General features: G+C 37.8%; 1 long non-coding RNA gene across 2 annotated transcripts; it reads right to left on the bottom strand.

Moving 5' to 3' along the window:
* Positions 1 to 47402: 47402 nt before the first annotated feature.
* Positions 47403 to 62159, bottom strand: LOC131523883 (uncharacterized). Of its 2 annotated transcripts, XR_009266872.1 has the most exons (8): positions 62076 to 62159; positions 60017 to 60184; positions 59842 to 59930; positions 55434 to 55519; positions 53969 to 54072; positions 53665 to 53871; positions 53414 to 53507; positions 47403 to 47980 (listed from the first exon to the last, which is right to left on the bottom strand). It is a non-coding gene; the product is annotated as an uncharacterized LOC131523883 (long non-coding RNA). The 2 variants fall into 2 exon arrangements; XR_009266871.1 differs by lacking the exon at positions 62076 to 62159 and having other exon boundaries at positions 60017 to 60940.
* Between the last annotated feature and the right edge of the window lie 9930 nt (positions 62160 to 72089).

The following is a 72089-nucleotide window of genomic DNA, read 5'->3' as shown; positions in this document are numbered from 1 at the left end:
AATGAAGGCCCAGAGCAGGGTTCCCGCTCTACATCTTGATATGTCAGGACCGTGGCTGCCTGTGAGCCGGCGTGTCAGTCCAAAGGGAGGTTAAAATGCAGATGAGTGTTGACAGTCGGGTGCAATTGTCATTCAGCGCGTCTCGTGCCCTCCCCGGGGTCTCATCTCACTTTACTGTGGTGCTTCACTCCTCTTTGGCTCCTGCTCATCATCACGCATACCAATACGCAGGGTAAATTGAGATATGAGCTGCATTTTCATATGAGCTGCACCGGGTCAGTCTATTTTGCCTTGTCCTGAGGCGCATTCAGAGTGCTGACTGAAAATGTGTTCTGTATCGCCTGAACTGCCTCTTCTGCATGTGACCATCTAAAATGCTTTGTTTTTATTTCTAGTTTCTCATGTAACAAAAAGGGTGTAAATTCAACACTTTTCACCACTCTTTTCACTGATTATTAAATGGATAATTAGTACAGAATTAAAACTCCTCGTTTAGTTCAATGTGTTACTTGCCGATTCTTTGTAATTATTTGCAAAATTGACTATCAATTTCTTGTAAATTGCTCATTCTTGATTATTGCGCCAATAATTGGAGTATGTTTTACAAAAAATACTATATAAGTATTAATCTCACTATAATTCAATGTTACTTGTTGATTCTTTGTAATTATTTGCGAAATGTACACCAATAATTGGAGTATGTTTTACAAAAAAATACTATTTAAGTATTAATCTCACTATAAGTCAATGTTACTTGTTGATTCTTTGTAATTATTTTCGAAATTTACTATCAGTTTCTTGTAAATTGCTCATTCTTATATATTGCGCCACTGAAGTACCTTTTACAAAAAATATACTATTTCAGCATTTCTCCTTCAAAATCTCACTATAATTCAATGTTGGGTGTCGATTCTTTGTAATTATTTGCAAAATTGACTATCAATTTCTTGTAAATTGCTCATTCTTGTATATTGCGCCAATAATTGAAGTGTTTTACAAAAAATACTATTTCAGTATTAATCTCACTATAAGTCAATGTTACTTGTTGATTCTTTGTAATTATTTTCGAAATTTACTATCAGTTTCTTGTAAATTGCTCATTCTTATATATTGCGCCAATAATTGGAGTATGTTTTACAAAAATATACTATTTCAGTATTAATCTCACTATAAGTCAATGTTACTTGTTGATTCTTTGTAATTATTTGCAAAATTGACTATCAATTCTTGTAAATTGCTCATTCTTGTATATTGTGCCAATAATTGAAGTGTTTTACAAAAAAAATACTATTTCAGTATTTCTACTTCAAAATCTCACTATAATTCAATGTGTTTCTTGTCGATTCTTTGTAATTATTTGCGAAATTTACTATCAATTTCTTGTAAATTGCTTGTTCTTGTATATTGCGCCAATAATTGAAGTATGTTTTACAAAAAATATACTATTTCAGTATTTCAAAATCTCACTATAATTCAATGTGTTGCGTGTCGATTCTTTGTAATTATTTGTGAAATTTACTACCAATTTCTTGTAAGTTGCTTGTTCTTGTATATTACACCAGTAATTACAGGGGCAGTCATGGCCTAATGGTTAGAGAGTCGGAGTCTCAGGTCCGGCAGGAATTGTCGGTGGGGGGGGAGTGAATATCCAGCACTCTCTCCACCCTCAATACCACGACTGAGGTGAGACCCTTGAGCAAGGCACCGAACCCCCAACTGCTCCCTGTGCGCCGCAGCATTGGCTGCCCACTGCTCCAGGTGTGTGTTCACAGTGTGTGTGTTTGTTCACTTCTCACTGCTTCCTTTCCTTTCCTTCCTTAATTGGAGTACGTTTTATACAAAAAATACTATTTCAGTATTTCTACTTATATTCTTTGTAATTATTTGTAAAAGTTTCTTGAAATTTCTTAGTGAAAACTTTTTTTTTTTCATTGTGGAAACCAGGGGGCTGTCAAGTTCCAATAAAAACTCCCTAAAACAGGTCCATATGCATTATATTACAATTATTTGGAAGTGATATGATAGCTTTGTAGGAGAAACAGGATAAAATTCATCTTGCCTGATAGCCGTGGTCACAATTCACTTTCACTGTATGAAAAAAAGCAGCTTGGATATTCTGCTTTCAATAGCTCATGACATGAGGGTGAATAAATGATAACAGAATTTAAATTTTTGGGTGAACCATCCCTTTAACAGATACTGATAAATATTATTTAATGGAGTTAATGGACGCCTGCCAGACATCTGTTTGGAACCTTTCATTATATTTTGAAATGTAATTATCTTTGTGAAAATGAGACAATGATTCTCTTACTATGAAGGATATTTGTCCAAAAAGAGGAATGTTATAATCAACAGATCTGGTGCAACTGCCAAAAACTCATAATAAAAACATGGATGTCTTCCAGCATAAGCAACATATGAAACAAGTAGTTTTCACAGAATAAATATCCTTTCATGTGTATCACAATATGAGGATGAATGAACTGTTCATTATTTTCCCCTCAGGGTCTTTGTTTCTGACTGTGCTTTAACTCTCTGCAGCTGTCAGTTGTTTTCGTTCTTGAAGTCTAGTGCATGTGCTGCCCACACTCTAACAGGCTGTGACCTCGCAGCGGTGACAGTCTGCCAGAACTGATTTCCGTTGACTCACTTTTGCTGTGACCACTGCGAGTCCTTGTCAGAGCTGCACGGTTACATGGCTTGTTGGTTTCATCCAGTTACTGTTGTGCAGTTGGGCAAGAGTCTTGTCTGCGTGCAAGCTACCTACAATACATATACAAAGCTACTATTAGATTAAAATCTGTATCTGACTAAATCTTAATCAGAATCTCAATTAAAGTGATAGCAACAAAATGGAATGTATCTTTACAAAAATAGGTTTAAAAAAAGAAAAGAAAAGAAAAAAACATTTAAAATCAGCATGAAATAAAAAATGTGTCTTATCTCTTTTGTTAATGCATGATATTGATCTTACTGTACTGTGAATGATTCATCCATACAATTGTTTCTTTTCTTTTCTTTCTTTCTAGTGCTCATAATTTTATATATATATATATAGATATATAGGCCTGTATATGTCTTATATATGTTGTGTGTGTATATGTCGTATATATGTCGTGTGTGTATATGTCATGTGCATATGTTGTATATATGTCGTGTATACAGTGGGGAAAACAATTATTTGATCCCCTGCTGATTTTGTATGTTTGCCCACTGACAAAGAAATGATCAGTCTATAATTTTAATGGTAGGTTTATTTGAACAGTGAGAGACAGAATAACAACAAAAAGCCTGAGAAACACATTTTAAAAAAATTTATAAATTGATTTGCATTTTAATGAGAGAAATAAGTATTTGACCCCTTCGCAAAACATGACTGACTTGGTGGCAAAACCCTTGTTGGCAATCACAGAGGTCAGACTTCTCTTGTAGTTGGCCACCAGGTTTGCACACATCTCAGGAGGGATTTTGTCCCGCTCCTCTTTGCAGATCCTCTCCAAGTCATTAAGATTTCGAGGCTGACGTTTGGCAACTCGAACCTTCAGCTCCCTCCACAGATTTTCTATGGGATTAAGGTCTGGAGACTGGCTAGGCCACTTCAGGACCTTAATGTGCTTCTTCTTGAGCCACTCTTTTGTTGCCTTGGCCGTGTATTTTGGGTCATTGTCATGCTGGAATACTCATCCAAGACCCATTTTCAATGCCCTGGCTAGCTTCAATGCCCTGACGGTAAATGGCCCCGTCCATCGTCCCTTTGATGCGGTGCAGTTGTCCTGTCCCCTTAGCAGAAAAACACCCCCAAGGCATAATGTTTCCACCTCCATGTTTGACGGTGGGGATGGTGTTCTTGGGGTCATAGGCAGCATTCCTCCTCCTCCAAACACGGCGAGTTGAGTTGATGCCAAAGAGCTCGATTTTGGTCTCATCTGTCCCCAACACTTTCACCCAGTTCTCCTCTGAATCATTCAGATGTTCATTGGCAAACTTCAGACAGGCTGTACATGTGCTTTCTTGAGCAGGGGGGACCTTGCGGGCGCTGCAGGATTTCAGTCTTTCACGGTGTAGTGTGTTACCAGTTGTTTTCTTGGTGACTATGGTCCCAGCTGCCTTGAGATCATTGACAAGTTCCTCCTGTGTAGTTCTGGGCTGATTCCTCACCGTTCTCATGATCAAACTCCACGAGGTGAGATCGAGACCGAGGGAGATTGACAGTTATTTTGTGTTTCTTCCATTTGCGAATAATCGCACCAACTGTTGTCACCTTCTCACCAAGCTGCCTGGCGATGGTCTTGTAGTCCATTCCTGCCTTGTGTAGGTCTACAATCTTTTCCCTGACATCCTTGGACAGCTCTCTGGTCTTGGCCATGGTGGAGAGTTTGGAATCTGATTGATTGATTGCTTCTTTGGACAGGTGTCTTTTATACAGGTAACGAGCTGAGATTAGGAGCACTCTTGTTACCTCTATAAAAGACACCTGGGAGCCAGAAATCTTGCTGATTGATAGGAGATCAAATACTTATTTCACTCATTAAAATGCAAATCAAATTATAACTTTTTAGAAATGCGTTTTTCAGTGGGCAAACGTACAAAATCAGCAGGGGATGAAATACTTTTTTATATGTCAGCATTTATTTTCGTATATATTTACCGGATGCAGCTATTTGTAATTTGAATGTACGAGGCTGTACAATACAGCTCATTACGCTGCTGCTTGATATTGCAAACTGGCATTTTTTTTATTAAATTAAATTTAATTTTTAATATATTGTCAGAATCATAGACACACTGGTTTGTAGCACAAATAGTTTTACTGTTATTCTTGTTTTTCCTCTAGATATTTACGTGTAGTGGATCGGAAGTCCCACACACTTTCAGAAAATAGTTATATTATAGTTGTATAGTTATACAAATGTTATATGCACTACCTCTAGTATGCACTGTGCACACTACTAAGTAGTATTGTGAGGTATTTAATTCTTCAAAATTAGGCTGTGAGCATCTGGCATGCTTTTTTATTGCATGCCGTGCTTTAATGCCTGTTGAAATCTGTTAGATTTCATTGAAATTATACAGAATAATAAAAAAAAAAATCTTTGTGCTGACGAGCTTCAGCATGCACTGTGTATTTACCCCGGGAGCATTTATCAATAAAAATATTATTTCCATGAAATGTCGTAAGCTGCTGCTTAGATACCCAGCTCATGTCTTTCAAAGAGGGTTTTCATCTCTTCCATTCTTTCATGTAGTCGTGAGGAGCCGTTCTGTAAACACAGACTTTGAAGAGACCTGTCACGCTGGCTGTCGGCTACAGGTGCGAGCAGACTGTTCCAAGATGGGCCGTTCCAATTGTCTGTGGTGGCAAAGAAACAACAATCACAATGTCATTCTAACATAACTTCGCTGACGAGAGACAGGAAACAAGGTATAAAGACATCTGCGGTAGGGAGACGAATGCTACGCTGTCCAAGCATGACTGCATAGCACCAGAACAGTTACATCACTGGGCCTTTAAATTTCAAGAGCTCTTTATTCATGATAGTCTCCAAGAATATGAAGCCCTTTGGAGTGGACCGGCAAAATGGTGTGATATATGGAGTAATACCTTTACAATAATCACACTCAAGTGAAGTTACTTCAGACCAAAGGACTTAAAAAGATTCTTAAATAGTTCTTATCCACCAATGCAGCATGTCTGTTTTAATTAAAAGTGAATATTTTTTAATCTGGCATTTTTAAAGCATCCACTCCTATAGAGCTGGTCAGAGGACAGGGCAGCTGGCCAAGCCCCAGAGACCAAGCTGCTCTTTAGGAACATTTGTATTTGAGCCTGGCCTGGCCTCCACTAATCCCTCTTAGGGCATCCATCGCATCACTCTCTCCCGGCTCTCCTCGTGATCAATACACAATACATCAAAGGTTAGGAGGAGATGGGCCTATTCTTTGAAGCCGTGTGTGTAGAGCTGGATTTGCTGAGCTAACATCGTCCAGTGAAGCCACCTTTTGATTGAGCTTGTTTGGCCGGAGCTACTTGTGTTTGCTGAGGGGCAGAGGAGAATCTAATGAAGAACAGCCAATGTCTCTCTGTTATCTCTTGTCTCTGTCAAAGCCAATACAGGGGCACTGCCAGAATTTTTTTTTTTTTGTCCACTGGACACATTTCAAACACCACTAGTGTAAGATATTCGCCATGTATTCCTATATATACTACAAAATATATTTTAAATATAAAATCAGTTTGACAATATAGGCTTAAAAAAAAAAAAATACAGTATACAAGATCAAAATTTTGGAATAACTAAAATTTTTTAAGGTTTTCGAAAGAAGTCTCGTATGTTCACCAAGGCTGCATTTTTTTTTATCACAAAACCAGTAATATTGTGATTGATTTGTTTTAAACAAGTTAATGTGTCCTTGCTGAATAATACAATTATACATTTCTTCTTATTTTTTACTTATAAAATATTATGCAGCAAAAACTGTTTGATAAACATTGATAATAGTAAGAAAATAATGTTTCTTGAGCACCAAATCAGAATATTACAATGATTTCTAAAGGATCACACTGAAGACTGGAGATATGGCTGCTAATAATTCATCTTTGTCATCACAAGAATAAATAATATTTTAAAATATATTTAGAGGTATTTTAACCTATAATAATATTTCACAATTTTAATGTATTTTTTTTAAAATAGTAATAATTATAAAATAAATAAATTCAGACTTAGTGAGCATAAACAACTTCAAAACAAAAAAACATAATTATTCCAAACTTTTGACCAGTACTGTGTATATATCCAAAAATACCAGCAATAAAAAAAATTGATAATTCATAATACACAAAGTTCATAATTATTGCTTAGTGTATTTCTGTTTTCCATTTGGTTTTATTTAAATTTATTTATTTATTTATTTATTATTTATTATTTATTTATTTTAAAATATTTGATATAAAGAATTTTCTGTATTTATTTTGTATTATTGCCTGGTGCACACAAGGCCATGTCAGAATCTTATAGTCAGTTCTTTAATCTCAGAAACTAACAAAATTGGTTGTTGACAAGGCCAAATCTGCATTGTTATGCAAGATACCTGTCCAATACATGCATATGGTCTGCCAACGCTGCTGACAGACATTTAGAATAATTAATTCTAAATATCACAGAGGCAGCCTTGCCAAGTCAAGTTAAATAACAATCACCCAAGCTGACACACAGCCATTCCAGATTACTCCCATGTTTTCATGCTGTCTGTTCAGATATAAAACTCCCTGTGCCATGTAGCATCAAGGAATCTCAAACATGACGTTAGAATTGAAATTAATCAAATACTGTCGATTATAGATACATTTATATGGGCTTATTAATATGTGATATTAAAATGGTTTATTATTAAAAATATAATTTATCTATTTTTAATAAATAATCCCAAAAGGTCTCTTTTCTTCCCCTAAACAATGACAGATTATCACAAAAAGATGCTGACATCTCCCTCTGTTGCCTCAACTAACAACACTACACACGGCTGTTCTGCTATCACTCTCCTCCACACCTCCCCTCTTTCCCCCCCTCTCTCTCTCTCTCTCTCTCTCTCTCTCAGTTTCTCATTTGCATTATATATGCTTCATTTAGCTTACATGGCTGAGTGGAAATATAACCTGAAGCCATTCAAACAAGGCATGAACTGGGGCCCAGCAGCAGTCAGGAGCAGGACCGCATGCAGCCATGAGATGGCAGCACTCTCCTCCGGTCTCATCACATCTCCATCTCCTCTCCTCATTTCCGCTCTGCTGGGTAGAAACATCCAAAGTGGGAGGAGATGGACCGCTTGTATAAAAATGAATGGGAGGCATTCAGAATAGCATACTACCATATTGCAGAAATAGTAAGAGTATGCTATTATAGAGCTAGTATGATCATACGTTATTCTGAATTCAGTCAGGGAATTTATAATGCTAATTATAATGTTTGTTAATTGAAGTTAAAAAAATAAAAAGCAGCAGAAATCCCAATTTTATTATTATCATTTCTTTTTTGATTAACTTTCTTTTAGCATCAACTTGACCCACCTAATATGTTTGGCAATGTAATTCTGACAAACAGTTTTGGGCAATTCATTCTTTCCTTATTCAATTCATCCCAGGGTTGTTATTGCTAACTAAAACTAAAAACATTGAAAATTATGTTAATTGAAATAAAGCTAAAATAAAAAACAGATAAAATAAACAGTGTTGCCTTGTCAACTAGATTATATAAATTGAAGTACTAAAATTACTAAAACTGAAAACTGAAAATATCAAAATAAAAGCTAATGCAAAATATTAATATAAATAATATAAATACTATATTATTATATAAATGATACTAAAATAACACTGATTTATTCTATCAATTACTTACATAGAAAATCAGCTGCCTGCAGACATTACCATGATGGCTGTCAAGTGAACTGACTAGCCTTAAAGCGACTTGTGCCAAGTGAATCATCCTATTTAGGAATTCTTAGCATAAAACATGACAGGATAATCCAAGATTGTAGATAAGAAGTGCTTTGAAATATGTCCAAGAGAGCAATGGAAGCGTACTGAGACTTGGAATGAGTTTTAATGTTGAAATGTGACTATAAGACTAAAAATGACAAGAAATGGAATGGAAAAGCCACTATAAAACGGTTTGACCTTCCTCATCGTTGCTCAATGAAAAGCCACAGTACGTAACAAATACAGTAAGGTTTCGAAGCCGTATTCATCTTGAGGTGGTTTTTCCCAGTTCCCCTGTCATTTACTCCCCTTCTGGTTTTCATTAGCCGTGTAACCTTAGCGAGGCCTGGTCCTCGCCTCCCCTGTTATCTCAATGATGTTCTAATGCTGGTCAAACATTATTGTGAATGGCTCAGCTCAATAGAGGCAGTGTTAGCCAGGAGAGTCAATATTAGCTGAGCACACAGGGAGGGAGGAAGGTGGGGGAGGGGAGCGCACCGTCTGCAGTGTGTGAGTGTGAGTGAGGGGGGCCTAGTGTGCGCTCTTGGTGAACCTTGACCGTTCACAACAGAGGCAACAAAGCATGGGATAAAGAGATGACAGGAATTTAGCAACGCATTCTTCTCCTTCTTTTGCTCCTGGCTCACGCTGAAGGAGCTGGTGATCCAACAAAGATCGGTCAAAGATTCCCATCGTTCCGTCTACATCACACTTATTTACAACCTATTATAAGCGCGCTGTGGGATTAATGAGGGCTGTGTCTTCTCAGGGTTGCAGGGGAAGGTCAATTTGTCAAAGGACACAAACAACAGGCCCAAGGTCAGCTCTTTGTCTGTCTTTACAAAAGTAACTGAATCATCGGATCCACGCCCACCGCACCTACGGCCATATCAACACGTCTACTCGGTAATCACAGACACTTTTATGTCCTGAGAGCTGTGCAAACAGTTGGCTTGGTAGAATCAACAGTGGCTGTCATGTGACCCTAAAGCTTTCCGCATGAATCATAATCTAACATAGAAGTGATTGTGCAGGTGAAAGCGCTAACAACAACAAACGGCTGACTAATGTTTGACTTGCGTCTCATTAGAGAATGCGAAAAAGGAGAAAAGATTAACTTCTCAAATGACAGTGTCTCACTGTTTAGATGAGGCTTGCTAACCTGTCCCATGTAATCTATGGGCCTCTCTGGCAAACAAACAGACAAATATTGACCGTCTGGGAATAGGCCTCACTCAGCAATACGTACACCCAAAGCAATTTCCTCAAGGCTCTGGGAAACTGTCAACATGACGGCAAAAGAAAACATATTTTCTTGCCGTGGGGCAAACTGCGAACAATTTGCGCTGATATGCATAAGTCAGACCTGGGCTAATTTGAGCAAATAATTGGTCTAGCTGTGCAAGATGTGGAATATTACAGGTACCGCAAAGTCTTGCTGCTTGTGTGTTTGGTTTGGGTCATTTGATACGGATAAGCAGGTGTAATGTTTAAGTTGACCTCCAGTTAAGCTTGACTTGCATGCGAAGCTTTAAAACCAAACAAACGAAGGCCAGGCATTGTTTGAGATAAATGCATGAACACCCCCCAGCGCACTCGTGAGCGTAACGCAAATACGTTTTGATGTAGCAACACGGTCCCAATTCAGATGTGCTGACATGTGAAAAAGCAACATTAGCTAATGCACTTCTTAAAGACCATAATCGCTCTTTCCCCTACAGTTAATGAATGCTAATTAGAACTAGCATCATGTTTGCTGGCTGCTTCTCTAATGTGCCGTATTGTTCCTCTTCTCCTGCTTCAGCTCGGCTCTAATGCTGCTGTGCCAGCTATTAAAGTCAGCTAATCCATCTATCTCCACAACTGCCAGCTCCGAAAGCCACTAATAGCTCAGCCACAAAACTGCGCATTTCCGAATTCATTTGATCCTTTGTCTTTGCGCTGGTAAAGCGAGTGGGTGGCATTGCGGTTGAACTTGAATTCCATGCCATACCTGGCTCGGATGCTTAAGGGCTTTTTGAATGAGTGTTTTGTTTTGATGGGACGGATAGATCAGCTCCACTTCCTCAGACGTACAGGCTTGTCTCAAACCGAGACCGAATGTTTGAGACTCCCCAAAGGCTTGTACGGGCACGATGACTTCTGATCCTGAGAAATTACAGGCATTAATTCATATACAATCTGAGTACATAATGCTTCTGTTTTGCATTCTTTTTAATAACATTTTTTTTCCATTAAAAATAACCTGTTATTTTAGTTCAACTGAAAAACTATAATGAATATTACAATTTCTTTTTTGCTTTAATGACAGCAGCAATCGAAATGCACAAACTTGGCGAACATATCACACAGAATAATTTGAGAATGATCAAAGAGCATTATAGCCTACTAATTACTTTAACTAACTAACTAAAAACAAACAAGAGTTTGGGGCTGGTAAGATTTTTAAATTTCCTTTTTTCAGAATTCTTTAATGAACAGAAAGTAAAGAGAAAAACAGCATTTATTTGAAAATCTTTTTGTACCAAAGTAAAGTCTTTACTGTCACTTCTAATCAATTTAATGCATCTTTGCTGAATAAAAGTATTAATTACTTTCAACAGTCCTCAAATTTCAAATTTTAGAAGGGATAAATACAATATAATACAATATTGCAACTAATTGAGAAAGTGTTTAATGAAATGCCCTTTTGTTCTTTAAATTTATCTTAAATAATTTGATTCATAATATACCTCCCCTTGTTTTGTCGGTGGATGGGTGCTATTTTGGGTCAATTACTCACCCACGTACAGTAATAGCCACCACAGATTTTGGCTGCGGGTGTCTGATGTTTATAGTATTTTCCAGCCTGGTAAACTGGTTAGCTTTGGCCTCTTCTCAGACCTCTCTCAGACTGTTCCCATCCTGAGACGCTAATAACTAGCTCTCTGTGACAGACGAAAGGTCCCTTTGTGTTCTAAAATGCCTTTCTTGCATGGCAGCGCACCAAGAATCACAGGCTCGCAAACAGGTGGTGAAGCATCTGAATAACAAATTAAGCTACGCTTTTGCACGAGCCAACTCAACAAATTATTACAATGAATTATGACAGTACAATAACGTCCAAAGGACTAATTTAAGTGTGAGGCGACTGTAGTGGGGTAAGCAAACTGATTTGCTCCATGGAGAGGTATAATATGCAGGATGTGGGCTGGCAGATGGTGTGGTTAGGCAAACCTATGAATATTATGCTTCTCTACCTCTTCAAAGCCATGGAACTTCGCTAAGACGGAAAAACTGGATTTGGATTTATGATGACCATGAGCCAACAAGCCTCTTCACAACTTACTCTCCAATGTCAAACTACAGACAATGGAGTTTAAGTGTTTTTTAATCTAATCTTCAACACATTCTTCAACGCCTACTACCCTGTTCTCTCACGCCTGCTGGTTTCAAAGTTTGATGTGTTTAATCGGAAAAGCCTGTACGTCTCACCAAGATACAATAATTACAGTGCCACCTGATTCCTAAGTGTTGTGGTGTGAGAAATGAAAGAGCCGATGTTCGTTTCATTTAAAAATTTAAATCAGTCAAGCTGTTATACTTTCGATCTTTGAATGGACGTATCAAATGATTTTGGCTCTGAAATTAAATGTTTTTGAAAGATGCCAAGATCATGTGTCTATTCTTCTTAAAGAAATATTCCACCAGGCTGCTCAATTAAAAGAATATTCCAGGTTAAATAAAATTTACTCATAGATTAAAAAGAAATGATTTTTTCTAAATAAAGAAAAAAACAAACCAAAAAAACAAACAAAACAAAATGTGTGTATAGAAATGCTCTTATCAACAGAAGTCTATGGGAAAACAAGTCCAAGCCCATAGTCTTCCACTGAACTGTGTAACTTTTTTGTTGTTGTTTATTTGAGTCTAAATCATTTTCTGTGGTAATCAACAGCATTCTACAGAAGTTGCAGGCCACACTGCATCCTTGTTCATGTAATATAATCTGTCCTGGTGAATAATCGAAACAGTGTTATCATTGTGCAAGGTGGTTTATTTAAAGAGCCACTGTGAAATAAGGAGGCGTTGTGGGAAAAATTGCAGGGTTTTTTTGCACTTTACCTGTGCAAAGCGATATACGATTTAGCAAAAGTGTTTATGAAATTAAATCTGTTGGCTATAAACGAGTGTGAAAAATGTCTCCTCCAATAAAATATGATTGTTGTGAAATGTGTGTGTGAAATAACGGCGTTCTGGGTGGATTTGTGTATGTGTGCATCATCATCCTCACCACAGATGGATGATAAATGACTATAAAAAAAGAGGAAGTGACACATTTTATTTCTTCCAAATAAGAATTAGTGCTTGTGGCCTAGAATAAACCAAATCACTTTGGTTGTAAGTTGCAAACTTAAAAGCGTAAAGCAGGATGACACAGAGCATTAATTTCACTGAACTAACAGGAACTCAGGATGGTTCTGCATAGTTTCCAAACAATAAAACGACTGCGCTCTGGAATGAGGATTAGATTAAATCACTGCTCCGCCACTCAGGCATGAAAAATCCCACAGCATTGCGAAAACATGTCTGGTGGAGGAACAACCTTCTCACCTGACAATCACGGCCACACTTCCATCAAAACAACTGCCATGCATCTCTTCCATAGCTGAAGGACAACGTAACTATCAAGTAATGCTGAAAAGTGTGTATATTAACTTCATTATGACAGCCACTGGCTTAGCCAGAAGCAAATAGCAAAATTTTAAGTCCTCAACAAATGAAAGCCTTTAGAAAGTGATTTACAGGCCTGCTTGCTCAATGTGTACTGGGAAAACAGGTGTGAGAGGCACAAAGTTTTGGAGAGATAGATAATGCGAGCCGATGAAATCTAAGATTACATACCTCACTAATGATGTGGTGGCACAGCTGGGTTGCTGTGTTCTGTTCAGTCACGTAGCTCACACGTCACTAAATACAGGTTTCTTGGGGCCAACAGATCAACGACCGCCCATTAGGTCTGTTCTCTGTCCCTCCGGCCCTATTATTCCTCCATATTACACAATGGTTATATACCCAAGGGCTTCTGACCTAAATAGTGCACATTTTTTTCCATTAAACCTATTGAGGTCTTTTTAATATGTCTGCATCCATTAGCTTCAAAGATATTTGCTTCTGTCTAGCAAGACAATGATAAATACGACTGTCCATGATGAAGATATATATATTTTAAAACATTTTTTAAGAAACAACAATAAAAGACTATGCCTATAAACTTTTTTTCATAATGATAGGGTAACATTTTACAATATATTCCTATAGTTCATGCATTAACAATTAGCAATACATTTGTTATAGTTTTCATTATACTGTATCTGTTAACATTACTTAATAAAAATACAACTGAACTAACAGTTGTAGATCTGAACTAACAATGCATATATGTGTATACACACACTTTTGATTCCCCCCCAAGAAACTGTATTTATTAATTTCCGTTAACAATAGTTAATAAACAATACAAATGGACATGTTAGTTAAGGTCAGCTCAGTTCCTTTAAATTATATTAACATTTTAATAGTGTATTAAACTTGACTATGATTAACAAATGTTTTTTTTTTTTCATTGTCAGTTTATGTTAACTAATGTAGTTAACTAATGTTAATAAATTGGCCCATATACCATTGATTCATTCGTTTTTTAATTTAATATTGAAAATAGAAACATGACAAAAGATGGCTTTGGTTGGTACTGATTTAATTGGTAACACCTATAATGTCATAATTTTCAAATATTGACTAAATTCAGGAATTTAATATTAAAGGTGACAGACAGACATATTTTATAAAGTTAGAAAAATGCCCTTTTCTATAAAATAGCATGTATTATATACATGTATATCATGCCGTCGGATAATGACAGTATCATATAAATTTCTCTATGAAAAAAAACCCTCTAAATAATAATCAAAACGGTAAGATCGTTACTAAAATCGATACTGGTCTGCGCTTCACTATAATGTAGCTTTTCCACACACATTTTGATAACTGGACAGCTAAATAAAATGTGCTGTGCGCCAAAGAAATAGCTTAAAAGGTAGTGTGGCTGCAGATCCGAGGTACATACATATTTCTGCAATAAGCACCTAATATTTGCAAGTAAGGCTCGCTGCACAACACAGGATCCAGGGGGCGTGGATGGATCCATATCTAGGGGGTGGAGATTGGTAGGTTTAAGGGTGGAGATGGGATGGGTTTAGGGATCAGGGGGAGGAGACGGGTAGGTTTAAATATATGTAAGGTGGGAGGAGTTGGATCTGGATCCAACCACGCCCCCTGGATCTCCTCAATATTTGCCATATAGAATCTATGCCTACACAGAAGCAAGCCCTGTCTAGGCGCTTCCTCAGTATGGTTTGTGTCAAGCCATTTGTTAGTCTGGTTGTTTGATGAAAGGAAGTTGAACGCAGGAGTTGCAATAAACGCTTTAACAGCGGAGAACTCTTATTCTGTTGCACAAAACTGAAGACGACATGATGACGACATTTGATCCTTGCTTGAACAATCAGTGGAAAGGGGCGTTTCATTTCCGCCCACACATGGAAATTGAACATTCAAGCTGTTTATCATTTTCTACCCCTGAATGTAAAAACGGAAAATCAAGGCGATTTCTTGTTTTTACATTTTTTTGAAAAAAGGAAATTGGTGCCTTTTTCTCATGTTTCTGTTTTCAATTTTAAATCTAAAAATGAATGAACATACACGGACCATACATGGAACCTTATTGTAGTTTTTATATCTCCCTAAAAAAAAAAAAAATATGAAAGTCTATGCATTTTTATTATTTTTTTTTTTTTGTAATAAATTAGTAGACAGGACCAAAAAAAAGTATACATCATTGTGACAAATTCTTTATAAAAAAAAAAAAGTAATTCAATATTCTACATGCAGTTCCACAGTAGACCTTTGGCTCAACCTCAGTACTGAGGCTACAAGCTTTCTCACACACCTGATGCTGCCTCAGGTGAGTAATAAATACCTTCACAACAACCCTTTGGCTCATAATTCCCCTTGCACAATCAGTGCTACACACAGACCTTTTATAAACGAATGCATGCTCCACAATAAGTAGTCAAAGTTTGCTAAATATAGTGCCAAGGATGGGCTCGGACATGCTCCGGTGCACTCTTGAAGGAAGCCAACCTGAGGCAAGGGCAGTCGGCACTCTCTTTTGTGACCGCCTGAATACTTAGACGAACTCATAACTCAGTGCTGCCCATCTCCAGGTGTGATGGAATGCATCTCCGCACCGCCTCATATGTAGGGTAGTTCTTAATGAGCCGTTTCAGACAGACAGACAGATACACACACAAACAGAAGAGGCTGTCGGAAGCAGATGCCAAATCACTATGCAAAGATTTATCATTATGACAAGTCTCTTTGTGAGCTGTTGTCTGTTATCAAGTGTGTTGTCTTTGCGTTTCTTATCTGGCTGTTGCCAAAACAACCAACAAGTCTATGATGAGAGATCCGTCCAGGCCAACATTCTGTGTGTCTTTGTGTGTGTGCGTGCGAATGTGCAGTTACATGAAGTGCTTGTCTGACAGGGTTGGGTGTGTGTACTCTTGTGTTGCGGAGAGAGGGCGTAGGAAGCCTCCAGGCTGACTGGCTTCTCCTCTCTACCCTTCATTTAAACCTGGTGTAAAAACACAAGTAATTCACTTCACCTGCTTTACCACATTTCAGTAGCTCTCGTAAACACCTGTTTAAATCTTTCACCCCATCTCTATATCTGTGCCAAGAAAAAGGTTCTTCTGTATCTCCTATTACCGGGCATGCAAATACTGACATGCGTCATGCGTGCTTATCAGCCCTTAGACGTACTGGGAAGCAGATCTATGGAGATATTTGCTTGGGGCTGTTTTGTCTATCACATTACAAGCCTTATTAACCTATTGTTTTTCCTGGTTAAAGCTTAAACTGATTTAATTTTCACTGTGTTAGGATAACTCATGTCTGTGTATCTGTTAAGCAAAATCACATGAGCAAAAGTGCAGTTGTTCCCATTCTAACATGTGCTATCGATACTGATTTTTATACAAGTTCAATTGACAAGAAGCTAATAGTGAGTAACTTACATTTTATAAACAATATTTACACTTTGTCTTTTTTTGCTCCACCAACGAAAATAATTTCGAACTAAGGAACAGCACAATTTACTCTTGTTTCACAATTTACCAAGCAACACAAAACAGGGCACTATTTAATTAATCTCTTGAACAAATCGTTTGAGTGAATAATTCAATGACTCACCCGTAAAGACCGTCCCTTGTTTCAGTCCTGAACAAATTAGCGTTTTTGAACAAACTGGTTGAGTGAATAATTCATTGACTCACTCATAAAGACTGTCACTTGTTTCATCAATGTTTTCTGAATAAATCGGTTAAGCAAATGATTCAATATCTCACTCAAAATTATGGTGACTGCATCTGAATATGCATACTTATCTACTGTATAGTAGGCAAAAACAGAATGTGAAAAGAGTCGTATGTCCAAATTCACAGTATTCACAAAACAGTAAGTACCCAGAAGACCTACTTCTTCTGGAGAAATTCTGTAATGCTCATCTGATGGACACTCCCATGAGCCCAGGGGAAAGGTTTTTTGATTGGCAGTGAAGCAACACAACACTGTAAGTCACATGACAATGACATGATGAATGTAGTATGTCCGGATTATATTCATACAACACACATTAATGCCATATAGAACATTCTTTTATAACAGTCACAAAGTAATTACTTATTCAAAAAAAGTACCCACTCAGAGACTGTGATTTTCGATGTAGCCGACCACTTACTTATTTTCTGAACAAATCAGTGTTTTTGAAAAAATTTGTTGAATGATTAAATGGCTCACTTATAATGCATTATTGTGACCTGCAGAAAGAGTCACTAAACTGATGCTAAAATGCACTACAGGATGCTTGCTTTTATACAGTTTTATAAAAACATTAAATCACAGATTTTTATATATATATATATTATGGCATGCCATTCAGGAAATTATGATATTTATAATATGATGATTGAATATATGGAATGAAAGTCTGAATATATGGAATGAAACTTGAATATATGGAATGAAAGTATGAATATATGGAATGAAACTTGAATATATTGAATGAAAGTATGAATATATGGAATGAAACTTGAATATATGGAATAAAAGTTTGAATATATGGAATGAAATTTGAATATATGGAATGAAACTTGAATATATTGAATGAAAGTTTGAATATATGGAATGAAACGAATATATTGAATGGAAGTTTGAATATATGGAATTAAAATCTGAATATATAGAATGAAATTTGCAGTGTATGGAATTAAAATGTAAATTTGACAGTATTTAATGAATAATAATTTACTGTAGCTAGTTATATCCTTGTTATCAGAACAATAGTTTTCTGAATTGAATGACTTTAAAAATATAATTTCCTCAAATTGTCCAATACTTTGTTGAACTAAAAATTTTAGCAACAGCTGATCATATACCAAACAAACAATACCAAACAGTTTGGAGTGTACATCCCATCATCTCAGACATTTCACACAGTGTTAATTCTGACAGCATTTTGCTTTAGTTTTAGTCTTTTGACTAAAATGCCATATAGTTTTAGTCATATTTTAGTCATTTGAATTGTTTTAGTTTTAGTCTAGTTTTAGTTGACTAAAAATACAGTAGATGTATTCGACTAAAATCTACTGAGTTTGGTTAAAATGTAATGCATTAATTAAGCATTTACTGTAAGTATCAAACAACTATTACTTGAATACATGACTAAACTGACAGTTTGACAATTGTGTGTGTTTTTTGACAATTCAAGTGCAAAAAGACAAAATAGAGCTCAATTCTGTGCTCATCAGGGCCTAACACATACTTTTTATGGCTCTAATTAACTATAATAATCCTGATAGTAAAATCTATTTATTGAATAATATGTCAAATAATGTCCTTAGTCTTTCCTTCCTGTGATTGGAATCCCCGAAACCAGACCGAAATACACCGGAATTCTTATTTGCAGGATGTTCATTCAAGTTCATGAGGGAGATAAAATATGCATTCTTACAACCGTCTAAAACACATTACCATATAAACATTGTAAAGTAAACATCGCTATAATTAATCAGCATTAGTTCATAAGCAGTTGCCTGTCATAAATGTGTGCTATTCATTTATTGCAAACCGCTCTAAATCAGTTTGAAGCACTGTTGTTCGAGCCTGTAGAACATGCAACAGCGCAGTTTTCCCGCGGTTAGATCAGAACGTTACAATTCATATGTGCACATCTATCACACAGGACGTCAGTTCTGACTGGGAATTTTCATCTCATTTTTATTTGTCGACAAAAATAGCATCGATGTAGATTACTACACAACTACACAAGTTTTTTTTTTTTTTTTACCTGTAAGATACCATTCACTTGTTTCAAAATACATTAATGTAAATCATCCACCCAATTCAAGTTTCGTCCCATATATTCAAACTTTCATTCAATATATTCAAGTTTCATTCCATATATTCAAACTTTCATTCAATATATTCAAGTTTCATTCCATATATTCAAGTTTCATTCCATATATTCAAACTTTCATTCAATATATTCAAGTTTCATTCCATATATTCAAACTTTCATTCAATATATTCAAGTTTCATTCCATATATTCAAGTTTCATTCCATATATTCAAACTTTCATTCAATATATTCAAGTTTCATTCCATATTTTTAAACTTTCATTCAATATATTCAAGTTTCATTCCATATATTCAAACTTTCATCCCATATATTCAAGTTTCATCCCATATATTCAAGTTTCATTCCATATATTCAAGTTTCATCCCATATATTCAAGTTTCATTCCATATATTCAAGTTTCATTCCATATTTTTAAACTTTCATTCAATATATTCAAACTTTCATTCAATATATTCAAGTTTCATTCCATATATTCAAACTTTCATCCCATATATTCAAGTTTCATCCCATATATTCAAGTTTCATTCCATATATTCAAGTTTCATTCCATATATTCAAGTTTCATCCCATATATTCATACTTTCATCCCATATATTCAAGTTTCATTCCATATATTCAAACTTTCATTCCATATATTCAAACTTTCATTCCATATATTCAAGTTTAATTCGATATATTCATACTTTCATTCGATATATTCAAACTTTCATTCCATATAATCAAGTTTCATTCCATTCCATAGACTCAAATTTTCCTGAATGGCATGCCATAATATATATATATATATATATATATATACAGTATATATATATATATATATATATATATATATATAAAAATTCAACAACTACCTTACTAACTATCAATAAGCAGCAAATTAGGAGTTCATTGAGGCAAAAGTCATAGTAAATGTTTGTTACTAGTGTGAACTGGACCTTAAAATAAAGTGTGACCGCATGCTGCAATGCTGAAATACCTACGGTCAAATCACAGCCATGTTCCATACAAGAGCTCTTGTTTGTGTGATATTGCTTAAACAGACACTAACAGCTAAGATTACCTACAAGCACAGCTTAAATTTTACAATTTGGCTTGCTTTCAGTCTGAGGAAAGTGAAAGACATCATTTGGCATTTCCCCCAGAGTGAGACTGGGAAATAAATCTTAAGACAACGGTTTGTTACACCTCGTAAGCGTATAATAAGTGGCTGTCACAGGTCAGGAATGTGTAATGGCCACTGGCATTAGTCTTAATTGCACCGCAAGGCCTCGGATGAGTGACGACTGACATACTAGAGATGAAAGATAAAGCAGAACAAAGCTGAACGGCACGCAGCAGATCAGCTGATAAAATATAACTGAAATCTCTTTTGAAAACAGAGTTAAAAAGAGGTTGTGCAAAATCAAAACAGAGATTCTACTGCATGATAAAACAGGTTTGCATTTTGATATGAACTATAATATTCCTTTGCGGTCCCAAGAGATAATGTAGGGTTTCACCTTGACATTACCGATGACTGAAATAACATAGCTTAACTCAGTAGTTCCTTGTAATTGTGACAAGCCAGTTTCAAACAGGAAGTGACTGCGACAGAGAGGGGATATCTGGTCGTCATCAGTAGATTCTCAGGTGTCCTATCACATGCTCGATCCATCTCCCAGCCATTTTTTCCCACACGCTGGGGCCAACCACGTGAATGAGCTCCGGCCTCTGCCCACCCTTGCCCTTCTGGCCTGAAGGATTTATTGGTCAGCTGCTCCCAAAAGTCTCTTTAAAAGCAAATGTGCTCCATGTTCTCCAGTCAGCCCACACATGCTCTCTTCGTCAGGCAAACATTTATCGCCTCGGCTGAACATTTCTATTAGTTCAACCTCCTACATCCCAGTCAGCCGAGCTTTATTTATGATCATTACCCAATTATAGCTGTGTCGTACATGACAATTAATGAGGGCAGAATTATGGGGGCAACAGGCCTCACCTGTAAATACCCGCTAAAGAGGCACCTTAGCCTTCAGTGGCAGTGCTAATCCTTCAGAAAGAGCGAGACTGTGGCTGGCTAGAGTTTTTAGAGCTTGTGTCTCTGGTGCAGTGAGATATCTGAGCCCTCTCCATTAGTCTACCGCAGCGCACTGAGAAAGCACAACCCTATTTCATGCCAGCTCCCAAATAGTGTGGAGAATTTGCGAGGCAGTTAGTGGCCGTCATTAATATCCACCCGGGCCCAGGCTGACAGCTGCTGATTGGAATGGAGAGCCCCTGTAAAGCAGACAGCTACAAATTTCCCTGACAGCTCGGCGTCCATTACCCACAGTCAGCTGCCAAAACAGCAGTAATAAGAGACGCAGAGAGAGAGAGAGAGCGGCAAACATGCCCCCTCTCGCAAACTCTCTATCACACACCATGCCACACACACACACAGAATAGCAGCAACCTATTCATTTCTATGCACTCATGACAGAAGGAATACTGTATTATACATTTGTTGGTTAGTGTAAGGTGAGAACAAGCCCAGCAAAGATGGACCTAATATAAATTTTCTTATAGTGACGTTATAGAGTTCAACAGTATCTGCCCACTTTCACAGCGGCCTTGGTTCTGGAAGTATTTTTCCCATTCATTCTCCCATAGGGATTTAAAAAAATTATTTGTTTACAAATTATAAACCATGAACCAAACCAACCACACTCTAAAAAAATTATTCAGTGGATCTGTTGCCACTACTTAATTTAATGCATTAGTGCAAGTTAAAAATTCCAATTTATTGATTTAATTAAACGTTTTAAGTTTTTAACATTTTTTTATGAGTTGTCCTGACATCTTAATGTTCATAATTACATCAACGTAATATTGTGTGTAACTTCAACTTAAATATCTGTGTTAATTTGTTTAAAACATTATTTAAGTTGTACTGACTCAATGTAATTAGCTCCATAACTTCAGGTTCCCAGCATGCTTTGCATGTGACTGAATAATGAGCGGTAATGTAGAAATAAACTAATATTTTATGCATCTCTATTCAAGATCAGAACAGGAGAAGATTTATTAATGTTCAGTGTTCTGTTCTTTTGGTATTTATAAGTGTTTCTGTTATGTTGGTGGTTTTTAAGAGATTACCATTGTGCTGAAGAGTAGAGCATTTGCTTAGGTTGAGAACAGACTCACTGGGCATTGTCTTACATGCTGTTTCAATCAGAAGGCATTTGGTTGAAAATGCTAAAAGATTGGTTTCTTGACGGCATTAAATATTGTTTCATCAAAATAGAATACTTTAGTAGTTTTTGTAACCAGTGTCCATGATTGAATCAAATTTAAAACAATGTGAAAAAACAAGTTAAAACAACTTAATTTTTATGAGTATTCATATAGTGCAATATAGTTTATTGGTTGAATTTAATTTCAGAAGAAGTTGCCTTAACTCAAAAAAAATAGATGCAAACTGTTGCGTAAATGTTTTTTGTTGCGTCCAAACAATATTTTTTAGAGTGCAGCAATGAGGTGAATCACAATATTAAAAATATTGATTTAAAGCAAAAAAGCATTTGTAAATCAGACAAAAAGTTACTCTGTACTTAATGGCTTTAATGAGTGAAACAACGACAATCAAAACAAATTTGCAAATTTTTATTTCCAGAATCCTGCTGTTGCACTCTATTAGATAACCTTCTAGATTACTAGCCCGATCACCTTACCTAATTAATATTCATGAAGTTCCAAGTTCCATGCTCGCGCACACACACACACACACACACAAACAATAGTGTGATGGGCAGTGATGAGCCTGAACTAACCAGCAAGCAAATGTGTCACTATTATTTTGATTTACACAGTCACAGCGCTTCAATATACACTCAATGTAACAAGCATTAAACTGATTTATTGCTCGCTTACATTTCACGCATGGGTCCACTAATGCCTCTACACTGCAGATTGATGTGAGATATTTGGGTCACTTAATTATAGCCAGGCCTTTTTAAGTCCTAAAACAGAGGTGACAGGGTGTTAAAATGCCAGCCAGTTTGCCTTGCTGGAAAACCCAGCTTGTGGTGGTAGCTGTGTTTTGGAACATGGCAGCTGGTTTCTAGGTAGTCTAAGCAGGTCTTTTGCTGGTCAACCAGCTACAAACACGCCACCATGTACTAAAACACTGTGTAGCTATTTTGCAGCAGGGCTCAGTATCTTCCACACATACAGTGTGGAATATTGTGTGTGTGTCTAAGGTGAAACCGAAATGAGGTTTAGGTCATTGGAACATATCTCGCAACGCCACAGGTAAAGATATTTCAGGATTGTTATTATATTCCAGAGGCCTAACTCCAATATTAACACCTATGTCGGCTTTCTGCCTGACACCCAGCACACACACACACACACACACATATATAGCCCCACTTGTTTGTATATGCACATTAAACTCATAGACAAGATACACATACCCTCCTTCAATCCCCCCCACAACTGCACTGTAATTCTTCCACCAAGCGACAGGACAACTGGAAGCTCAGGGCGCAATATTTTACAGCTCCCTTTTATTGCATCTCCTCCCCTGCCAATCTTACCCCCGTCAGCAATAAAACACTCCATAATAAAAGCCCCTCTCCCTTAGCGCCTGCCACACCACCGCCGCAGATAATCCTGCCGGATCACGGCACTCTGCCCGCGCATAGCTGCCAGTGCTGTCGCATGGCTAACCCGACGTCTCTTTCAGCTCGGTTATTATAATGTTCGCTCTTTTATTGCGGCGAGCGTCAATTGAAAAGAGCAGCACCGCCCTGAAAATCTAAGCGTACAAGCCGTTAACACGAGCCAGGCCCCAAATGGGCCCTGGGAGTTATTCATCATCGGCTCTCTCAGACAAAGGCACGACTTACCTTCATATTTCTGAACAAAGGCGATATGCACTCAATAAAGGGAATATTACAGCGTTGCAGTGGAGGAGATAAAATATGCCCATACAAAGACAAGCAGCCGCTGTGCCGGGATGTGGATAGATAGCTGAACCCGAAGCTACTTAATTAACCATGATAAACCATGGGTTTGAAACCAAGACGTGGTACAAATTCAAGTCTTCTGCATAAGCACCACAAATTAATGTGTCCATGCACTATATCATTTTTTTTGTGAGTGATATGCTTGCATTTTAATGACATCAGTGCATAATAATTAGCATAATTCAAGTTTTGCGTAATTCACTTCGTAGCATCTGCTTCTTCCACAGTGCTGAAATACTTTGCTACATATAAAGTTGAGTGTGCTGTTACAATGACTTAATTTCCTGTAATGCATTTTCAATGCAACTCTGTCTGTCTGCTGCAGTTTGAAAGACCTTCATAGCCATTCCTGTTTTAGCTAAGCACACGGTTGTATCAGAGCACTGCAGGCACCTTGCTCTTGTTAGAAGTGAAGCACTGCTGGCTGTGAAGCCCGCCTGCACTAAATTAGTTCTCCTTTGGAAAGGAGGCCAATGTTTGAACCAACCACTGAGCACTGCACATCTATGCCAAACTCCACTGCTGCAGAACACCAAATGCTCTCTGTAAGCAATTAAACACACATTCAGATATCAGGCACAAATTTAAATCACAATACAATTTAGATGCCTACTTTTTCTTTTTTTTTTACATTCATGGGGTCAAACTACTGTCTAAAATGTCTTGCACAATTTAAAATGTACCCAAAGACCACAATATGCTTTGTACACTGGCATTCAAAAGTTTGGGGCTGGAAAGATTGTTTGAAAAAAAGACTCTCATGTTTACCAATCTGCATTTATTTGATCATAAATACAGTAAAAAAGTAAAACTGTCAAATATTTTCACAATTAAAAATTGAATTTGCTATTTAAATATATTTCAAAATGTAATTTATTTCTGTGATGGAAAAACTGAATTTGAGCAGCCATTACTCCAGTCCTCAGTGTCACATGATAATTCAGAAATCTTTATAATATGCTGATTTGGTTCTAAAGAAACTTTTTTAATTATTATTAACAATGCTCAAAACAGCTGCTTAATATTTTTGTGGAATATTTTTTCAGGATTCTTTAATATACAGAAAGTTCAAAAGAACAGTTTTTGTTTGAAATAGAAATAGAAAAGCACTTACTGTCACTTTTGATTGATTTAACGTGTCCGTGCTGAATAAAAGTATTCATTTCATTAAATAAATAAATACATTTAAAATAAATACAAATGTTTTTGAGAAAGTGTAATTAAATCTTCTATAAATTTCACTTATCTATTTAATAAATTAGAAATGTGGAAATATGAACCAATATTCAATAACGTAAGCATTATCAAATTAGTGGAAACATGGGACAAGGAATGTATAGAATTTTATGAATAACTGGCATTCCAGTTCCTTGAAAAACTGCAGTTTTCTGATGAACTCCACCCGTACAGAATTCAGGGCCTAGTTATGACCTTTCAAATGCACTGTTTGACTGTAGGAGAGCAAATCTTAAGATATCTTATTATTATATTATATTATTATTATATTATTATTATATTTTCCATGTATCTATGCCCCCTTTATCTCTTGGCATTTCTGTAATTGATGTGTTCGATATAAGAAATCCTGCAGTGTTTCACAGGAAGACGTTTCTGTCTATACAGCTCATCTCCAAAAAAAAAGTCATGAGCAGGATGTAGCTATTTTCATAGTCCTCGCCCTAATCATTGTTGTCATGAATAAAAATAAAAACACTAGTTTGTTTGTAAGTTATCTGACGTGGTGTATGTGGAGCTTTATTGTGCTCACAGTTCACTCGCTATTTATGACACAGGATGTTCCATCTGGCCATGTTTCCTGTCTGAGGGCTCTTTCAGGATGTGCTCCCTGGATCTGCTTACACTTCTCTGGGACATCTGTAAGGCACTTCTGGGTGTAATACGGAACCTCTCCCTGAGCTCAAAGGGGCTTCTGCTTTTCCCATTATATGGACATGCTGGAGAGTCTGTTGACAGTCATTACCCACCCCCCATGATACGTGAGAGCTTTCCATAACACGGTAATTGTCTGTTTAGGTTAACATTTGGCTCTCATTGCTGTTTTGTCTTAGTGAGGTGTGTAAACAAAGACTCATAGTTAGAATAAAGTTCTAGTTCTGTTTTGGTCCAGCAAAATGAATGAGAAAATGGATGAAAATTATGAATCATCCTTTGAATCAAAGCATCTGGCAAATGCATACAAATGACAAATTATATAAAATATTATTGCAAACAAGTATGCCATTTTAAGTAAGTATGCCATTTTATAAAATAATATCTGACGTCTGTTTATAAAATTGTATTTTATTTATTTATTTATTTATTTTTTGCAATTACATTTTGCATAATTATTTTTTTTTTTACTAGTATCAATCCTGATAATAACTACCAAAAATCTTCAGGATTTTAAACCTTTAAATGCCAGTTTTTTTTTTTTTTCAGCAGAAGCAGAAAACAGGAAAAAGTGAGTGAGGCCAAAAATGAAAAAAATCTCCCTAAGGATGCACAGAAGGTTAAAAATGAGACGTACATTTTATTGATTATGGAAGTAGTAATTGATCAAATGATGGAAGAGCATTATAACTGGTTTATGTATATGCTGATCCATGGTGCATCTTTCCTTTAGTAAATTGGGTATTAACACAACACAGACAGTGTGTGCAAATAAACGGCTCCATCAGCAGACACAATTCATTCAATGGCCACGAAGAAATTCTGGATCACAAGGTTTTCTTCTTTAATGAATGCGCAGGAGAGCTGGAGGCTGACATTTGTCAATTACAGGGCAGGAGTTGTTTTTCCTGCACTGCCTCACAGATTAGTCCCACATGCCTGCACTCTCGGTCCCTATTGAATCAGTTGTCTTTAATGGCAGCAGGGGGAAATTGAAGGGCTCTGTGTGCGATTTGTCCCGTTGCTGTGGAGCAGATGGTGGATATCAGTGTCAGGCTTTGAGTGGCGAGTAGCTCAGGGAACAGGAAATGGCACGGCCGATGGCCAGATCTAAGGCAGCGTGAAAGCGGCATTCGTCACACATTTCCATGGCAGCGTCGCTCATTAGCATTACCTGGATATGCATGATAGGGGTTGATGGGCGAACAGGGAACAGGGGACATTTATGCGTCATTGGGACATACCAAGTGATAGACAGAGGGGAGGATATTGTGCTGTTTTATATTATAAGGCCAGTATTATGGGAAGATACACTCAGTTTTTAGAATTCAACTTGTGCTTTGGGTTAGTCCAACCATGACAAACATCATCCATCTGAAGGTGGTAAAAACTTTTGCAGGAATGTACTAACACACACACACACACACACACACACACACAAACACTGAGATAAGGATAAAGAACAAGAAGTGGTGAGATAAGCTGGACAAAGAAGTGAAAGGTAAACATCCTGTCTACGTGCTTTGAGTTTGAATGTGTTTTCTTCTCACACTGATCACAGACCACAGTATCCCACTACAACACTACTGTTAAGAGAATCACTCAAACAGCAAACCCTTCCGTCAGTCAGAAAACTGAACCCTCGGCAGGGATAGTTTACTCAAAAATCATTCTTTACATTATTAATAATTCAAAGGTATTATTTACCCCCAGGTTGTTCAAAACCTAATACCCATATACAGTATCATTTAAGAAGTTTGGGGTTAGTACGATTTTTTTAACAGAAATTAATACTTTTATTCAGCAACAATGCTTTCAATTAATCAAAAGGACAGTAAAGACATTTATAATGCAAATTATTTCAAAATTCAAATAACTGCTGTTCTTTCATTCAATTTATATTCATAAAAGAACTCTTTCCACAAAAACATGAAATAATAAGAAATGTTTCTTGAGCACCAAATCAGCATTAAAATCATGAAGACTGGAGTAATGATGAAGAAAATTCCTCTTTGCCATCACAGAAATAAATTACATTTTAAAAGATATTAATAGAAAACTGTAATTTTAAATATTATATGTCCCATATTACTTTTTTACTGCATTTCTGATCAAATAAATGCAGCCTTATTGAGTGCAAGGGGCTTCTTTCAGAAACAAAGTTATGACCCCAAACTTTCAAACATTTTTTAAGTATTTTTTGAGCTTAACTTCAAATCAGCTATGTAAAGACTCAGAAATTCTCAAAATTTGTGTGTTCCAAAATGAATAAAATAAAACAAAAACTTTTTTTGGCGGGCCACGAGGATGAGTGAATAATGATTGAATTTTTGGTTAAACTATTCCTTGCAGGTTGATCTTATCAGATCAATAATTAATGTGTCAGATGAGGGCAGAAGAGAGCGATGCTAAATTACCAAAAAATAGCAACATCCACCACCTCGCAGGAGTTCACACGCAGGGGCATCAGCTCAACAGTCCGTGTTGGACAAATACTAGCGGGGAGGCGCTGCTTCTTGCCAGAGCACCTTCTGTTGGTGTCACGTTAGTGTCAGTCAGCTTTAATTAGTCTGAGTTCATGTTAGCCCACCGGTGAATGTACTCCCAGCAGGTGACTTTGGCAGCGAGGCAGAGCAGCATAACGACCTTGTGAGAATTTATCTGCTTTTATCTCCCCTTTTTCCTTCCACCGTAAAATCATTTGTCACAAATTAGCATGCAATTTCTTGCCGCCTGGTGCCATTTTGAGATCTCCATTGTTGTTGTTATTACTGTTTTTGACTCAGCTGATGAGGGAGGAAATTATAGTGCTTTCCTGATCTTGGATTTGTTTCAATGGCAGCTCACCTGCTATCTACTGCCGCCACCTCAGAGGTCAGAGTAAGTGGGAGTGCGGCCAATCCGTACCAGGCGAGTACATTGTGCTCCATTCTTTCTTTAAGCTCATTAAAGCGCTCATCTGTTACTCTCTTTCCCCACACATCTACTGCACGCCCTTAAAAATCTATAAAAATGCTTTCTCTCTTCCAAATACCTGTGCTTATCTCGGCCCGATGACAGGAGCGAATAGTGAAGCACAGTTAAAATGGCCCTAAGCCCCAGCAGCCTTAACCGCAGTCCCTCAACATCAAATAGACATCCAAAGCACACTTGAAGCCCTGCTAATGCGAGCCAATTGAAGTCTCTAGACCTGCGCCAGGCCGCGCAGTATCGCTTCCCCTTGGCAGTCATCTCTGTGGTTAATCTGATCACAGTGCAGTGTTAACAACACATGGCCTGGCCCTGGAGCCTGCTCTAAATGAGGTTACATCCCAAGCAATACCTTGATGAATAATTAAAAGCCCAGACGCAGAACTTGAAGTGACTTAGCCAGCGACCCTGGGGTCTAATCACATGGTCAAGCCATATTTGGCCATCTATCCAATGCCATCGCCGTCACTCACTGTATTTTTCATATGCCCTCGTTCTTTCTCGCATACACACACACACACGCGCAGTCATCGCTATGGTTTGTTGGGCATCTGCCAGAGCTGACAGTGAGCATGATGGCCATGTTATTCTCCTTTGGGCTCACAGTCAGACAACTACTGGCATCTGTTAGTTAAAACAATCTGCCCTTATAAACAGTGAAAGTGTCTTTGACGTTGATCATCATGCTTTTTTTGTGTGTGTCATTTTTCCACAGCATTTCATACACACAACTTTTTTACCTATTATCGCTTAATTTTCATAGGTTATCTGTGACATTTAAATGTACTTATTTATGCATAATTAATTTCAACTAAGCCTAAATCTAATCCCAACCCTATAGTAAGTACATGTTGTTAATTAATATTACTCAGTACCTGTATAATTACATTGTAACAAATAAAGTGCAACCAGTTTATATTTTGCATTTTGAAGTTGAATTTAAAAACTGAAGGTAATTTTGAAAGGGCATGATGTTTACACTACGACAGATGATATTTCATATACTTTTATATTCTAATATGTTAATAAAAAATCCTGTCTTTTCTGTGCTCACTTTTTCGTTTTTTCCCCTGTGCAATATTTTAGTCAGACTGCTCAAACATATAACATGCAAATAAAACTGGCTTTTAAGAGCAAATTGACTGTACCAAAGTAAACAAAATCTTCATCTGTAAACAAAATAGGTTCTCCAAATGTCTGAAGCACGGCATCTAATCTGGGTCTGCATGTCACAAATGACAAAAACACAAACATAAATATTACACCTGCATACAGACCAACATTACAACACCTCACTGACAAACATGACTTCCAGAGCTTCAAATCTTTGCAGTCTGAAATATTATAGCTTATAATATAATATAATATAATATAATATAATATAATATAATATAATATAATATAATATAATATAATATAATATAATATAATATAATATAATATAATATAAAATATATAAATACCAAACCAGAAAAACATTGAAAAACCGCAGATTTGCAATGGGAAAGTTGTATTTACTGCTGTAGAAACATTAAAACAAAGGCTTGCATATAAATCCAGTGTGACATCAGTTCTCTTTCACCGTGGAGTGGGAGCCATTAGGGACATCTTTATGCCAAAGGCCTTCATCCATATCTATGCATCAGTTTAGAGAAGCCAACATACGACATAAAATGATTCCAGATAAAAGAGATTAAAGAAAGGTTCGCCGTTTTCCACGCAGTCTCACTGACAGAAACATGAGGCACGGTGACCTTCTGAATCTAATTTACAAACATAAAAGATATTGCACTGCCACAGAAGTATCAAAGGACTCTGAGAGAGCGGGAAAATACGTGAACGTGGAAAAAAAAAAAAACGTTTGACTGCTCAATGGTTCTCTGTGAGCATGATGTGTCAAGGTTGAAAATGATGAAGAATATGAAGACAGGGATTAGATGGGAAATTGTTCCTCTATTTTACTGACTGGTATTCAGCTACTCTGCTTTGATGCTGGTGATAAATGTCATGCCCAGATCCACATGGCAGCTGGGGAACTGGGATAAAGGGAGGAAGGGCCACACAATTTCAGATTTTTTATTTGCCTGCAAGTGCAAAAATGTAGTGCTTGCCCTCAAAATTACCTCATGCTCTCTCTTCAATGACTAAGGGAATCAAAAATATCTAAAGTGGAAAATGTATTCTTTTTAGAAGGGCCTTTAGAAACTCAAGATGTTCAAATGCGTTATTTTTGGTCTTTTTAAACCGCAACTATGGGATTGTTTTCATTTCCTCCAACCCTGAGTAGGGCTCATGACCCTGAGGAAAAAAAGCAGGAACTCTTACTAGCATTTTTTTTTTTTTTTTTTTAAATAAATAAGGTTATCTGATAAAAGGCAAACCCATATAATCCATTAAATCTTGCTATATGCCCCTCTTCTTTATGATTAAGCAACGTTTCCATGCATGCGCAATATTTTTACACGCAATATTTTCATAAGGCCAACCCAGAAGCAAGTAGACACTATAAACAGTTATTCATAAACGAACAGCAACACTTTAAACAGTTTTTACACAGTTCCTCTGAATTACAGCTATTATGCGTTAAAAAACCCACCATAAACATGACATAAAAATCAGTTGAAGTGTAAATAAAAAAAGAAATCTGGATGGAAATTGCATGGTGCTGGTTTAATAGCTCTGCCCATCAAACAGATTCAGGCCTGCTGTGATCTCTGTGAGTGCTTGACACCTGTGACGCATGTGCCTCTTTTGTTTATGTAGAGATGGCAGTATAAACATGTGTCCTCCCTGGAGACGTATGGTAAATTTACCTTTTCCCCTCGATGCTGGACCGAAACATCAACATTAATCTTTCTCTCAATGAGACAGAGAGAACATTTGTAGACATAAGGCTAGTCGAGTTAGCCAAGACAAACCTCTCATATCCTAAAAATGCCAAGAGTCCAGCTCTTATGCCAAAAACCACAGCAGGCCTTAGGTGGTTGGAGAAATCTTTCCAATGAAAATGTTTACATGAAGAAAGCCCTTTTTTTCTTCTGTATAAAGTCGAGCTGGGGCAAAAGCCACACTGACACACATTGTGAGGGTCATAAGTATAGCAACCTGCTGACAAACATGCTGTAGACTGAAAATGCGGCCCTCTTCAGCAGAGAACCTTCACTCACACTCTTGAACTAAATGGAAACATGCAATTTGTCTCTGTGTCTTTTCACTCCGCCACACACATGCAAATACATATGCTGAACATACTAAAAAAAAGCCTCATTTCAGATAATACAAACATTACCCAGTCAACAAGACCTAACAGACCACATCTTAACCCCAAATGGGGCTTTCTGACAGACAAAACAACCATTGTGGTTGTACTTGCGTTCCTAAGAGCCAGTAAAGACGTCTGGGATGAAGGCTTGACAGGGAAGCCAAATGACGCAGTCTAAGGAATGTATTCATGATGATAAATTCCCTGTAATGAAGAAATTCACAATATACTGAAGATATAAGAATGTTGCTTGTTCACTGTTTTCTATGTGACCCCATGATCCAAAAAATAAAATTAAAATAATATTTAAAAAAGGTATAGGGACTTTACACTTTAGTATATGGACCAATTCTCACTATTAACTAGTTGCTTATTAGCATGCCTATTATTAACATATTGGCTGTTTATTAGTAGTCTACTTCTAAAGCACATATTCTGCATGCATGATACATCCCTAATCCTACCCAATACCTAAACTTAACAACTACCTTACTAACTACTGTTAAGCAGCAAATTATGAATTTACAGAAGCAAAAGTTAAATAGTTAACAGTTTGTTAATGGCAAGAATTGGACCTTTAAATAAATAAAAATAAAAACTATACTAGAAAATATTTCTATGCCATTATATTACTGTGTGCTGTTTAGGTATAATGTGGAGTAATTTATCTTACCTGTACCCTTTTATCACTTATCATATATATATATATATATATATATATATATATATATATATATATATATATATATATTAAAGCACCCCTATTATGGATTCAGTATCACATCCAGCAGGCAACAACAACAAAAAAAAATGCTAAAGATTTTGGACTTGTACAAAGTTGCTAGATAATATATGATTTTCACAGCAATTGAAGTGTACTATTTGTTCCACATCCAGCCTAACAAATACAGTCACTTTATTTGCTTACACAGGCCAAAGTTTGTTTCTTCCCCTGTGTGTGCCTGTGTTCTTATGTGTAGATTGTGTTTTGCCTGGGGCTCAGCCATGTCTGGACCTGCATACAGGAGGGAGCCGCCACAGCCGGATAATGAAGAGTTCTATGGAGGTGACAGAATGGGTAGCAGGTATGCAGTTGAACTCGGCCCAAACCATCCGATCAACTGCTTTCTGTCACACACATACACACACACCTACCGCACAGGCATATTTATAGTGCACTGACAGAGCCGCAGACAGATGTCACCTTCAAGCAACAATCTCCAGGGGAAAAATACAATGTGTGCACCTACACAGCTCACCAGCGAACTGCAGATTGTACAAACAAAGCAGAACATGAGAACTAAATCAACCCACGTATAATTCAGCTTGATTGTGCCTGTAAGGCTCCGATAAACACACATGCATGCTTTAAGGCCAGTGGGTTTCTCTCCGGTGAGAGATTTGGTGTTTATAATGTATGAGTGACCGAAGACAGTGGTAGAGCTGTCAGGCCTAATAAGATGAAGGCTGAACTTTATGTATCCATACAGGAGAAGGGGGGCGGATGGGCTTTGGAAGTGATTTTCACTAACTCTCAAGCTGTAGCTCCTCTAAGCTTGGCCCTGCAGTAAAGTGATAAAGAGGAAGAGAGACGGATTGGTACCCGGAGTGGTCGAGAGAGTTATAAAAAGAGTGGAAGACAAAGAGAGAGAGAAAGGGGAGGGCTATGCTTCTCAACCTCGAAGCACATGACGTGGTGTCGTAACACATCAATACTAAAACACGGCACGGCAGAGCAACAACCGCCAACCACCCCTCCAGATCCTTAATAATTCATACTGACGGTAATTCAGCGGGACAAAAGATGTCATCCTTTCTCATTTGATGTCATCAATAAGAAATGCCATTCAATCCCACTTTGCGTCTTTACGGGGAATATTCGGTAAACAAAGCTTGACAGTCGGTGACAAGGGGAATTTGGATCGAAAATCATCACCGGTTGTCGTGTATTGAACTGAACCTTACAAAACTGTACAAGAGCGAACGACAAGTACAAAAACTAGAGCAATCCCATTGCAGATCACAGGGTTCTAATTGTGTGTGTCTAATGTGCAGTAGGCAGCTATGTTCATCTGCCCACATAACTGCAGGCTGGGAGCGAGACGAAATGTGACCCTGCCATTCTCAATGTGTTGACAGTGCTTTAATTCAACATGATACCAGACACCCGCAGTCTGCCCCGGTCTGCTAGAACTGCTGCTAGTTTTATACTCTCAGAGGCACTTAAAATACACAAACATTGCTCTGGACCACAGGGAGGGGGGGGCACTAAAAACGTTTAGCTCTGAAGCTACTCACATATTCGCATGGTGGCTTTTCCAAGCAGTGTGTAATATTGATTGTTGCCTTTTCAAGTATGGTTGCATGTCAAAGTGAAATGGAATCATTGTGAAGCTGAATTTGGAGTAAGGGCAAAGGAGAGCTGCATGCCAGAAATGGTGTTGACATGTCCAGAGTGACCTGCTATGCTCCATCTAAAAGTATTTAAAACTAATTTTTAATTCTCTTAGACTTATTATGCTGTTGATTATTTCATGATCTAATTTTAATTGAAAACACTTATAAACTTTAAAATGCTTAAATTTATATTTAAAAATATATACTTTTTAAAAAACATTTAAAAACACTTAAGGTTTGTTGTTAACATTAGTTAACATATTAGGTCTCGTGAACCAATAGATTTTATTTATTTTTTAATCTAGGCTTATGTTATGTAACTGTATATACTGTGTGTATATATATATATATATATATATATATATATATACTATTGTCCATTGTTTATTCAGGATTGTTCATTATTAATGTTAATTTATACTTATTTATTTTATTAATTTAAATATTTATTAATTTATACTTACCTGTAAGTGTTTTGATTCATATACTTAATTATAAACTTAGAAATTTTACTATTAGCATACATATCAAAATTGAAGGTCAGTACATTTTTAAATGTTTTTTTAAAGTCTCTTATGCTCACCAAGTCTGCATTTATTTGATCAATAATACATTAAAACGCAATATTGTAAAATATAATTAAAAGTTTAATATTGTTTAATATTTTTTAAAAGGTAATTTATTTCTGTGATGGCAGAGCTGAATTCTCAGCAGTCATTACTCCAGTTTTCAGTGTCATATGATCCTTCAGAAATCATTATAATATGCCGATTTGGTGCTCAAGAAATATTTTTCTTGTTATCAATCAAAAACAGTTGTACTGCTTAATATTTTTGTGAAAACCAGAATACATAATATCATTTTTTGATGGCAGCGTATGTATAAATGAACATTAATCAAGATTAATGTTCTAAAAGCAGCACCTAAAATACACTTTTCCTTGTACATTATTTGAATTGAACCTAAAATCTTGTTGACATTGACAAAACAGGTCTGTGGGCTCGTTGCATCAGCTACCCATATAAAGTGTGAAGGCTGTTCCTGCCAAAGCGGGCTTCTTTTACAGCTCACACAGGCAGGCAGAGCAGACACACAATCCCCTCGCTGACGACCAGCACTGACCTCAGCTGCTCAGAACCCTTTGCTATCACACACAGAGAGCGAGGGAGAGGAGGGAATGAGAGAGAGAGAGAGAGAGAAGAAGAGGTGACAACAGTGCCCTGCTGTGAAAGACAAGGGCTCCCATGTACCCTGAGAGCTTGGTTTTCAGCACCCTCAAGCCGTGCCCCTTCATCCTCATGCCACCCTCTAAAGCTCAGCAGGACTCCATTACTCATGCCATGGCAGACAGAGATGAGCAGATAGAACTTAGAACTGTCTCCAGATGGGCCAACAAATAGTGGCGTATAGCTCACTGTAATATTTGCTTTGATCATTAACTTAAGAAAGTGATTGTAGTAAATCATGTCACACTGATAATGTTAGTACATGAACTTTAAAGAACAACTCATCAAAAAAAAAAAACCATTCTGTCATCATTTATGCAGTTTCATGTGTGACTACTTATTTTGTGGAATACGCAAGTGATGACATAATTGTGTGATGACATGATTGGAATGGAATGCACCTAGTGATAAAAGTCTTACTATAAAAATAATGCTAACTATAAAGTTTTAATAATCATTTTAATTTTGTGAAAAAAAGGGAAATTACAGCTATAATGATAATGACAGAGAAATTATATGATAAAATCAGTGTTATTTTGGTACAATTGAGATACTTTTATCAATTATAGTATATTCTTTTTTTTTTGTATTTTGTATTTTTTTATTTTAATTTAAGTTTTAGCAGTTTTGTTGTGTTTTTGTCATTTTTCTTTGTTTTATTTTTATTTTTAATGTCTAAGTTAGTTTTTATTTTCTAGCTAAGTAAGTGTTGTTTTTATGGTTTTAGTTTTTGGTTAATTATAATAACCCTGGTTGGAAATCATTTTCAGAATGATTTTTTTCCAGCTGATGAAAGCTAAAACACTGATAGCCAATCAGAATCCACCCAACTTTAAAGAGCTGAAGCATTTAAAGCGTCATATGACAAAACGGCAGTTCATGCTTATAAAAAACAGAATGGTAACATGCTTTTGTGTGGGCACTAATTACCTTTTAGTTACCGTTCATGGTGTGAATGGGCCTAAACTGCTAATAATTTCTTACCTGAACCTAAGAAAACATCATTCATAATCAGAAAAGTTCTCTATGCATTTGCCCTCCCCGGTAACCTAAGAAAATCAGCATGCACTGCATTTGTACTAATGGAGTTCAAAGTTCCCTGACCTTCTCTTAACACTCAGGTAACTGGATACCAAGATCAGTTGCATGACACCTCGGTTAATATTTTTACCCATAAATACCCCCCTTAGCCCACATAGCAGATGCAAATATAGCCATTGCCAGGAAAGTTGTGCAATATCATTGGAAAGTTCAGCCCATTAATTAGTGTGTAGTGAACTCTGGTTCTTTTAGAAGCCGTGTGCTCTGACAGAACCGCAGCCCACATGCTGACACGCTATGATGATTTCACATCAACACATTTACGGTCGTGCTGCCCTCCCGAGCGCGAGATTGAGCGGGTGGGGTCATTAGAACAGACCGCAACAGACCGAAATAACAGGCCTGAGTGTGTGAGTGCAGGACCCCTCTCCACAGGAGGCTGGCCTTGCTCCTAAATGACAGGAAAAATAACGCACTGAGATGCTCCTGCACAGAGATCTAGTTTCAGCTTGCATCTGTCAGAATGAAAGGCAGCTGGAGGGGGAGGTGAACTGTGTAAGCATCCAGTATGAAAACAAGATTCCCGTTACAATACATGGCATTTAGTGAACGGACCAGTGAAAGGCCTCTCAGTAATCCTGGCCCGCTCTCTGCAAAGCACTCTCATTAGTATCAAGGGACTCAATATTTGCAACCTTAGTTTAATGCTGTTTATATTTACACTTACAACGTGGACGGCTGCCAATTCACGCGCCGGACCATTTCATCTGGCTCGCTTTTCTCTGTTTTTTTTAACTCTCCATTCACGTGGCATTAAACACTCGTAATAATCCATCTGAAGCAAGCTATTTACAGAGAGGAGGGGTACATTACAATGATGCACTGGAAAGTTTTGCTAGAATGCTCTGTTCTGGAGTGGAGGTTTAAAATACACTCAGCCCGAAATGACAGAGAGAATGAATTAGGGCGCACTTGTTTCTGTGGTATTAAAGGGATAGTTCAACCTAATAATAAATTAATTCTTCACACAAAAAATGAAATTTCTTTCATCATTTACTCACACTCATGTCGCTGTCAAAACCTTTTTTCTCTGTAAGACGACATTCTGAGGGATGTTTCAGCTGTTTTAGTCTGTACACTGTAAGAAAATCAGTGAAAATACAACCCAATGTATCATGTTAATATGAAGGAATTTTTCATATTAATAAAATATATTTTGAATAACGCATTGCATTGTGTAGTGTTTTAGGGTTGAAGGAAATGTCAGTTCATTTTGTTTTAAGATACAGTCATACAAAAGTAAATAATTCACAGAATTTTCTATTTTGGGTGAACTATTATTTAGTAAAGCGCTTGTTCACCCAAAAATGCATGTGCATTCCTCTGATTTAAAACAAGCGCATGCGTGGTACTGTCGTGAATGGCGGCGGAGACTGATGTAAATTGTTGAATAAAGTCGTTATTTTTACATAAAAAGTATTCTCGTAGCTTTATAAAATTAAGATTGAACCACTGATGTCACATGGACTATTTTAACAATGTCCTTACTACCTTTCTGGGCCTTGAATGTGGAAGTTGCGTAGCTGTCTACGGAGGGTCAGGAAGCTCTCAAATTTCATTAAAAATACATTAATTTGTGTTCTGAAGATGAACGAAGGTCTTATGCATTTGGAACGACATGAGGGCGAGTAATTAATGACAGAATTTTCATTTTTGGGTGAACTATTCCTTTAAGGCCCATTCAAACCAAGAAGGATAACAACAGTGCTATGATAACCAAATTCTAATTTCTAACTGTAAAAGAATAGCAGAGTCCACACCACAACTATAAGATAAATGGCACAGAGGAACAATTATGTTGGAATCACATTCAAAATGATTTTTTCCCCATATGATGATCAGAACCCATCAGTAGATGCCATAACTGCTGTGCATGCTTATAATAAACAGAACATTATCATGCATTGGTGTGAACGCAAATATAGTTACCATTACAGTTAGCATTCTCGGCCTTCAAACTAAATAGCTTCTCATTGAATCTGTGGTGTATAACAGCACAGAATCATAATGGCAATGTGACCTGCGTTGCAGATGGACACGTTATAACAACTTAATGCAATAGATTGACCATGAAGTCGCTCTCATTTATAACCCAGTCATGCTTTGTGCCCAAGCAGATGAGAGAAAATAAAATAATATACGTCCACTCGGATTCCATTTCCACTAACCAGGCCGGCTCCTCCCATAGCCGTATATGAAAGCAATACCCTTCGTCTTTTATCTGCTAATGTGTCTTCCACCCCTGGGGCTTAAACAGTGGGTCATGCGTATCAGATAAAGCCAGATAAATGGACCAGGCAGACGGATGGCACCAGGTAGGCAGCGGGCTTTTATAGAGCGCCGCTGCGGGCCATGAACCAGGACTGTAGGTTGTGATGAGGACTAATCCTCAATGAATGCAGTATGGACTGAGTCGAAGCAGCATGTGTGGTAATCTCCTCCAGTCTCTCACAGCTACTGCCAACCTCACTCTTTGTAGTGGGTGCCAACCTGGGTGGTGAGGGGAGCTCAGAGACACTATTAAGCAGGGATGGCATCTGGGAGCCGCTCATTCCAACACTGAGCTCCAAAGCCCAGATTTTCACCAAGAAATAAAGGGAACGGGGGGATGGAAAGGGGGAGAACGAGTCTTTTGGGCTTATTTTCGGCTTAAGTAAACAGCTTGAGTGTCATTAACATCTTACATTTACATTTGCAACAACAAATAAGACGTGGACTTAGCGTAAGGGCTTTGCGACAGGATGCGTGACGAGATTGAGTTTCTTACACAACAAATCAGCAAAATCCTGATTTACAAATGCACTTTAGTCTCTGGTGATCTTCCAACCTGAGATCAAATCAGGCCTTGAAAAGTCTATAGCAAATCTAATTAGTTTCTCCCTCTGATCCAAAAACATAATCAGCCTATAAACGCTCTCCTCTACGCGGTGGACATAAGTGCGGCGGGTTGCGGGAAAGAGATGAGCGCTATTTCTCTCTTCCTGCACATGGTGGTTAAATTATAGAAGAGGAGCCCATGAGAACAGAGACTACCCTTCCAATCTCTTTTCCTCCTCTTCCTTCCTTCCCTCCCACAGAATGAATTAACACCCTCCGCTGCCACCTCTGATTAAAAAAGCTCATTGGAGAGAGATTTGTAATCATTTGTCTATAATGAATTCTTAGAACCCTCACCCCCAATTCTCACCTGCCACAGCCTGCAGACACACTCACAAAGGATATAGAAAGAGATGAGGAAAAAAAGTGAGAATAAGCTACGATATTACTCCCTCCTATTTTTTAATATGAATTCTTGATACTCCTTTTTTTTCTTTTTCTTTTTTTTGCTCTTCCAGGCTTACAACCTAGTTTTGTTTTGAGGTCTTTTTTGATGAAATTTCACATTCATATGGAAAAAAAAATGATATACAACCACACAATTAATAATGTGTAGTGATGTGTAATATGCAAATGATATACAAATTAGGGCTGTCAATTGCCAGTTGGATGTGTTTTCTCATTCAAAAACAGCTGGACGGAGTGCAACGGAATGAAACATAATCTTGAAAAATGATTTTAAATTGACAGAATGTCTTGAATATGTATAGTTTATGGTGTGAAGAGCCAAAAAAGCAGCAAGACGTGATGCAACAGCCAGTGACATGTTCACAGACCAAATATTTAATAAAAAAAATTGTCTATAAATTTATCCTCTGACAGCCTGACAAGATGCATAATGGAATGTATTTTGGACTGTAAGCCAGCGATAGTCTTATGTTTAAAGATATGGAAATAAAACAACAATATACTGACTATTAAAGGAGCATCACTTTGAAACAATTTAGAAAAAGGTTCTGTAATTAGATGTCCTATCTATTGGATATTGCTGTTCTTGCGTGCACCATCGCTTTTTGGAGTTTATTGGATCTTTTGAGATCTTAAGCTATACATGTACTCATCTGTATTTTCATGAGTCATGAGTTTTATCTTTTCTGTCATATAACTTATATTCTGTATGTAATTTTATAAATGTATTTATTTTCTCTTTTTTAATCTCCTTATCATATAATGACTCTGAGCAGACCGTGGGCTTTATTGTAAATAGTTATCTTTTAAAATGTGTTATAAATAAAGAATAAAAAGGTTCTGTAATTATGGAAACGTAAAAATAATATACTGACTTTTAAATAGGCACTTTATGTACTTTATCATTAGTTAATGCAATAAATAACTTGAAATAGAATCATTTTAACATTCATTGCTTAGAATTTTATATTAACAAAAATATATGTAACATTAAATATACACACATCTATAATACACACACATTTACATGCACATGGCATGCATGTAATAAATAAATACTGACATTTATTTTCATTTATTGTCATTAATTGCAATTCATTTGATTAATCAGCATATCATGTAAATTTGAATTTTTATTAATTTGTCAGCCCCACAAAAAAAAACTTTAGCAATGTTTCAAAACATGTTCACATACACTGAACAAAATTATAAACGCAACACTTTTGTTTTTGCCCCCATTTTTCATGAGCTGAACTGAAAGATCTAAGACTTTTTCTATGTACACAAAAGGCCCGTTTCTCTCATATTGTTCACAAATCTGTCTAAATCTGTGTTAGTGAGCACTTCTCCTTTGCCGAGATACTCCATCCAACTCACAGGTGTGGCATATCAAGATGCTGATTAGACAGCATGATTATTGCACAGGTGTGCCTTAGGCCGGCCACAATAAAAGGGCACTGTAAAATGTGCAGCTTTACTCTATTGGGGAGGGGGTCCGGAAACCAGTCAGTATCTGGTGCAACACATCTCCTTGGCATAGAGTTGATCAGGTTGTTGATTGTGGCCCTGTGGAATGTTGGTCCACTCCTCTTCAATGGCTGTGCGAAGTTGCTGGATATTGGCAGTGCCGGACGCCATTGAATGTGAGCATTTGCCCACTCAAGTCGGTTACAATGACGAACTGCAGTCAGGTCGAGACCCCGATGAGGACGACGAGCATGCAGATGAGCTTCCCTGAGATGGTTTCTGACAGTTTGTGCAGAAATTCTTTGGTTATGCAAACCGATTGTTGCAGCAGCTGTCCGGGTGGCTGGTCTCAGATGATCTTGGAGGTGAAGATGCTGGATGTGGAGGTCCTGGGCTGGTGTGGTTACACACGTGGTCTGCGGTTGTGAGGCCGGTTGGATGTACTGCCAAATTCTCTGAAACGCCTTTGGAGATGGCTTATGGTAGAGAAATGAACATTCAATTCACGGGCAACAGCTCTGGTGGACATTCCTGCAGTCAGCATGCCAATTGCACGCTCCCTCAAAACTTGCAACATCTGTGCTGGCATTGTGCTGTGTGATAAAACTGCACATTTTAGAGTGGCATTTTATTGTGGCCAGCCTAAGGCACACCTGTGCAATAATCATGCTGTCTAATCAGCATCTTGATATGCCACACCTGTGAGGTGGATGGATTATCTCGGCAAAGGAGAAGTGTTCACTAACACAGATTTAGACAGATTTGTGAACAATATTTGACAGAAATAGACCTTTTGTGTACATAGAAAAAGTCTTAGATCTTTCAGTTCAGCTCATGAAAAATGGGGGCAAAAACAAAAGTGTTGCGTTTATAATTTTGTTCAGTGTAGCTAGCACTTACTCTTGAAGTAATGTGAATATTACATCTTTTCCCACATATCTCAGTTTTCATTAACTTATAAATAGCTCCCAATTGTAGCACATTACTCACGGGTGCATATATCACGGTTTGAAACGCAATCCAAATTTGTCTTTATTAATAACCTTAATATATCATTGGAATGCAGAGTGTGATGGATTAAAGGCCCCATATATCCCATGCAGAGCTGATTAATTTGTGCTCTGGAGGTTCCCGCAGCTCTCTTGCCCTCCTAATGAATGTGCACAGCCAGCATGGACACTGTTGCCTCTGTGACCTTTCTGTTTGAGTGCCAGGCCATCTGTCTCCCTGTGTGCACACGCTCCTAACCTGCGCTTGAACGGACGCTGCTTCGAAGGCGTCACCCTCGCTTATATCTCAAATATGAATCTATGTCGGTAGAAACCTTGAGCCAGGGGTTTACGCAGGTGCAATAGGAGAAAACCACAAGAAAGTATGAAGGTTTTCACACCTAAGGGATTCGCTGTCGAGGTGCTGGGGACGTCAAAGCAAATTCAATTACTTATTCCAACCTGCTTTTATTAATGCAAGGCAGACGCGAGTGTTTAATATCGCGCTTTGCTTTTTATTACATGTACGGCCACCTTCATGGCATGATATTACATGCGGCAAAGCTCTTTAGTCCCGAATCTGTTCAAGTAATAGATTTAAAATGATACCTTCTGATATGTCAGGTTTCATTTTGACTTTGTGGCGTATGCGCATATGTCAAGCATGAAATCTGCCAAGGCAGTATGATCTGTAAGCCACAGTCCCATGTCTCAGCCTTAATAAAAATGACACATTGGCTGTTTATGATAAGAGAGACGGAGAGGGTATTACCGCTTCCCGCTGAGCGACGTGCCGTAATGGTGACTGGTGGCAGTGGCGAGGTGGCACGGGGGAGGGAGGCAGACAGGTGGCGCACATTTGGGTGTGATAAATCTGCTCTTCTGTGGCAGGGAGCAGCCTCGGCTCAGAGCTGCTGGAAATGTCAGCTAATGTGAGTCTCACTCAGGAGGTTAGGCAAGAAAGCACTCTCGGGGGAGATGCGAGAAGACAGGGAAGAAAGAGAGAGTGGAGACAAGGAGAGTGGGCTCCCCAGGGGGCCTGGCAGGTAGTCTGTCTGCTGGGCAACTTTCCGCCTGAGGTAAAATAATATGGTTGCTGGAAAGGTGACACTGTCCTCCACTGCTCTGCAATCGTTTCTACTCTAATGATGCACCTGTATGTATGAGAGATACTTCCTGTGTGGGGCTCAAGGGACAACTGATCGTCAGACATGGATCCAGGTCATTGTTTACAAACCTAAAGTCTTAACCTATGCTACTGGGCCAAAAAATACAACATGGATAAAGCAGAAATGTATTTGTATATCTGACTACAAAGCTAACCCATTTTCTTATGCAATTCATACTATAGCTTTTTGCTGGCCACATGACTGTACTGAATATAGGATGGCACACACCAGTATCACTTTTATCAGTCGCCCTTATCTCATTCCAAACCTGCATGACTTTCTTTCATCTCTGGAACCACACTGACTATCACTGTATGGACAAAGATACAATTTTCAACAAGAGGTATTAATGCTATAAACTTGCCATATACAGGTGCATCTCAATAAATTAGAATGTTGTGGAAAAGTTCATTTATTTCAGTAATTCAACTCAAATTGTGAAACTCGTGGATTAAATAAATTCAGTGCACACAGACTGAAGTAGTTTAAGTCTTTGGTTCTTTTAATTGTGATTAAAAACATTTTTAGTGAATTGTTGGCCTTCTGGAAAGTATGTTCATTTACTGTATATGTACTCAATACTTGGTAGGGGCTCCTTTTGCTTTAATTACTGCCTCAATTCGGCGTGGCATGGAGGTGATCAGTTTGTGGCACTGCTGAGGTGGTATGGAAGCCCAGGTTTCTTTGACAGTGGCCTTCAGCTCATCTGCATTTTTTGGTCTCTTGTTTCTCATTTTCCTCTTGACAATACCCCATGGTCTGATGAGTTTGCTGGCCTCTGACGGTGTCTGTGGTTCAGGAGTAGCTTAACAAGAGGAATATGACAACTGTAGCCAAATTCCTTGACACATCTGTGTGTGGTGGCTCTTGATGCCTTGACCCCAGCCTCAGTCCATTCCTTGTGAAGTTCACCCAAATTCTTGAATCAATTTTGCTTGACAATCCTTATAAGGCTGCGGTTCTCTCGGTTGGTTGTGCATCTTTTTCTTCCACACTTTTTCCTTCCACTCAACTTTCTGTTAACATGCTTGGATACAGCACTCTGTGTACAGCCAGCTTCTTTGGCAATGAATGCTTGTGGCTTACCCTCCTTGTGAAGGGTGTTAATGATTGTCTTCTGTACAACTGTCAGATCAGCAGTCTTCCCCATGATTGTGTAGCCTAGTGAACCAAACTGAGAGACCATTTTGAAGGCTCAGGAAAACTTTGCAGGTGTTTTGAGTTGATTAGCTGATTGGCATGTCACCATATTCTAATTTGTTGAGATGGTGAATTGGTGGGTTTTTGTTAAATGGGAGCCAAAATCATCACAATTAAAAGAACCAAAGACTTAAACTACTTCAGTCTGTGTGCACTGAATTTAATACACGAGTTTCACAATTTGAGTTGAATTACTGAAATAAATGAACTTTTCCAAGACATTCTAATTTATTGAGATGCACCTGTACAAGTATTGAGAAATATTCATTCAAGAAAAACAAGAAATAATAAACCAGTGCCAGAGTACAATAAAATAACAATAAAAAGGTCATAAAATATAATATACAAGAGGAAAATGGTGACGCTATATGTAACAATATCATATTTCTCAGAATATTGTAGGATCTTATTGCCATTTTACCTTTACAATTGTGTGAAACATTACAATAAGGTTTGAAATAATTTTTTTTTAACTGAGAAAAACTTTGTTTGGAGTCATTTGCTATATACTGAAACTAGTCAGTTTTAAATTTATATGTGGATTCATGGAATCCCTTGCTGGAACATTTGATTTATAAAATTTATAAAAAACAAACAAACAAACAACAAAAAAAAAAAAACCCCATCAAATACAGCTGGCTATTTAACATTCTAAGGGCCATTCACACATAACACATTTTTATATTCCACTGCACTGCTTTTCCATTGTTTTTCTAAGTAAACATGAATTAGACTGATGTATTTAACCATTGTGCTCCATCTCAAGTTAAAAGAAATTCAACTTTGAAAAAGTGCGTCTTTATGCCTTTTATCCCCATTCTGCTGCCCTGCGTCTGTGGTTTTTAACTGGAAAAAAAAAAAGAAAAAAGTTTTGTGTGTAGCTGTCCTAATGCAGTTCTCAGCTAACAATATTTAGTATATTTTATAAATGAAGTTAACTGCTATATGTGATTTGTAGGCTTTTAAATATTTTTTTCAGTACTTTTTGCAATTCAGTCTTGCATTTTGCAAGTCAATTCACAAGATTTGACTCAAGACTCACTAGGCTCTAATTCATAAACATCTCTGTTGATTTCTAGTCTACTGCTTAGATCTCACATGCAGCTGAAATATTGTGTAGTAGTAAAATCACAGAATACAAGTCCTAAGAGGTTGTTCTGCGACTAATCTTGTAGTTGGTCTTTAGTCAGACCCTGCAGGTTTGATTGAGAATAAGACGTGAATCACTGGCACTATCCAGTAAAACTTCAGGGGTATTCAACCACCCACTCACTCATACACACACACACAGAATCTTTTATCAAGTTTTGTGCCTCATGTGTAATCTCTTATCTCTCCCCAACAGCAACCTGCCATCATAATCGTCAGTTATAGCGGCCCATAATCTGCAGGGGGAGGCTGAACTGATCTGATGGCTATCACTACAAATCTCACTGCAAATCACTCAAATGACACAGAGAGCCACCGCACACCAAATCCACAAACCACCGCAGAGAACGGTACTGCTCATACCCTATAAATACAGGAAACAAACTCTGAACAGTGGAAGACACATAAAAATATCTACCCACCACAATTCATCTCTGTGAGCCAAGTCTTGGACAGCCTAGACCAATATGTCATCCTAAATGGGTCTGTTGTTGGTCATTCGCTGTGCAGGATTTTCAGTTTGTGCCACACTGCTGATCAAAGCACATACTCACCATTAGATGAGCAGAGTGGTCCAGATCTGCTGCAATTGGCGTCCATTAGAGAGTGCTCATGTGTGTGAGTGTGTGTACACTTGAAACGAACCCCTAACTGTTTCTACCATTGTTTGAGAGTCATTACAGTGCATTGATGTTGGATAATAGTGGTTGATTGCAGATCCTTTGTCCTGCATTGTGTGGTTTTGCATTAAGCAGGATTGTGCTGTGACATGCCTTATGAAGCACAAAATCACAAATAGGTTTTAAATTAAGATCTACTTGTGCCTGATTTGTATGTACTGTACATTTCTATTATTCATTTCAAAGGATAATGTTTTTGTAACTGAAATGTGGGTGTGTGGGGGGTAAGTTGTGTCAGTGGGTAACAAAGCCTAGATGCACAAGAAATGAAGTGATAAGCAATAATAGTAATAACAACAATAATAATGTCTCTTATGTTCACCAAGGCAGTAAAATAAGTAATATAGTTTAATATTATTACAATTTAAAATAACATCCATCTACTATATTTTAAAATGTAATTTATTACTGTGATGGTAAAGCTGAATATTCAGCAGCCATTACTCCAGTCTTCAGTGTCACATGATCCTTCAGAAGTCATTCTAATATGCTGATTTGCTACTCGAGAAACACTGAAACATTTCCTATTATTTATCAATGTCAAAAACAGTTGTGCTGCTTAATATGCTTCTGGAAATATTATTATGCGATGGATAGAAAATTCAAAAGAACAGAATTTATGTGTTTATAAGTCTTTACTGTCACTTTTGATCAATCTTATTGATGCCGATAAGAACTTTTAAATGATAGTGTGTATGTATATATATATATATGGCAAGATGGCATTTAAAATTTTACAGACATTTTTCTTGTAATTTCATTCTAATTTCATCTGATAGCTGACATCCAAAAATATCTTCTTGATTAGAGAGGACAATTTATGCATTAACCAAAAAAAAAAGAGACACAGCTTAGCCCACTCACTTATACTTAAATAAAATCCAGGTGGTTAACTGGTGTCTTTCAGGCATGAAAAACATGTAAAAATCATTTAACAGGTGTCAGATGATTGCAGTCAGTGATGTCCCTTCCAAAAGCCCCTCTTTATCACAGACAACAGTGGCGAAACCAGGCCCGAGCATCTCATCATCACATGGTGCCTGTGCAGTGAGTCGATCTGGTGCAGCTTCACATCCTCATTCATGCCTAAGCATCATAATGTGAGCTTACCGTACAAGCAAACGCTTGTCATCCATTTAGCCTCTTTTAACTGTAAAGCTTGCCTTACTCCCCACCAAAGTCAAACCAAGCAGGCATTCATCAGCTCTTGAGGGGAAAAAAAGAAAGACAGATAACATTTAAAGCCTTGCCAATTAGAATCGCTTGTTTCATGTCAGTAGAATAATTTAATGATTCATTTATAGTTACATTTTCCACCTCTACGATAATGAGGGAATGCATTCCGAACTAATAATATTACAAAACAGTGCCGAACACATCCCGCCGCTTTCAAAAAGAGGATGGCGAAAGCGTTTCTGGCTTGTCACATCAATTACACACTGCCATCCTAATTCACGCCACAAAAAAAAAAAAAAAAAGAGGGTGAGGGGAGGAATGTGAAGGGAAAAAAAATCTGGAATCAATCCAATCATGCACAATTGTGTATTATATAAGATAAGCAGACCAATTATAATAAGTCATTACAATCACTGGCAAACATATCATTCAGTTGTCATGCTGCTTTTGTTGGAAGCTGTCAGTTCCCCCCTCTCTTTACGCATGGCTGACCATGCCTGGTGGACTGTAACCATGTGGCACTGATGGCCCCCAGTACACACACACACACACACTCACCGAGCGAGAGAAAGAGGCAGGGGACTCAAGCTTGATCTATTTTCACCGGCCTTGGGGTCTGTTTCACACCCCCTCACAGAGCTGACAACAGAACTAACATGTGGAGGTGAAACCAGAGACGGGCTGCCATTACTTGACCTCCTGCGCTCCCGAGCATCCTGTTAAGCTACAACACACACATGTTAGAGGGAGGAGGCGCTGCCTGTGTAAACAAACCAGACAGGAGATGAGATGAGTCGGAGAGAACGAGCATGCCATTCAAGTAAATTAATAGATTAATTGTTTGCAATTAAACGATTTGTCTTAATTGAAAAATCATTGGTTGCTTGGTTGTGTGCGATCATTAGGAGTGAGCATCCGACCCCCCGTGCCCAGAGATCGGGGATAATGAGACTTGGGAATGAAGTGCATGATGGGGCATGGGATAAGCCGAGTCAGCCTACCACACAAACACACACACTCACTCTCATCTGACCTCTCTCTGGAAATGAGCTCCACACTCCAAGCTCTCATGGGTAATCATATATGGAGCTGCCCATGATGACAGTTAATTTGAAACTATCTGGCTACTCCGCATGCCCCCTCCTTCCCCTCTCCCGCCTGTCTGTCTGTCTGTCTGTCTTTCTCTTGCTGGTCGCTTCTTCCTTTGTCTCTTTCCTGCTTCCCGTCTGTCTCTATCTCCCAATGCTCCATTAGAGCCTGTTCTCCATGCTCCTGCAATCAAATTAATTCCCCACATTTTCCCGAGGAACCCCCATCGTTCTAGAGCTAATGTTTTTAATTCAATTGGAGCAATCCATATCCAGGCCCATTTCCTGTTTGGTTGTGCCAAAGAGCCCCTCCCTCGGGCGGCTTTAGAGAGCGCGTCTGCGGCATCTCGATAAAAGCGCACACGCGTGGGCATCGCACCAACGAGCGTGTGAGACCGCCTGGCGTGTTTACGTCGCTTCATCTAGACAACAATGAAAAGCGCCGCATTAAAATAAAAGTGAACACACACACACACGCACTGTGGAATTGGCTGGGATTCTTTATACTGTAGGGGAAATGCCGCAGTAGCCATTAATGTTTCACAACACATCTGTATCGCTGATATTTTTTTCGCCCCGTCTCATTGCCAAATAGATGAAGCGGGGGGAGGGGGTCCGCGTCTGTTTTGAAGCCAGGGAAACGGTTCGTGTGCCACTGGTCTCTGCAGGCACACTCTTTCCCCGTTCTCATGAATTAATCAGCGGATGTGTGTGTTTGTGTGTGTGTGTTTGTGAGTACCGGGTGGCCAGGATGATGCTGATATAATGAGCGGCGCAGGGACCGTGCCGGCGCAGAAGCGGCTCTGTCCAGCGTGCAGACCATCTTCCCCTCATGGCTTCTCAGCCCTACCCTCTCCCCGTGGAGCACGGCCATGTTTGGCCTCTCATTAACTAGATAAATATATCCATCCCTTCACCTCCCCCTCCTTATTCTCTTTCTCTGTTTCGGTCTTGATATTATCAGCGCTCTGATTAGCCGGCCTCAGCCCTGCGGTACCGCGGCAGGGTTACCATCCAGGCGGCGCGCACAACGCAAACGGCACTTTGGATTCTTTCTGTCACGTAAAACAGTAGGGCAATAACTAGACTAGAAAGACCTGGGAAGCATAGTAGTGTCAGTGGTGCTACACACACGTGTTAACTCAACGCGTCCGGACAGACACACATGTACACACACACACACACACACACACACAACTAAGGCTGCGGGGGTTGCTGGTGATTATTGTGAGATTCAACTGGGCTTTCCAATAGGCAATTATCTCAGTCAGAACACATTTGAATTAGAGCTGCAGGACAGGGTAATTACTGAGGTCAGTAGATAAGGCTCTCTCTCCCCCTCTCTCTCTCTGGTCTCAGGTTGAGTCTATAGATAAATCCCTGCAATGCTAAAGCTACATTGATTCAAGAACCGCCACAGGCATTGATCCAAGATGGCTGAGGTGTCACGCCAAGGGAGAACCGTTCTGCTCACCTAATGACACAATCAAGCCCAGCAGGCAGGCAGGCAGACAGGCACGCACGCACACACACACACACACACACACACACACACACACACACACACACACAGGAAGGCAATGACCTATCAAAGCAGTGACATGTCTGTATACATATCACATGTACATCTCAGATACTTCACCTTGGATATACAGCTTTTGACACTGTCAGTGCATGTGTTGATATAAGATGACTTAATTTGATCAGAATGGGACAGTTCTATCAAAAACAGAAAATTCTGTCATAATTTATATTTCACCTTCATGTCTTTCAAAACCTACACAAATTTATTTCTTCAGTGGAACACAAAAGAAAATATTCATAGCATCCAAGCTATTCTTTTCTGTACATCAAAAGAAGATTTTGAGTAAGTAATAAAATGTGCGTCACACAAAGCAATCATATGGCTTTAGGAGACTTGGAATAGTGTCATGAGAGCTACATTGGCTTTTTACTAGAGAGCCTATGGTCCCCATCTACTGTCAATGTATGGAAAAACAGCAGCATCAACATTCATCAGAACATCTCCTTTTGAGTTAAACGTAAGAAAGAATATGAATTGATAAACTGATAAAAAAAAAAAGTTTGCTGTACCATAAAACATACAGGTTTGAAACGAAAATAGTAAATGATACATTTTTTTACCAATGCATATTTTTTCAGTACTGTGCAATAAACATATTAACATGCAGAGTTATTATTGAAATATAGAAGGGTTTTACATAGTCAAGCTACAGTCTTAATCAATCGGTGTTTATGATACAATATGTAATTAGTTTTAAATACACATTCTGCTGTCTTTCATAGCAATTGCATAATGCAAAGGCCAACTGTAATTTTCTTAACATGCAAACATGCTGGATGAAGCTGAGCTATAATTGCATTATCTAGACTAAAGAGTTTATGTGACACTTTAAAATGATGAATGAATGCTTTAGTCCAACTGTAATCAAACTTTTAAAGTACGTGCAAACACACTTAGTGTGGGAGGGGATTGATGGGTCAGATAAACATTTAGTAACACACCATCACATATTTATTCTCCGTAATTATATAACAACACAGCAACTTATTTTATCTGCTCATGTTCATCCATATCCTAATTTTAAAATTGATTTTAACTCTTAAGAATCTTTAATCACCACTGAGAGCAGTAGTTGATGCTCGGCCTTAGCATAACAAAGAAAGCAGTAAAGCCTAAATGGCTTTTAATGAAAAAGTGCATTGAGTGAGAGAGCGAGAGAAGGGAGCAATGTACTCTGCACCAATGCATTGTGGGATGGAAGGTTTATATGCGACACCTCACCATTTCTCTTCGCCTGTGGCTCGTATGTTTATATAACAATACTGTCTCAATCATTCTCCTCAGTTGGTTGAAGGTTACCAGGGGCAAGAGGGGTAACAAATGGACCGGGCACAACGTCTGACAGATAGCAGTCTGAAGGCCAGATAATAGGCTGTCATAATGGACAATACAGAGAGAAAAACCTCCAGAGATCAGCCGAACCCGAAGAACAAGTAGGTTTGCATTATTCATCGTCCCTACGGAGGATTCGGCAGCTGCATTACATTAGACTCTTCATTACAGTGGCTGTATAATACAGAAAAAAAGCCACTTTAATGTAAAATATGACCAATTTTTTTTCACCAGAGGTTGGTTTGAGGTGGGGTAGAGGAATATTATAAGCTCTCTGGAGAGTTTAGTCACTACTTAAATGTGTCTGAGAGCTGACCTGCCCTTCGCTGCGGTAATAATGTGTTGTGGATTAAAATACGATTCCATCCACGACAAGAGGTTCTTGTGATCATTCTAATGATGACTGCCATGTGGCAGGTCCGGCTCCATAGCCGCCGCTGCAATCATCCTCCTTTAATAAGACACTTAACACCACCCCTCATTCTCTCGCACCTCTCTCTCTCTCTCTGTCTAGACCAGGCTGTGAGAGGGGGATTTGTTATTCAGTCTGTGGGTGCATTTGTCAGTGAATCTGTGGCATCAGAAATAGCAGAGGCTTTGCTGGGCTTTGGTGCCGTCTGCCCACATCAGTGTTCGGCTGCATTGTGAGACCTGTCAGAGAAAGTTTAGTCTGCGGCCCAGACACATGGCTCAAAATGCCTGTCTGCCATTTTAAACTGCCTTACATAACTTAGTGACACTTTCCAGTGAGGTTCAATCCGATGACATTGGTTAATACATTCGGTATGAAAGAATATGTGTGTTAACATGTTGACCAGCTCCAATAATATACAGAAGAAAAAACTGTAAGTAGGTGCTTATATGAAATTATAATTTATAAAATTCACTAGAAAGTGGTTCCTTTTACTTTCATTGTAAGTGCCTTACTGTAACTTTTTTTTTTTTTTTTTAAAAGAAGATGAGTCTTTTTTTTTGTGCCAACACAAATGCTGTCAATTTAGCTGAACCTCGAATATTTAATTTTGTAATGTCACAATACTATAAAAGTATTCTTAGTTGTTAATATAATGCTACAACACAAAAATGAAAGGTTCTTAATTTGTATGAGTGGTTCCATGAAGCATGTTTATATATAGGTTTACAGATAAGAACTGTTCACTGAAAGGTTCTTTGCGGAACCCTAAATAAATGTGAAAACACCTTTTTTGAACCTTTATCTTTAAGAGTTTCATGTAAAAACACATTTTTAGCCATAATTTTTCATTCTCAATCATCTGTCCAAAGAAATGCTGAAAAAACTACTAAACAAACAAAACAAAACACCCACTTCACTAATTGGTAATAGTTCAGAATTATTTATCCCCTGTCTGAAAAAAAGGCACGACTACCTGCCTATCACATTCCTCCAAGACACCCTATCTGTGTGTGTATGTATGTGTGTGTGTGTGTCTTTTGTACCTGCCCCTGCCGCTTCTATCTCCCTGCTCCTCTAATTAACACTGCTGTCTGGCTTTTTCCGACAGCGGGGCTTGTTTGCTGGTGAGTCAGTCCCCTTAGAGAAAAAAATAAATAAAGACGTGAGATTGTGTCTGTCATACCCCATCCAGCCTAACCTGCTGTCGCCCGCCTCACCTCTACTCTCTAATCATTTATTCATGTTGTGCAGTCACTCAGTTCAGTCAGTCAAGAAGGTAACACAACATCTTTACCTGTAAAGTTGTGCCAGCTGGCCTCAATGCTACTGCTATGACCTGGGTCAGGGTGTTGTGTTAGCATAGAGTTTATGCTCACGACAAATACAGACCACATGAACTTTAAGTTGGGTGACCAGACATCCTTGTTTTCTGGAATGTGTCCTTGGCAATGTCCACATTTTTTACTGCACATTCAAAACAGCCCAGAAAGTGAAATAACACCTATTGTGAGAAATATTGCACATTATCATTGTCACATACACGTTGTAATTTCATTTTCCATTTATGAAAAAACAGACAAATAAAAACTAAATTTTACCTCTGAAGTGTTAGCTTCTGACTTTTCTTCTCAGAATTGCAAATTTATATCTCCAAATTGTGAGTTAACTCAAGTTTATATGGTATCTCATAATTCTGACTTTTCTGTTAGAATAGCAAGATATAAACTCAGAACTACTGTATGAGGGACAAAGTCAGAACTGTGAAATAAAAAGTCACAAGTGAGTAGTAAAAGAATATGTTTTTGCAATAGTCTATCACAGTACTACATTTATCATGGTCAAAATACACAAAGTTTGCAGTTTGGGGAAACTTTTTGTGCAAAAGTTATGAATAAAATCTATAAAAACTAAACTACAAAAAATTTAATTCAAGGCACTTACAAATTCTTCCTCAGATATAAGAGAGAGAGGGAGAAAGAAGCAGAAATGAAAAAAGAGAAATGGAAAAGACAGACTCTCAGTCCCCTGAGAAAGCGGAGTGATTAGCGTTTCTGAAACATGAGCAGTTATTTAAAAATCAATGTATTGTCATTAAAGCTGAAGATTGTTCCCTGGGAGAGCAGGTATTGATCTACGCCTGTGCCCACTGGGTATCGACCGGGTCAGTAATTTGCTTCCAAACATATGTGAAGAATGGGGGTGTGCTACAATAATGGCTCTCCACTATTATTACTGTCTTACTCAGCAGGCAATGCACATTAATTACCACCAGTGAGACTCACTGAGAAACGTGATTACAGGAGAGACGAAATATGAGCTCATACCGATCCTCTCATCACTGCTACAGGGTACAAGTGCATCTGATTCTCTCGTGATAGTGGCGATAACGATTAAAAAAGATCTTTTAAACAGTTTTCTGTGTTTGATTCCATACGTGATCTCTCAAAGTTCTTGATTTTTGACTGCCTTAAATATGTATTTCATTCTGGCAGCACTTAAACCAAAGTAAGGCTACATTTTGACATCCATTTATTCCACCCTGGAGTGCTTTATAAAAGTGTGTGTTTGAATTTCAAAGCCCTTCTCTTTAATATAAAGTGAATTATTCACAAAACAAGTAGGGGATTATCATCAAAAGCATTTGGATAATGTAAAATTCAATGCGCCAGTCCTTACAACGCAAACGCAAGGGAAAATATATGCACAAATACACACTTGCTAACCAAAGATCAGCAGAATCTGTGCGGCCCCATGCCAATCAAAACCCTGAACACATCTCTCCCAGCTGATTCCTCAGAGCTTTCACTATGTTTCAGTGATGAGCTGTTAGTCTCTGCAATGATACATTATTTAAAGGAAATTACAAAGAGGTGATTTAATAAATACAGTTCTCTCCCAGGCAAAGACCTTGAAGCTTTGTGTTTATCTAATCCTTTGAGTTTGTGTGTGCTCTTTTACTGTTCTGCCTGCTAGAACAAAACCCAATCATTAAAAATCCCTCTTTAATATTCATAATCTCTTTTGAACTGTAAATTCCATCTGTAGTTTAAAGCGATGACTCACTCATAGAACTGCCTGTAATCCTCTCTCTGTGCCGGGTGGCTCTGAGCCTGGATGCAAAACAGGGCGACAGCAGGGCCGTATGAAAGCTATTGTCGATGGAATATGTTAGTGTGACAAACATATACTGAACAACATAAAGAAAGGCTATAGCTGATGGTAGCAGTCTAGTGTTATTCTTATTAGGTGGATAACACACTGTATTTATATGCAGCAAATGCCTTACAAGGATTTTAGACATTCTACTATATATGCATTATATTACAGCACCATATTCTACTATACAGGTGGATTTGCATGAAAATTATATAAATAATTTAAAAGTCACATAATTTTCACATTCACAAAATTCTCACATATAGGTCATATGCTCACTTTTTTACTTTCGTGCCATTGCCATGCTGACATTTCATGCCTTCAATTATTAAAAGTGGGAATTGCTACTGTGGAAATGTATTAAGTAATTTTGATAGATTTGTTTTTTTGTTTTTTTTGCAAGGAGTACATTTTAAAATTTCTTATTACTATGTAAATTATAGCATAAAAAATGTTTAGGAAATTTAAGCATATTTTCTTAAATATGCTTAAATTTCTCATATTTACTTAAGCAATTTACTAGGTGTTTATATATTTTCAATTTAATATTACGTTTAAAGAGGCTTCCCTTCAGAATGCAGTTAGCATAAAACTGTAAACTTTGAATCTGTTCCCATTTATCAACTTATATACCTAGATATCTAAATATAATGAATACTTGTTGCAGTATTGTCAGTCTGTCTCGCATTGTAACCACAATCATTTAAAGTGTGAGATTTTGCAATTTGTCAATAGATCACAATGGACTGTAATGAAGAGGAACCAATGAATGACATGTAAAAGAGACTCAACAATGAGGTCAAGGAAGTCTGACTGGGTCATATTAAAGAGACACACATATATTTATAACATTTTGTTCCAAAAATAACTATGTAATTGTATAAAAAAATGTAAAAAAATATATATATATTTTACTTATTAATTACTTCAACAGTCTTAAAATCTGTTTAATACATTTTTTCAAAAGCAAAATTATTCCAGTAAACTGATGCTGCTAAACTAACTCTCTAGAGAAGCGAACATACCGTTCTCTGCTTTCTGCTAAATGTCTGATTTATAATTAGATAATAAATGAATACCACCAAACTGCAAGATGCAAAATTAGATTAGATCAAATTAGAATTAGACAGATTAACACAAAACCTCTGTAGCAACAGACTGATGAGTGCTCACTAATCACACAGCATCACTACGTCTGCACCATCCACCTCTTGAGCACGCAACCTGTCGTGTCATAACGCATTCAATGCGCCGAGTTATTGCCAGCCATTCACATTACCAAAACTCGACTACAAAAGCCACATCAATCCATAAAGCATTTATTAGAGGTTGCTCCATTTGGTCCCCAAGCAGATGCTATTGTAAAGTGTAATGAATTCATTATCAGGGTTAAGGTGGGGAGAAGGGCAGCTGAGGAGCTCTGTAGTTTTGAATTGGTTATTGGGGGCTTTATCTGTTCCTCACTGCTGAGAGGGAAAAGCCAGGACACATATCACAGGAAATGAAAGAGCTGAATCTTCAATCGAGGTGGATAAAAAATGTATCAAAGGGAAGATAAGAGAGGCAGGCCATGAAATATCCTCCCTGAGTGCTTTGGGATTTTACATGGATATGCGTATCTATGGATACCAATCAGTTGTGCACCGTGACCCGCGATTGAGAGAAGATGAAAAAGTAGAGTTTGGAGATTCGTCGCTTTTCCTCCAACGGCGCCACAGCAAACTTCCCCCACAATGCACCAGCAGGCTGGTGGGAAGCTGTAGTTAGGTTCTCCCCCAGATGGCAGAGACCCAGGGGTGGCACGGGTTGTTGTTTTTGATGAGCTGTGCATATACAAAAGCTGAACATCTGGAGCTGCCATGTGGCCCCTCCATTTGGCCAGACTCACACCTCCCCGAGCCAGATGCACCCAAGCAACTGCGAGCTAAACAGCATGAATCATTCATAGGCGAGAGACGTAAACACACACACGCGCTCACACATCCATGCCGTGCTCACATGGGAGGCCCAACAACGACTTTGATTAGACTTCTAAAAAGCCATGAATATGCAGCAGGCATTAACGCTGTTAGGAGAGACTGATTTGTCAAATTGTCCATATTTCATTAAGATGGAGTAACACCCTGAGGGCTTGATAATTAAAAAATAAAAAGGAATCCGCCATCCAATTGCCATGTTATCTCAATTATTGAGCTCTTGTGTGCTTAATTAACACTTAGCAAAGAGTTAAGAAGTGGTCGGCATGCTCGATGTAGTTGAAGGGAATTACGAGAAGGTGAGTCGAGACGGGCGGGGAGAAGGAGACAAAGAACAGCGATTCACACTCCTTGTCATCGCAGTCGGATCGTTCTCGTCGAGCTTAATTACAGTTAAAATGAAGCGACGTGCTTGCTTACAAATATCTAATCACTCGAGCGTAAAAGTCGCTAGAATGCGAGCGAGGAGATGAATGAGGTACAGAACGAGAAGAAAAGCTAATGGCACACGGCCAGCTGTTAATAAAGGAGTGTGTTAAATGCCAACTCAGTCCTGAGAGATATGAAACCCTCAGAAACGCACAGGTGTTGTTATTTATGGTTTGGGGCAGCTGAGAGCATTGTGCGGGTACCGTTTAATAATTTTAAGAGAAATTGCAAAACCGGTCTCAGATTTAAAGGGCATATGCTTCTGCAGTCGCCAGAACAGAGGCATTCGTAGCACTGGGAATAATAGGACCCTAGAAAGGGAGAGGAAAACAGTTATTATTAATGAAAAAGTTAATAAAATCTAATATAACTTGGAAAAACTGAAACTAAATTAAAACACTATTAAACTCAAAAACGAACTAAAATAAATTAACAATGGCCTCAAATGAATTTGACCTGTCTCACTTATAATATTGTTCAAAAGTTTAGGGTCCTTGAGACTTTTTTTTTTTTTAAAGAAATCAATACTTTTATTCAGCAAGGATACATAAATTTAATCAAAAGTAAGAGTAAAGACATTTATAATGTTCTATTTCAATTTTTTAATGTATCACAGTTTTCAGCACCAAATCAGCATATTAGAATGATTTCGGAAGGATCATATGGAGTGATGGCTTCTGCCATCAAAATAAATAAATAAATTGCATTCTGAAATGTTTTAAATTAGAAAACAATTATTTTAAATCGCAATAATATTTTACAATATTACCGTTTTTTACTGTATTTTCAATCAAATAAATACAGCCTTGGTGAACTGAAATCTTATAGACCCCAAACTTTTGATATTAAACATGTAACACTAGACTGTTAAATTATACCAGTTAGCAAATTAACATTGGCACCCCTAAGAAATAAAACATAATAAAAATTGAAAATGAAATCAACAATGCCCAAGTGAAAAAATGAACAAAAACGAATGGACAAATTTTAAGTAAAATGGAAATAAAAGCTAAATTGAACAACCTTGGAACAAACACATGAAGCAAGGTCACACAGGTAGTTATGAGCTGGAACGTGCAGGAAGACTGATAGAATAATGTAAACATGGCTGTATGGAGCATCATTATCTATATTTCTCTCTATAAATTTAGCTCAACTTGAGCCGTGAGCACACTGTGCCCTTGGTAGTGATGATGATGATGAAGGCTAGCAGCGGTGTGTCATTAATGAGCAAGTCTCAAGAAGGTGGACACGTACAGATAGAAAGAGCGTTGCCACCCTCAGCAGCATTTGCAGCATGTGGTGAGTATGCCACTCTGCTCTAATGAGATGAGCTCTCTACACTAATTAACTCATCCATAACTCTGAGCACTCAATTAATCATTATAGCCAGCTAATTGAAAATAGATAAAGACTGACAAATGTTTAGTCCTCCTCCGAACGTCTCGGCAAAGATTACGGACGTGTTGTGTTTTATTCAATCAATTAAAATAAATCAATTCATTTTCATTTACGCCGGGATTCCTTAACGACTGTATTTATCCCAGTTCGCCTGTGTTTTTTTTTTGTTCACTCAACGCCTCATCAGCCCGTCTCTGCGGCATACAGGATTGTGCCTGCGCATTCATATCAATTAATGTGCCAGTCTGATGATGGACAAGGACAACGGAAGGATTTGTTAACCTTGCTCCTCGGGACACGCCAATTACGCTCCAGCAGAGCCCCTTAATGAAGTCGATGGGATATCAATCTGTTTACAAATGCCCGGCGACCAGCGAGAGCGAACCGCAATAAGCTTTTAAAATGGACATTTCGCATCTCCCATTGTTATTTATTCATAGAGCAGGTCTACGGTGCATAGAATATCGCAGTGTGATTACAAAAGGCTAGACTGGGTGGAAACAGTTGACCTATGTGGACGAACTCGGAGATAACTGTCCTCATGTGACCCCGTCGCTGATAATCTTACATTACAGTCAGCTTCGGTTGCAGCTCAGACCTAGTAAACAGAAACACACCATTGAAACATGCAATAAAAATTCACTTAACGTGGTTTCTTTAAGAAGACCATCAATCTGAGATTACCTTCCACATTTACAGGTACCTAAAAAAGTCTTAAGTTCCAGATATAGACTCAGCGGTGTCTGCCAGATCAAGGTCACTCTCGGCTGGGGCCGACTCTGACTTCACCGTCTCATTCTGCAGTCAAAGTGTGCTCCTGGTTCTCCATCTCTGGAGCTCTTCCACCGCTCACTGTGAAAGAATAATTATTTAGTCCTTTCGTAAGCAAACCATGTCCCCATTCACGTATTAATCTTTCATATGTTTCCAAGATCTAGCCTTCTGTAATCCCATCTGTATAAGACACAACAAAGCAGAACAAAAGAGAGTTTGCCATGAATAATGTATTGTTTCTCTCATAAAAGGCTTTAGTTGCTTCTGTTATGTTTCACTCTTGCGGGGAGAATCTATTGATCCCTTGTTTTTTTTATTGGGCTCTACAGTGCTTCCGTTCCCTTTATAACAAATGATCACACTACACTGACTTTATCACAACACAAACACAGACACATGGCCAAAAGAAAAACAATTTACGAATGATTGCAAATTATGAATCTTACCAGCAAACCGCAGATGAGCACAATGATTTTTAATTACAATCAAATTAGGGTACTTAAGGGACATGGCCATAAAGAGACTTCATTCTTAAATCTCTTACCCCAAACACTTTGCTATGAAAAATAAATATGGTATGATCCTAAACGACAGTGCGCAGGCAGGGACAAATGTGGGCCTGTAAGCCGCATACGTCAGAGCGGCCGAATGAGGCAAACAGCGCTGTTAACAAGAAAGGGCTTTAAATCAGGAGCAGAGAGTACATTTCCTGTGAAATATTAATGTGGCAACCGTGTTTGTGTACAGGGGAACAAAGGCCAGAGTGTTGTACATCAATGGCTTGACAGCACTGCTGGCTCCACAGGCCAAGAACTGCTTATTCATACCGTGACAGGGTTTGAGAGAGAGTGTGTGTGTGTGTGTGTGTGGGTGGGAGGGGGGGTAGGGTGTGTGAGGAAAGAGAGTCATTTATTATATATAGAGCTGGTGGAGCATGTTCGTGGTCTGCAATGTGCGTGTTAGTTTACAAAGAGTGGTTTTCAGTAAACTCATAAAAAAAACTCGAAGGGCTGGAGAGCGGAAAGAGTTGGTCAAGTAATTGCTTTCAGGCTCTAAAATTCACTCACTTTTTATATTCTAAGGAAAACACTAATTTTACACAGCTAATATACAAGGAACAATTCTCTTATTAAAGAATCACAAGAATCTTTACCCTACGGGCTGCAGTGCAGTGCATGAAAATTTCAGCATATGAGAACTATCTGTATTTTTGCCAGCATATCCAACATAAATATACTCTAGTACTCAAAATATAACTGTTGAAAATATATTCTAATATTACATGATAACAATCATAATTAAATTTGATGGACAAACAGAAATAGAAAGTGATGTGATGAATGAATTAGCTCCAGTCAAAAAAATCATAGGAGACAGACCATTCATAGAAAATCATAATATTCAATATGACGGATTTTGGAACTGAAGTCCTGTGTTTTAGCTACATAACCCAGTTTTGATAGAGATTTTGTTCTAGAACATGCACTATAGGTGGACGTAAAAGTATTATTTGAATATTATTTATACTACTGTATTATTGTATATATTAATATATATATTTTTTCATTTTCATTTTAGTACTTTTTATGTGCTTTTGTCATTTTATTGGTTGTTTTAATTATTCTACATAGCTTTAATATATTTAATTTCACTAAATTAAATTAAACTTAACTTAAATTAAATTTCAGTACTTCAACTTTTCAAATTTATGCTATTTCACTTTACATAATTTAATATTAATATTTCAGCTTTATTTTTTAATATAGTTTTAGTTAACAATAACAAGACTGTACCATAAGATTTTTTTGTGTGATATGAGCTAATGAAGCAAAAAGAAGCTAAATGTATGATAGCCGAATATGGACTGATACTTTGTTGTCAGATTTTCTGATCTGTTGGTGTGAAATATGAAATGTGTAATCCTGATCAATAGTTTTGGAGTAGACATAGCATGCCTATTATTACCTACATACAAAATAGCAAATAGTGCAAGATTTCCAAGATGGCTGCTGAGTAACCTAAATGGACTTATCTCTGGTTCAGGTCCAGGGTTATGTCAGAAACGGGTACCCAAGAAGATCTGAAATGAAAACAGAACACTGTCAACAGTGTGCATTGAGTTTTACAGGAAGCTAATTTTGCAACACTATTTCACTAAGATAAAGACCACCTGGTTCAACACCTCTGGACGTGGAACAGCCTGACCTTTACTTCAACCTGCGAGGACACAAACCAGCTTTTTTTTTTTTTAAACCTACCATGATTATTTAAAGTTAAATTGAAAATAAAGGCTTGACATCACAAAACCCAACAATCTCTATGTGTCTGACTCACCACCACAAGTGGTACAGCTAGAGTACAATAATGATGCTGCCTTTCTAATTACACCCTCTATATTGGTAAAGGGATAGTTCTACCAAAAATATACTCATGAAGTCACGATTAACTCACCCTTATGTTGTTCCAAACCTGTTTATATTATTTTCCACTGTGAAAAAAAAAAAATATATAAAATAAGGATAAAAGGAAGATATATATATATATATATATATATATGCCAAAATATTTTTCATGTATTTACATTGTATGTAAAATTCCCATCCATTTGGAGAACACCGTTTTAACTAACTAATAAATAAACTCAAATAAAAATTAAAAGGGTAAGATTACGTCATTTGAATCAATATTAAAAATTGCAGCATTCAAAATGCATTTATTCAAATTTCTTAGAATGAGCATAAACCTGTATGTTGTGGAAATTAAATTTATTCAGTTAAAAAGTATGAAAATGGTTTAAATATGGCTGTGGAACAATCAATATTCAGTTAGTTAAAATGTATGAGACTGCAACTAATAGAATTTATGATAAATATGAAAACCTGGTTATTGTGTTTAAAACACATTCAAGTGTAATATTACACTAATATTACCTGTTTCATTCATGTATGACTGACAAGTATACATTGAATTAGATTATTAGTTAATGTTAAAACTGTTTAATCCAAAGAGATGGAAATGTTATGTACATTTCAAATATATAATTGTGATTAATCGCATCCAAAATAAACATTTTTGTTTACATTATATATGCACGTGTACTGTGTAAATACACACACATACAGTATATATTTTGAAAATATTTACATGCTTAAACATTTATATATTCATATTCTTATATTTTATATTATATATAAATATATGTAATATATAAACAACACATTTTTCTTAAATATATACATGCATGTGTTTGTATTTATATAATTATACATAATAAATATACACAGTATACACCCATATTTTATTTAAACAAAAACTTTTATTTTGGATGCTATTAATCGTTTCACAGCACAAATAAAAATATTACATGTAGGCCCAGACATTTTCTGAGTAAGGTCTGAGTAAGTTAAGATATATTTCACCATTTGTTTTCAGAGTCAAACAGGATATTTAACAAGATAAAACGTAGGCCAAGATTTATGCACTGAGATGTAAAGTGGGCATTACATCCCAAAACGTAGTCCGGTAGCTCAAATGTTAGAGCTGGGAAGTAAGAAGATATTTGAAACCGAATGTTACTATAAAAGTTTATAATGAAGAACCACTTTCTATTCAGAATAACAATAAGGCATTAAGAAAGTACACGAGTCAGAGTTTAGATTTCATGTTTATGAGATGCTTGTGATAGCGCAGATTCAGCATCACACTAGTGCAGCTGGCTTTGAGCAGCACAGAGCTCCTGTACCTCAGAGCCAGAGAGAGTGATATGGAGAACTCCTCCCTCCCTGTGTCACTAATCTAGCCTGCTCTGCATTGTCAAAGCCCTGTGTTTGAACAATGGAGCTGTCTTCTTGTCTGCTAATTTGGGAACAAACATTTGCCTGCGTGGCAAACAAGCTCTCCCAGGAAGTGCTATTAATAGGATAATTAGGCAGACGGTAATGAGCTGGATTACTGCTAATTATGATAAGATTTGTTTTGGCATTTGCCTGAGAGGCAGTGGAGAGTTCGAGTTGGCCCAGGAGTTTAGAGCTGAGCTGCGGAGTGCGGTGCACCTGAATCAACACAGAGACAGTCACAGCGTGTGTGACGGGAGATAACACCAAAAGCAGTTTCCCTCTCCCTAGAGCCCTCGCTGTCGTTTTGGCCAGGCTTCCGTCAGCTACACGCAACCTTGGGCACTGGAGCGCCACATGGGCCAGGTTGTTGTTGTGTGACTGAGCTACGGGACCTTATTAGTGTCAGGCCAAGGATGCTAGAGCTGTGCTAAGCCTTCAGCACAAGGTAAGCCCGCTATGTCAGGTCAAGGGTAACGTAAGCTAGGCCTACAAGCTAATTACCTGATGAGACAAGGCTGATACCACAGCGTGTCAGAATTGGAACTAAACTTTGCGCTAGATGCTTCGCTAACAGAGAACTAGCTGTCAAAAATAGCCACAGACATGCACATCTAAGACCACGTTCACACTGCAGCAGAAAACAGTTGGCAGTCCTGTTTGAGCTCTTCATACAGTTATGTTCACACACAGTCTGGTTATTTATGGGGGTTGACAAGCACATTCTAGAACTGAACTCACACCTGTAGATTTTCAGGACTCACAACTGTATTTTTGTGAATACATAATCCGACTGGACAAAAAGTTGTCTTTTGAAGGTTTTATAGATCTAGTTTGATAGTACTTTAGTTATTGCCTTGCGGAAAGCAATATAAACTATATAGGAAATCATGGCTTTGTGATTGTTTACATCATCGAAAATGTAATGTTTTATCACACAGATCTACAGTATATATAAAATTGGATTTGTTACCAACTTTTTGTTCTGATGTAGAACCCGGATGTGCTATGGCTTGTTTGCAAAGAGAGGAATGCACACACAAGGTACTGTCGTGCATCGAATTCTGACATGGAAGAGAAGTCGTTATTATTATAATTTTCTTTGCATACAAAAATTAGCTTTGTAGCTTCATAAAATTAAGTTTGATCTACTGATGTTACATGGACTATTTTAACGATGTCCGTACTACCTTTCTGGGCCTTGAACGTGGCAGTTGCATTGGCATCTATGCAATGTCAGAAAGCACTCGGATTCCATCAAAAATATCTTAATTTGCATTCCGAAGATGAGTGAAGCTCTAACGGGTTTGGAACAACATGAGGGTGAGTAATTAATGACCGAATTTTAATTTTTGGGTGAACTATCCCTTTAATTGCTTGTAACATTGCAAAAAGTAATCTATATTTTCCAGTTCTAATCTGTTAAATGCAACTATACATGTTATTATAAACATTCACATGTTTTAAAACAATGTGTATTGTGAAATGATTTATTGTAAGCTGCTGTGTGAACAGGACATTTCCAGACTCACACCTGTAAGTAAATACGGTTGTCAGTCCCAAACACTGACAGTGTAAACATAGCCTATGGTACTAAACTTTCAGACGAAAGGGATTTTAATCTATAGATGCAGTGGAAAAGGAGTACAGACATTAAAATGCAATTTAACAATGTCTTAAAAGCACTATGACAAGCCCAATATCTTTTACAGTGTCAGTTTTAACAATCTCGTCGTAATGGTTGTTCCAAATTCCCTTTCAGTCCATTAAGGAACAATATCAGCACAAAAGCAAGCAAAGTAATTTGCTATTAAATCGCCTCTTCACGATCATTGCCGAACAGCAGCCAGAAAAACGCCAGGAAGACAAATGACTACGCAGAGAATTAACTGCGGGAGCTTATGAGTTGAATTTCCCTACATCCATGCTGCAATTTGAATTTCTAGGAAAAAAAGGAGAGAAGAGAAGAGAAAAAAGGAGATGATGATGATGACGACGACAACGAAAAGGAGGTGGGGGGAGAGAAAAAAAAAAAAAAAAAAAAGAAATCAGGCACAGTGGTGAAGGCGAGTCTTAATGCGATTGGAGTTAAATCCCAGACAGAGAGCCGCCTCCATTAAAGCATGCCACTCGCCCCAGCAGCTCCTGATAAGACAGCTGAGGCAGGGATTTACGGCTTTAGCTTATCGTCATCTTCACACCAGCCTCGCACTGGGCGCAGGGACCACAGCACCAAATCCTGCATGATTGGGAAGCAAATTAAAGTAAGCAGGCTCATGCGAGGGGAGAGGGAGGAGGCCTGACTGGAAAACAGGTGTGTGTGTGTTTGTGTGTGTGTGGGAGGTGTGAGAGAGAGAAAGAAATCGAGAATCACCCTGCATGTCACATCTTTTGTCTTCCACCCTCCTTCGACACCCTCACATTGCCTTTGACACATAACAGCGTCTTTTCCTTTTGACGGCACGACGATGAGATTACGGAGAGAGCCGTGGACTCCCGTTTCTGAAATAAAATTGGTTTTATTCCTCCCAACATGTGTTCAGCGAGATTAAGGCGTAATCTTACAACGTTTAATAAGAGCCTGTTTGTGGCCTGGCGGCTGACACAGAAAAGTGGAGCATGCCTGCTCTGCCTTTAATCCTGTTTATTGAATTATAAAGAACCTTAAAGGATAAAGAATATGACTCAAGGATTTAAATATTTCATGGTATTTCTAAGTCAAAGCACTAAGGAAAAAAATCAAGAGGAAAAAAAAAAAAAGAAAGTAGAGAAATGGCCAGTGACAGAGAACGTTCCCTACAAGCTTTTTAAGCCATGTCCTGATTTTAAATCTATCTCAACAAGATGTATTACCAACAAAGGTGAAGGAAGCACACGGAAGTAACACGGATATGAGTGGGCCGCTGGCCTTAAGACTGCAATTTATGTGTCATTGCCAACCATGTCAGTGTAAAAGGGACTAATGCATGACTTCATGCTCATAACCGATGCTTTACGGTCAGGAGCGACGGCACTTATGGAAGGCGGTCGTAATTATTCATCGAAAACAGTTTAAACCACACACACACACGCAAGCTAGAAGGTTTGGCAATCCCGTAGAACATTAAATCTGATTACAGTCACGATTAATATTATTAAAATGACAAAAGCTCAAAAAGGACCATGGTGTTCCTCGGCCACGGTTTCGCATCAAAATAAAGCCCTCACATGAACTACCCAGCGAGCTGTGGCTTTCAAGAGGTATTTGGAAGTTAAAGTCTCCGATCAGATTTAGACAGATTAGAATTAGGGGCTGGAAGTCTGGGCGGGATGGATATGTGGATTTGCTGTGTTCCACGAGACAGCCCTGTCAGTGATAAGTTATACTGAGCCAGCGGGTAAGAGGATTGCCCAAACTAATCCGAATCAAAAGACATACCATGTGAATTACATCCTGAAACAGGTTCGCTTACACAGATTAAGAAGCCCGAATGTAAATCCTCTCATACTCTACTTGGCGCTGCAGAGGATGTGCCTGAAAGAACAAACACAAACATCTGCTTTCGAAATAGTGAAATGAAAAAAAAAGTAAAGTAGAAAAGGACCAACTGCATTTAATGTTTAGCATCCGTCTAAAAACTACAAACTGTTAATGAAAAATTTAGAGATGCAGTCCAATTACTTCTCTTCTGTTAAAAGCAACTCTCTTTCTTTCTCTCTCTCACACACACACACACACACACACACACACGACGTGGTGGGGAAAACACATAAGGTGGGAACTGACACCCGGGCACCCCCTCCAACCAAGCTTTAGTTCAATGAAGCATTTATTTCTTTTCCTGTTTGACAAGGGTGTTTCTATCAAGGCATCTGGCAGTAAGTGCTGTAGTACAAGGCCTTCTGTTGAGACGTCAAAGAGAGTTACACTTCACTGTATCGAGGGAACAAAAAATAGCCTGCGTTTTTCTTCTCACTCTCTCTCTCGTGCTGTTTTCCTTTTTTTCCAGATGCACTGAATAAACAAGGCTGTATCCCTGGCCCAGAAATGCTTCAAAGACTGCAAAGTCTGTTGGGAATGCTTCAGAAATGTAGAGCAGTGTTGACTGCTTAGCTTTGCATTTCAACAAAGCTCCCGGTTCTGAGCCCCATGCAGATCTCTCGTCGAGCATACAGGCCCATGTAACCAGTGCTCTAAGAGGATGAGCTCGCTTTCTCTCTGGCACACACATACGCAGCAGTGCAATATATTAATGTATGCCTTCTTATGTGGCTATTCCCAGAATTGCTCATATAACATGACGCTCTTTTTGCCTCTTATTTTCTATCTGTGCTCCAGGACTCCTCCTCTAGGCTTCTTATGATTTATAGCTTCACAGGTATAGGTGAGCAGTTATGTACATAGTGCTTTGAATGATGATGAAATTGTAAAAAAAGACATGTTTTTCCAAACATAACTATAATGCTACCTCGATGTGGATTTTGAATAAAATTAGTTTCAAGTGTCGTGTAGTCACTCCCACTCACCTATTTTGCACAATACTTGTGGGACTTTTTTTTCCCTGTGCAACACAAAAGAAGTTATTAAAATATATTATTTTTCATATAGCGGTGGTCTCTGGCTGTCAAGTTAAATTGAAGTCCCCCCCCCCATTTATTCATGACTTAGGACTGTTATGACTGCATCCTCTGAAAATAAATAAATTAAATTAAAATAATACATTTTTAAAAATGACAATGTTATGAAGTAAATAATAAAATATATAAAAAAAGAGAGAAAGAAACATTTTCATTTAACAAATAAAAAATAAAAATAAAACTACCAACAACTAAACCAATCTGAAAATACAAAAAAATAAAAATAAAAACATTCAAAATATAATTGATTAATTATATATCATAATAAATCTGTTTTTTATTGGTATAGGTTTAAAAAAATACAAAGTGTAAAATTGAAGCAGAGACTGAACTCATCATACTAGATGTTGGTACTATATACTGATGCTATTTGTGACTCAACATTGATTTCCTCTTGAAGTAATATGTAGCATGCATTTATAATGCACTTTGCATTGTTCATACACAGCAAGGAAAGGTCTAGGCACAGAATATATAAATATGCATGTAAAAATGAATTCAAATCATAAAAAGGTACGCCATCAGATATAAAAGCAAATAAATGCAAGACAACAGAAAGATCCAATATCTACAGCCATAAGCACAACAAACATGCATTTGATTACAATCCCATCTCATGTCCTGACAAACAATATGCATAAGCACAAATCCTTTGTTCAGATGCTCTCTGCAAACAGTTGCTTTTTCAAAGCAGTCCATCATGTTTGAATGTCTTCTGAAACGTCATGGTGCCACACACACACTGCTCTCTCTCCCAGCATGACTCTCTCTTTTCTGAACACTCAGCAGCCCCTGGCTGCCTCCCAAGAGGAAGTCTGGGATGTTAATGTGTTTTCCCCCACAAGGTACTGTAAGTACAAACGGGTGTTTTAAGAGGGAAAAGCAAGCCTGCGGCCACCCTGCGGCTCGGAGGGAAAATCTAAAGGCGCGTTTAACATGATCAGGAAATGCTGCATGGTTTAATAGCAGATGGAGAGGTCGTGAAAGCAGGTGCTAGTATCATTTGTCAATAAAGAGATAAGCCTGTTTATCATAATTTTGCATGAGCTTGTTTGTTTGTAGTTTCTCTAAACACACTTTAAAATTAACATCAATTGCTGTCCATAACCTATTTTACTTTGCATTAGACATGTAATATATTTCTAACCAGAACAAGATATTCAGAGAGAAAAAAAAGTAGGGAGGGATTTTGTAAACTGAATTGATAAAATTCAAATCAATGGTAACAAGTGTGCATTCCATACCAAAAAGAGACCGGACATGTTGAGTGTCCTAAAACAAGGCCTAAATAATCATTTGATTATTGGTTAACATTATGAAATAGCCCTTAAGTGACTAGTAATTTTGATTTAATATTTCAAAAGAATGGAATAATGTACACAGATTATTTATTCACAATAACACTAGTAATACTAGAAAAATACTGATTTCATAATGACTAAATTAGTACAAAACATTAATATAATTAAAATTAATAAACTGTTATTAAATGTAATGTACATTAAATGTAATATTAAGATGTTTTATACAAAATAAGATACAATAATAATTATTATTATTATTAATAATATACAAGAAAATAATTAACAAGCATGCATTGCCCTTGCACTTATAATTGATTTATTTTTTGACCGGTAAAACATTCTCAAAGTAAGAGAACACTATCACAAGTTGCTTAAGGCTGTCAAACCACAAAACCAACTTAAAATGCATGCAGAGCAGAGAAGATCAGCAGCATGTGGTGTTGTGGTTGGAGGCCTGTTAGTGGTCCACAGGGGCGCCTGCAGCCATAATCCACAGGTGCTCATTAACAGTGAGCCCGGATTGCAGAAATCCCAGATTAACACAGGCCTGGGTTACTGACACACTCTGCTGAATAACATCCTATAGAGCCTGCAGCTCTAATGCCAGCATGACCTTACACTGAGCCAACTGATGTGTGTAAACACTGACAATCTGTAAGGCAGCCCCAACACAACCACGTCATCCAAAATTACTGAACACGTCGAGGATGTAGTAAAAAGGCTCTCTGAAAAAGCCTGTGTAATGCAGTTATGATTATTGATAACATTACTGAAAACACAACAAGGACATTTGCAATCGTTGGATGCACTGACGGAGATCAGCGGAGATTATTTTGCCGTATGTTGGAGTGCTCCGCGCCCTCAGCATTACGACTTGTAAAGAAATCGACAGAATGAAAAAGAGAGCATTAGAGAGCGAGTCAGAGTCAAAAGCCATCTAGCAGCCATGCACTCGCCATCAGCAGGGCTATGGAGCATGCAGAATGGGCTTCTCAATGCAGTATAACGGCTCATAGAGCTGAAAATGGTGTTTCCGCTCCATTCAGTCCCAGGGCCAGATTCCAAGCTGCTCCGCAGTGATGGAACTGAAGCCATTAGCAATCGATTAGAGAACCAGCAGGCAGGCAGTGGCATCCTGGGAAGCCAGGGTGTGTCTGAAAAAGGGACGGACTGAAGTTAAACCTTTATGTAAAAATAATGCTGAGCACTTTAAGCAAAGAGTGGTGTTCCTGTAAAGCAGATTAGATGCACAGTTAGCTGCAATGAGATTTCAAATTACAATTTTCCCTAAACAGGAAGCTTAGAACTACTTTATACATACTTTCATTATACAAACATATAAAACAGGTTATATAATATAATAATTTAATGTACTGAAATAAGAATTCAGAAACATTTAAAACAAAACAAAAACAGCTAAAACTGACAAGACGACAAAATTACTAAAACTTTAAAATTAAACTGAAAAATATTAAAATAAAAATTATTAAAAATGACAATAACCATAACTATATATCTTAGTGATAATACAATAACAGTTTAATGGAAGAGATAGAAGTTCAAACACATTTACAGTGGGACAAAAAATTGTCAGCCACCAATTGCGCAAGTTCTCCCACTTAAAAAGATGAGAGAGGCCTGTAATTTTCATCATAGGTATACCTCAACTATGAGAGACAAAATGAGGAAAAAAAAAATCCAGAAAATCACATTGTAGGATTTTTAAAGAATTAATTGGTAAATTCCTCGGTAAAATAAGTATTTGGTCACCTACAAACAAGCAAGATTTCTGGCTCTCACAGACCTGTAACAACTTCTTTAAGAGGCTCCTCTGTCCTCCACTCTTTACCTGTATTAATGGCATCTGTTTGAACTCGTTATCAGTATAAAAGACACCTGTCCACAACCTCAAACAGTCCAACTCCAAACTCCACCGTGGCAAAGACCAAAGAGCTGTCAAAGGACACCAGAAACTAAATTGTAGACCTGCACCAGGCTGGGAAGACTGAATCTGCAATAGGTAAGCAGCTTGGTGTGAAGAAATCAACTGTGGGAGCAATTATTAGAAAATGGAAGACATACAAGACCACTGATAATCTCCCTCGATCTGGGGCTCCACGAAGATCTCACCCGTGGGGTCAAAATGATCACAAGAACTGTGAGCAAAATCCCAGAACCACACGGGGGACCTAGTGAATGACCTGCAGAGAGCTGGGACCAAAGTAACAA

This window comes from Onychostoma macrolepis, chromosome 18 (assembly GCF_012432095.1).
Source record: "Onychostoma macrolepis isolate SWU-2019 chromosome 18, ASM1243209v1, whole genome shotgun sequence".
Taxonomy (NCBI): Eukaryota; Metazoa; Chordata; class Actinopteri; order Cypriniformes; family Cyprinidae; genus Onychostoma; species Onychostoma macrolepis.
This window is presented reverse-complemented; position numbering and strand designations above follow the sequence as displayed.